Source organism: Pinus tabuliformis, chromosome X (assembly GCF_031772625.1).
Source record: "Pinus tabuliformis cultivar Carrire ecotype Pingquan chromosome X, CPIR1, whole genome shotgun sequence".
NCBI lineage: Eukaryota > Viridiplantae > Streptophyta > Pinopsida > Pinales > Pinaceae > Pinus > Pinus tabuliformis.
In genome coordinates, this window is record NC_142308.1 from 1,265,027,981 (window position 1) to 1,265,100,069 (window position 72,089).

The 72,089-nt window shown below is 38.4% G+C and overlaps 1 protein-coding gene and 1 pseudogene across 1 annotated transcript; one reads left to right on the forward strand and one right to left on the reverse strand.

The window, feature by feature from the left end:
• Nucleotides 1–33,559: 33,559 nt before the first annotated feature.
• LOC149144598 (DELLA protein GAI-like) lies at nt 33,560–41,374 on the reverse strand (annotated as a pseudogene).
• Nucleotides 41,375–41,431: 57 nt separating this feature from the next.
• On the forward strand, nt 41,432–42,863 carry LOC149144599 (F-box/FBD/LRR-repeat protein At1g13570-like). The gene is made up of 2 exons (XM_089452205.1): nt 41,432–42,478; nt 42,579–42,863. The coding sequence occupies exons 1-2, from the start codon at nt 41,432–41,434 to the stop codon at nt 42,861–42,863; spliced, it is 1,332 nt and encodes a 443-aa protein (XP_089308331.1).
• The last annotated feature ends 29,226 nt before the right edge of the window (nt 42,864–72,089 follow it).

Genomic DNA, 72,089 nt, shown 5'->3' on the forward strand with positions numbered 1-72,089 from the left:
GATGTGGAAATTCAATTTTTTTCAATTTAATCAGTGAAAAATCAAATTGAGAATTTCTTGCTGCATTTTCTAGCACATAGTTCACTAGAATGTATTACTTTCACTATGAACTTGGCATTGTTCACATGTTAAGTTCATAAGGTTTTGGGTTGATGTGGTTCTATGTCTTGTGTTTATAAAGAATAGGTGTCCATCTCATGCTATCAAAAACAAAACTCCCTATGAAATGTGGTATGGCCACATTCCTTCGGTGAGGCATCTTAGGGTTTTTGGTTCCTCCTGTTATGCCTTCATACCTAAGGAACATATAAAAAAAATCAGTGCAAGGAGTCACAAATGTATCTTCTTTTGGTACTCATACCTCCAAAGAATACCATCTCTATGATGAAGTGAATAAGAAGTTTATAATATCTAGAGATGTTATCTTTCTTGAGTCTTCCAAGATTGACAATGTTGTTGAGCGGCGGCTTAATCGTTTGGATAGATTCAAACATGCAAAGTATTTTCAAGAGTTTGATAGTGAGATTCCACATCTCCTTATATTAGCTCTATACTTTCTATGAGGAGCCTTGAAGAAATCAGATTGAAGGAAATTCCTTCCCCTGCTTTGTCAGGAAAGAGCTAAGATACTACTGGCAGCAGGTAGCCAAATCTAACAAGCAGTGAGGGTACATGGAAGATACAAAGCAAGGATTAATGCAAAGGAGTGTACTGACTATATACATATGATCAAACACATTTCATCCAACTTAGGATGCCTTGCATCATGCCTGGTTAGTCATAACATCATGTTGGTCACTTCCTTTGTAGCTTAAATAAATAAGTGGTAATACTCCTCATCTTCTAAGCCATGTAATAAAAAAGTGAAAGGGAGAAAGACACGTAGAGGAAACACATGGAATGAATTTTAGTTCTTCCAACCATGCATGTCATTGAAGACAGAATAATACAACAATGATAAGAAATATTTTAAGCTACACTAAGAGATGTATTTCAAAACATGTGCTTTGTTTTCCATACCTAGACTCCAAAGGGTTATGCATCAGATGGAGTCTTCATGCGATACTAATATTATATCATACCTTGGGTTCCTTGGTCTGCTTATTTTTCTCCTCATCTCCTTGAGAGTCATCTATCATTTCATCCTTCTTTGTGGCCCCTGAGAGACATAATTGTGTAGTTTCAATGGGCAGTGACTATTGTGGGATGAGGCCCTGGGAGGACACATTTACACATTTTTAGGATGCAAGGGACTGCTATAATTTGAGCCCCTAGGAGGAAACATCTACACAGTTTCAGGATGCAAGGCAGACTGGGTAGTTAAGGGACAAAACTGCACAGTTTCTAGAGATAGTGGGTTCCAGCGGAGGGAAGGAGATTGGAGGAAACCACTATGTAGTTTTGAATGTTAAGGGAAGTTGGGATTTTTGTGCATTGCACAGTTCCAACAGGAAAGAGAAAATCTTGAGGGTTACATATGTGAAGTGCCTAGTTAAGGAAAGTTGGATGAGGCTAGGTTGCTAAGGAAACTCTAAAATTTGGCTAAGTGCGGGACCAATGGAACTGATGTGAACAATGATAAAATGTTACTACGATCACACACTTGAAAACTTAGCGATACAACATAGACCATCCAGAACATATAACATATACTTCGCTTAATGCAACAACCTTTGTGTCTGCTTATGACAAGTGCAGCTCCAATGATAGACTTTAGGAGGATAAAAGTGACACTTGTGTAAGAGTGTGTGAAATGAGTGTGAAACATTTCTATGTGGCAAGGATAAACCATTCTCATAAAGATTTCCCCTTGAAGCAAAACAAACCTCCCTTTGCATGACAAGCGATAACCCCCATGCCCAAAGATGACACATTCTATGTAAATATAAAAGCATGAATGACTCTTAAGATCGAAAAGGGGAGCTTGAGATCATCAACTGACCAACAAGTGACTAAGGAAAGATCGATCACAATATCCATAGGCTTGGAGGGTGTTGCAGCCACTACAATAGAGGCTTCACTTTCTTGCTAGCTTCTTTTTCAACTAGTGTCTTGAATTCTATGAACTTGGAGAATGTCTCATCTTTCTTCCACATGAAGAAGATCCAACACTTCCATGAGAATTCATCAATAAAAATGACAAAATATTTGTGTCTGAAAGTGGAGGTTTTCGAGAAAGGTCCATAAACATGATAGTGGATCCTTTCTAGGACTACATGTGCTTTGTTGTCCCAATCATAGGTGGATTTTATGTTCTTCTGCAATGTACATCCTTTGCATACATCCTACTGCTTAAGTGCTCCTTTAGGGAGGCCAGTGGTTATTTGTTGTATAATATTCAAGGTACCATGATGGAAATGGCCAAGTATTTTGTGCCAAAGTTCATCGACATCGCGACCTACACTTTCTCCACCTTAGTGCTTAATGCAACACAGTCTTCCACATCTAGCTTATATAGGTTCTTCACATGAACCCCGATATGCTTCACCTATCCCGTGGCTATGTGTCTCAGGAATGCTTTTCCTTTGATGAATATCACTTCACAACCATGGTCCTCCAAAATTGCAACAAAGATGAGATTTTTCTTTAGGCCTAGAACAAACATGACATCCTTGAGCTTGAGAGGGGAGCCTGACTCCCTCTGAAAGGTGATTGTACCAATACGAGTCACATTGTACCTTTTTTCATCCCCTAGCTTAATGTGCATCTAGAGATCTTTCTCCTCCAAGTCACTAAAAAAATATTTACACCTTGTCATGTGGAATGATGTACTTGAGTCCAAGTACCACACACTCCCCATCATTGTGTTGGACATGCATACGATAAGGGTTAAGTCAAGCTTGAACTATGAAGCCAAGGTTTAACATGTTGCTCCTCATAAGGTCTTATTGCTTGAACTTTTGTGTGGATACTTCATGGCATAGTGACAATGGAACCATTTAATTTTTTATAGATCTTTCCTCTTCCCCCCTTGACTGGATTCTGGTTTGGTTTGAGATTTATTCCCTTTTCCCTTCTTTCCCTTTCAAACCAATCCAAAGTTTTCTTTATCCTCATCCTTGGATGAGGTCCCATCTCTAGTATTCCACCTTATTTCCTCCTGTACCAAATCAGACCATAAGTGTTCCCAATTTGATAGTTTCTCCCTTCCATTCATTGAATCTTGATAGTTATGCCAGCTCTTGGGAAGGCCTAGAAGGGCTAGGCTTACCAAGTCATCCTTTGAAACAATAACACCAACTATTCAAAGCTCATAATGAACTTGTGTGAACCTACTCAGATACTATGGGATAGTGTCATTTTTCTACAACTTGATATTTCAAAGTTTATCTTTGAGCTGCAGCTTCCTGTGGTCACTACTATTCTGGAATAGATTTGTCAGTGTTTGCCACATTGCATAAGTATTTTCTTTCCCATGGAGATTGGTGACAATGTGGTCTCTTACTCCCTCCAATATGTCTCACTCGTACTCCCTCCAATATTATTATCCTCGCCTTAGTTACATCTTTATTCCACTGAGCAAGGTTTTCGGCATCATATTTCGCTAGTTTTACAACATCTCCCTCGATATATTCTAGAAATCCATTGTCATCGAATATATCCTCCATGCGATGAAATTAGAGTTGCATTCCAAGGCATACTCTAGCCTCAACCCATTGAAGGTCATCTTCTCAGCTCTGAAGAGATCTTGCTACACTGAACTGCAAATTTGAACCTCCTGAGAAACAAATTTGAAATTCCTGCTCTAATGTGAATCTTTCTCTAATACCATGTAGAAATTATGGTGTATATTTTCAACTTCTCATGAAGTTTTAATCAAAATTATAAGACAAAAACCTAGTCTACTACACTATTGAAGTTAATTCCCAACTTAGAACAAAAATTTCAGACACGTAATAAGAAATAACACACATGCACACTGTATCTTTCTTTTGAAAAGGAATCTGGTAAAAACCCCAATGTACGCATGCATTAATATGATGAAAATAGATGTATTACAATTGCTTTGCTCAATTAACACAACCTACAAGTGAATAACCTCTCTCTCCACTCATTAAGAAGCTCTAACCCAGAGTTTGTCAATTTATGCCTTTTCTTGAGCCCCTATTTCCTTGCGCAATTCCTCGAGAAATTATTCCCCTATTATTTAGGAAATTTTCCAAAATGGATTGCGCAATTACTAAGGTTGATCATCTGATTGCATGCAACACTTGTACACTCAAGACTAGTCTACAACTGATGTTACACTGGCTTGGAATCTCCACCACAACTAGGGAACTCGAATTCTTTGCATGCACTAGTTATTTTGGGATGATTGATCAGTTAACTAGATGATCAGTGAGTTTGACTGAAGTCCCATTACACAACTAACCTTCCACGAGTTCCTCCAACAATTAGAACTAGTTTACTTGAATACAACTTGAGATAACTGAGTTTGATTGATACAAATTAGCAATCACAAATACTTAACTAAACTCTAACTCCTCTAACTTGAATTTACTCAGTAAAATGGGTGACACAAGGCATGCCACACAAGTTAATTGCATCCAAGTTGTATGCTGATGTGGAAATTCATTTTTTCTCAATTTAATGAAGGAAAAATCAAATTAAGAATTTATTACTGCATTTTTCAATAATCTTTCAGGTGAATCTAATCCAAGTTGTTGATGACAGTCAAGAGTTCCAGCACAAAAATGTGCTTATAATAGCAACCAACAGATAGAAGTAGCATTCAAAATAAATGAAATAGTCAAGAAACAAATATTAAAACAAAATTGATGGAGACCCTGAAAAGTACTCCAACTATGATACTTCTTAACCACGTTCAGCAAAAGTTCCTCCATCACTCCTCTCATGAAGCACACCTCTATTGTCAGCCCCCATCACCCTAAATCCCATTAGTTTTTGTCGACCTCCATCACTCCACTTCTTGAAGAACCCATCAACAATGTAAAGACGGACCCCTAATCCTTTACCTTTACCTTTTTTTACTAGTGCCTCGTATTGAAAATTTGAAGACAAAATATTTCTTTTCTCTTAAAAATTTGTCTTAAAATCCCCCTCCATGTAGCAGTGCCGAATGCAACAATAGACAAGTTGTCTCTAATTGCATCAGTAGATATGAAAGGGACAAAAGAGGAATTGATTTCCAGTAAATCTTGTCAGTAAAAGTTGTCACGTTCTTCTTAGTCGACTACCCCCACAAAACAAAGAGCCCAACAAATCGTTGTCTTTATATAAGATAATGTGAATGGTAAGTAAAATAACAACCTCGGTATAGGTGCAAGACAGTAGTTTCCTGCAAGATGGTGGACTTAAGGCGCACTGTCAGAGTCAATTTTGCAGTTGTTAGATAGTATTGTTTTAAATTGATATGTTTGTGTCTTAATTGTTAAGTGTCTTAAATAGGTTTCATCTAAAGTGACCATTGTCTTAAATATAAAGTTTTGTCTTAAAATATTTTTGTCTCAAATTGTTTTTGTCTTAAATATAAAGTTTTGTCTTAAAACAATTTTGTCTTAAATTGTTTTTGTCTTAAAATAATTTTGTCTTAAATTGTTTTTGTCTTAAATATAAAGTTTTGTCTTTAAATGTTTGTGTCAAACTACTTTTGTCTTAAATATAAAGTTTTGTCTCAAAATATTTTTGTCTTAAATTATTTTTGTCTTAAATATAAAGTTTTGTCTTAAAATATTTTTGTCTCAAAGTGCTTTTGTCTTAAATATAAAGTTTTGTCTTAAAATATTTTTGTCTCAAATTGTTTTTGTCTTAAGGTTTATATTGAAGACAATTCAATTGATATTAAATTTTAATGTAAAATAATTAAAATAAAAAGTAATTTTTTAAGACAAAAGATTTCTTTTGTCTTAAAAAAATGTCTTAAAAGTGGCCTTGGTGTAGTAGTGTCACTTGCCTCTTTGAAGGGGCAACCTCCAACATAGCATAGCTCAATTACAATAAGACTCCATGATCTTTCCTTCAGTAACTAAGATTATTTATAGGTTAATGACATCCAAAATCCTAACTACTAGTGGTCCCTTGCTTAACACGGATTAACCACTTTATTAACTCTGCCAAGTTTACAACTAATGGTGGTTCCTTTTCTATAATGCGGGTCAACAACTTACAATTATTAATGCAGACTTTATTGACTCTTTAACTAACTATGACTCTAACTGAGCCCCTTGGACTTATTACATAAATTAAGAGGATGGGGTTGGACCCTAACAAAAAAGCTAATAAACTAAGACATGTGAGCAAGTGTAACCCAATTCAGTCTCTAAAGAAGTTAAAATGTAGTGAATTTTATGACCCAGATTAGCCATTAAGGTTAAGCCATTTCCAAAAGTCCTAGGTCTAAAACTTGTATTATAGTAAAAGGGTAACCTAAGAGGATATAATAAAATCTACAACCTTCAATCAAGAAAAATACAGTACCTTAATAACACAGTACTTTAATAACACGTAACAAAGAAAGTATTTAAATTCCTCATGCACCGTATTGACAAGAGAAAATCACATCATCAACAACCATTTAACAAAAAAATTAGAAGGAAAGAATCTCGTTGAAACCCTAGGTAATTCTGTTGAGTAAGCAATACACAAGATTTTACGGCTCGACAAAACTAAGCATCACCAAGTTTATCTTATCCATTATAACTTAACTGAAATGAAAATTGCTCTCACAATTCCAGAAAACTATATGGATAATAATATTGGGTACAAAATACAAAAAAAATTACATAACCAATCCGAGTTCTATATAGCATCATTAAATTTCTTATAGACTTTGAAGTTACAAGAACGAATTCCTACAACTAACTGGAAGTATAATTGTTGTCCCTGAAGTATAATTCCTACAACGTTAACCCTGAGCCACCAAACAAAAAGAAAACCATAATGGAATTCCAACAATGTCCAACTCAACTGCAACCCAGTACCTGGCTAGTGATGCCTCAGCCTCGAGGTAGAGAAAATTGATGATTACAGTGACCAGGGTTCGAAACGTTGGTGTGTAGTGCTTCTGGAGGCACAGGAGACGATAATGGCATGAGGAGGGAGCAGGATTTGGGTGATTACACCGATAACTAACCCTAGCCCCTCTGGACCATCAGATCGAGGAACTGGCATATCTATGGATGGTATTGTGCGACTCCTAATCTCCAAACACTAGCCACGTATCCATTGAAGAGCCCATGACAATGACAAGGAGTTTAATAATGTTACAATGGTAGGTAGCGGTGGATTATAACTCCAGTTCCAAAGAAAAATAACACAAGTTGTGATACGAATAGGTCTAGAGTTTTGAAGCATATAATAACATGTTAACAATATACCTTCACACGATACTCTTTCCAACGACATAATTAAAATAATGAAATATGGCTGGTATGACGTATGTGGAGTCGGGGAAACATTCATGTGAACATAAGGAATAGGATCAAACCCCTCGATTAACAATGTTGAAGTTAATTACTTATGCCTATCACATGATACAACGAAGTACCAATAATTTAATATTTGGTCATGTTAAATGAATCTATGAATTAAAAAAATTTGAGGTAGCTATTGCAAGTAAATAATTTTATTTTTTTTTTTAAAGTTAATTACTTATTCTTGTTTGAAGTTAATTACTTATGCCTATCACATGATACAACGAAGTACCAATAGTTTAATAATGGGTCATGTTAAATGAATTATGAATAAAAAAATTTGAGTGAGCTAGTGTAAGTAAATATTTTTTATTTTTTTTTGTTGTGTAGCGAAGAGGTGGATTTGGAGTAGGCGTTCATGGTAGCTTAGGGTTTAGGTCTTATCTCCTATGACAAACTTGTAGAGTTTGTAGTAACTCTGCCAACTCTTACAGCTACACGACAAACCACAACGGACAAGAGAGGTGTGCGAATCATGAGACTACCTCAGGGGGAGGGCGCAGAGCCTCCCCCAAATGAAAACGAACATGTTCCAATGCAGGAGGAAGCCAGCAAACAAACTGTCTAGGAGGAAACGGAAGAAGGACAGAACTCACAAGGAGACAAATAAACAGTTAACGATATTCGCAAAGCGACTTCGACCACATGCAAACGAGTTGCAACCAAGAGACCAAAGATTGAGCTACCAAGCTGTAGGATCAACACACAAATCCAATATATGAAGGCTCATGCTCTGATCGGGAAGTTTATTGGCTTTAGGCCCACAAAAAAAGCGCTACAGGGAGGGATTACAGCCAAATGGAAGCCGAAAGGTCATATAACCTTACAGTTGGGCCCGAAGGCCTTCTTCACTGAGGTTTTCAACTGTCTAGAGGATAGAAATAGAATCATTGATGGAGGGTCGTATTTCTTCAACGATGCTGACCTGTATCTCAGAGATTGGGTTGAGAGAATTAACCCAGATAAAGAAGATCTTAGTTGGGCACTAGTATGTATCCGCCTCTACTCCCTCCCTCTGGAATACTGGGATGAGGCTTCATTACAAGATATTGGTAATGGCCTTGGTGAGTTCGTCAAAATTGCAAAGGAGACTAAGCTCAGAAGATACACCTCATATGCTCGTATATGTGTCTATACACACCTCAACAACGCCCTTCCAGATGTGGTAAGTCTCTTTCATGAAGATTTTGAATGGATCCAAGCTATAGACTATGAACATATTCTGTTCTGTTGTAGGAAATGTCACGCTCTTAGCCAATTATTTCGAGATTTCCCATCTAATCTCAAAACCTTAGCCCCTCCCCCCTTTGAAAAATCGGATGCAGATGGCTTCACCAAAATCTCCCATCGCAAAAAGCACCTCAAAAAATCTCGGTATAACCCCAAGACCTTTACTGCTAACCCCCCCAAACTGAGCACAAGGAGCAGCATTGATTCCCTGGCCCAACTAGATATGAGCACCCACGAAACCCCTACTCCCTCTAAGGAGCAGCCTAAGTTAAAATAAAATTCAGCTTCCACCAGCACAAAGATTCTCCAGAAGTCTAAACAAACCATCGACGCTGGCTGCCCCTCTCCCAGCAACATTCTCGCCTGCCTCACTCAAAGTATGGAGGTGGACAATGAGCAGACTGCTTTCAAAGATACAAAGGAAAATACTGAAGAAAGAAATGAAACCCAGAATATGGAAGAGGAACCAGAAAGCATAGATATAGGAGATCTAGATATAGTAGGCTTAGAGAAAGCTTGTAAAACAAAAAATTATGACAAGATTCCAGAAAGACAACTAGAAAACCTGGAAGTAATTTTGTCAAGGGCACAGAAACAGAGAACCCGTGGCATACAACTTAGAAGTCAATGGGATGGAAAGATCCTCAACAAAGATAATAAAAATAGAGGAAGGAAAATGGATCTTCAACAAACCATTCACATTGGGGAAATGCTAGTGGAATCGGGAAGATATTCCAAGCTCATGAAGTATTATACCACCCTTCCTAATACTTCATCATGAAGCTCATTTCATGGAACATTAGAGGGCTCAACAACCCTGGGAAATACAGATCGATAAAAAGCATGATTCAGCAAGAAAAACCCAACATCTTCTTCATACAGGAAACTAAGTGTAATTATGTAACTCTGGAAAAAACCATGGCTAAAGCTTGGCCAGGTTGTAACGCAATTGCCATGGATGCCTTAGGCGCATCAAGAGGCCTTGCAATCATTTGGAATGCTCAGACAATCACGCTCTCCAATATGCATGTGAACAAGCACTTCCTTCAAGCTTCATTCCATATAACAGGGACAAATATACATGGGCATTTAACAAATGTTTACTTACCTTAGGACGCCATGTACAAGATAGACATACTGAATACTCTATCAATAATCAATGCTGAAAGAACCCACTCGCTCTGGATCACGGGGGGGGGGAACTTCAATATGATAACCAAATTAGAGGAAAAAGGGGGAGGCAGAAGCAGACTAGATAAGGAAAGTTGTCATTTAAAAAACTTCATCTAGAACAACTGGCTCATTGATCTACCCTTCAATAATGGAGCTTTCACCTGGAACAATAAAAGGGCACGCACTCATCAAATAGCCTCACGACTGGATAGATTCCTTCTTTCTGATAATGTAATCCATTCAGGTGGAGACCTCTCAACTTCAATATTTCCCCTCACAGGTTTTGATCATTAGCCAATCGCACTTCAATGGAAAAGACTAGGCAACACTTCTCGTCAGCCCTTTCGCTTTGAAGCCTTATGGCTGTCACATCCAGACTTCAGTAACTTCATAATTACACTCTGGAAAAGATTAATACCTTTGGAGGGCTCAAAAATGTTCCAATTCTAGCAAAAACTCAAAAATCTTAAATTCCATATCAAACAATGGAACTAGTGTACTTTTGGTAATATTTTTCAGGCACAAACTACTCTAAATGAAGCAATGAAAGAGATACAACAGAAAATCATTATAGAAGGTAGAACAAAGTAGCTCTTAGAGTAAGAAACACACCTGCAATCTCAAATCTTGGAAAGAGAGAAGCAAGAAGAAGTTCTTTGGAAGCAAAAATCACGGGTCAGGCGGCTGAAAGAAGGTGAAAAAAATACAAAGTTTTTTCACCATTCTACGATTCAAAGGAGAATGAACAATAACATCACCCATATATAGAACAACCAAGGAGAAAGAGTAGAAGACCATGCAAAAATAGAGCAAGAACTTCTTGCCTACTTCAAGCAAGCTCATCACGAGACTCAAATAGATAGAACGGAGGCCATAGATAAAATAATGAAATCTATTCCAAAGATCGTCACTGAGGAACATAATCAGCTGCTTCTCCAACCGATTACCTTACAGGAGGTGGAAAAGGCGGTACACCAGTTAAAAGAAGGAAAGGCGCCAGGCCCAGATGGGTTTACTTCTAATTTCTTTCACAATTTCTGGGATTTGATCAAATTGGAAGTCTGGCAGGTTGTTGAAGAATCCAGATCCAATAGATGGATGCTACCATCCATGAATGCCACTTTCATCTCCCTCATTCCTAAAGAAGCTCAATCTAGAACCCCTGATAAATTCAAGCCTATCGCGCTGTGCAATGTCATCTACAAAATTGTCTCCAAAGTCATTGCTTCAAGGCTTAAACCATTGCTCCCATTACTTATCTCACCAGAGCAATCAGGGTATGGGGAGGGCTGGCAAATCACGAATGGCATTATTTTAACACATGAGATCATCCATTCCTTGAAGCAGCAGAAAAAAGCCAGTATTCTACTCAAAATAGATCTATGTAAAGCCGTTGATAGCTTATGTTGGAGTTATATTCAAAAGATGTTGACTGCCTTTGGTTTTTCCCCAACATGGGTTAGATGGGTCATGAGTCTCATTTCTTCCACCTTCTTGTCCATCCCAATCAATGGAATACCTTCCTCCCCATTTCATCCTTCTAGAGGCATATGACAAGGAAACCCCTTATCTCCTTTTTTGTTTGTCATCATGGCAGAAGGTCTTGGTAGATGTATCAAAGATGCACTTCACTCCTAGCAACTACGAGGCCTCTCCTTTCCCAACTCGCTTCCCTTCACCCACCAACAATTTGTGGATGATAACATGCTTTATGGCCATCCTTCAGTCCAAGAAGCTCACAAGTTAAAATCTCCGTTAAATAATTTCTCAGCTGCTTCTAGAGCCTCTATAAACTAGGCCAAATCCCAAATTTTCTTCTTTCATACTCCTGCAGTAACCCAAGCCTCCATTGCTCGAATCTTGGGTTTTCAGATCACTGCTCTTCATTCCAACTACCTAGGAGATCCCATGACTGATGCAGCCCTGAAACACTCATCTTGGCATTTTCTCCTTGAAAAATTAGAAGCACATGTCTCCTCTTGGACCCACAGGTCTGTCAATATGCCTAGTCGCTTAATCTTAATCAAATCAATTGTACAATCTATGCCACTGTATCTCTTCTCAATCCCAGCAGCACCCAAATGGGTTCTCAATAAAAAGGCTCCAAAGATCCTTTCTATGGGGTAACTCAGGACATAATCGCAAATGGGCTTTGGTTAAATGGGATAAAGTATTCCTACCCAAGAACTCTGGAGGGACTAGGCTTCATGATCCTTATCATAGCAACGCAGTTATGGGAGCACGTATTTGGTGGAACTGGCTCACAGCACCATACACTCCTTGGGCCACTTTATGGACAACAAAATATTCCAATAACAGACCTATTGAGGATCTCATCTGACTCACTGATATAGGTCCAGGTTCCCTAGTTTGGAATGCAGCAAAGCAACACAAAAATTTAATTCAGCAGCATAGATTTTGGGAGGTTAGGGATGACACTGTAGCAAGGTTCTGGGAAGATTATTGGCAGCAACAACATAGACTAAAAGATTTGATTAGTCCCCACCAAATTCCCAATTGGGAAACTCACAGCTTCGATAAGATCAATCAATATTGGAAACCTACATTAACCCATGGATTCATGCAATGGTTAAATTATGATCACATTATTCGGAATGGCCTAGAACACAATCAACAGATCTTGGGAAAGGAACTCTCCAATCGGAACATTAGATATTCAGAAACGAAGGATGTGCTCAGGTGGGGATATGAAGCCAGGGGAATGTTCACCATGTATGAAGCCTACAACATAATCATTAAAGAATCTTCATTCAAAGATCCACTCTGGACCACTATCTGGGCTCCTAACATCTGGCCAAAGGTGTCCACCTTCCCTTGGCTGCTTTGTCAAAACAAAATCCTCACTTGGGATAATTTGAGGAAGAGAAACTTTCATGGACCTTCCTTCTGCCGCAATTGTAAACATGAAGAGAAACCACCTTGCATCTCATGAATACTTGCCCCCTGGCTCGTAAGCTCTAGGAAAAAGTAAATTTTTGATGCCAAAGGGACAAGACAATCAAGGAAGACATTCCCACCACTGCATGCAATTGGGCAAGAAATCCTTATAAGTGTAAGGTTCTAAACTCCTTATGGAAGCTTATCCCCAGCATTCTAATGTGGACTATATGGAAGGAGAGGAATAAACGTATCTTCAAGGATTAGTCATCACCTCTGGAAACCATTTGGAATAATGTATGTCAAAACCTTAAAGAAGCTCTTCTACTCCAAACTTCGCATGACGATGACCTTCCCTCACTACCACAGGAAAAAAATATCTGGGACAACTGGAATCTACAATGGAATCAAGATTTAAAAATCTTTGCTAAAACTGTAGAAAAAGGTACAATCTCAGATAAATGGCTCCCTTCTCCTAAGCATGTGTTCCAACTGAACTTCGACGGGGCTTCAAAAGGCAATCCAGGCAAAGCTAGGTTTGGGGGAAGTTTCAGAGACCATAAAGGAGTCACCCTTCTTACATTCATAGGCTAAATTGGATGGGACTCTAAAAACTCAGCAGAGCTTGAAGGGTTATGGCAAGGGATCCTTTTAGCTCACTCACATGCTTTCTTTCCCCTCATTATTGAAGGCGACTCTCAAATCCTATAAATATGGTGAATAAAATTCTGTAGGGGACTCCCTCAAACATAATAGGCAAGAGTTGGTGACTAGCAGAAAGACTGGAACTTGTGGAAAATTGGCTCAAAACCCACAGAGCAGTCAATTTCAAACATATTCGTCGGGAAGGCAATAAGGTGGCAGACCTGCTTGCCAACATAGGGGTGGAGAGTAGCACGGCTTTGAACGCTATTGCGCTTTCTACTATAGCCACGGAAACACAGATGAAGGAATTCAATGAATTAGTAGAGAAAGAGAAGACACAGGAAGCAGGAGAGCACTCGGATGCGGATGACACACCAGGATTTTAATGAACACATTAAAGGATGGCAGCGAGGAGACGATACACTTGGCTGATGGTGCCCCTCCCCATACCACCCTAAAGTGCCTTCATGACACTCTGCAGGCAACATTTAGTGCAGGTCTAAAGCAGAAAAAAGTCATTTACTATCTGGATATGGAGGTACCTCAGTTCATTCTTTCTTCGTCTCCCCTGCTCCACTGCAACTGACTGCCTCATGCCTATGAACCTAGCTCTCGCACTGTAACTGAGCGTCACTATTGGTTAATCTACTGCGTGGATTTTGGAAATGGGTTTCACCATTCCCATTCTCGTCCCCGCATTCTAACCTCTGCTTAGAACGACCCTACTCCCCCTCACAATCCCTCTGTTAGAGCTTCCTCTGTCATCGTTCCTTCGGTCACTGCCCCCTCTGAGCACTCAGCCAGCGATATCAGCATGGTTAGACATCGTATGAGAAGTCACAGGGGAGGAACTCGGGGTGGCAATTCTCGCCCTCCAACTGAGCCGCTCCCTTAGCCCATGACCTCCTCTCCTTCCCCTGAACTGCATCATCCTCCTTGACATGGGGCGGGTAGATATCCAAGCACAAGAAGTGGGTGGGGTCATGCTCTGTCTTCAGGTGCCATTCATGGTGATTTTGATGTCTACTTAGCCAATTTTCCTTTTCCCCTTCATCCCGCTCCCCACTCAACCCAATACAGGTTCTATAGCTCCCTGAATAGGCCTGTTATCACCACTACTATTTCCATTCTCTTCACTGAAGACAATGGTCAGACTGCCTCTCAGGTAGACAATTCCAATTTGTAGTAAGAGGTCACCCCTAGATGCAGTAATGGCAGAGAAACTGGGAAGAATGTGATGGATGAAGGCTTCTTCACTCCTCATGGCAGGAACCTCGGTGGTAATCAGCATGGTGAAGAGGGTAGCTCTGCAGCCACGTGCCTCTTAGGTGGCACTGGTCACGATGGGTCTTCTTTGCATGAGGCAGCTGGCAGGCTTGGCAACGCCCATCTGATGGATGAGACTCATGGCGGAGGTGGGGAGCCACATGGCAGCGTGTTGAGGGATGAAGCGAATGATTAGGCATGCCCAATCATTGAGGAACCCATCCTGGATGACTTCAACTAGGTTGACGTGGTTTCCAAGTGTCTAGACATTGTAGCTAGGGATATGGATGTGGCTGTTAGGAGTTCAGACATGGCTGCCTGGTGTTAGGACGTGGCTATCAGGTGTCTTCTGTCTGGTCTTTTTGTTTTTGTTAGCTTTAGTTGGAATCTGGTCTCCTATCTGGACATTATATCATGACATTACCTCACTATTTCTTTTGTGGATTATGGTCTTAAGAACTGATATCTTTTCTGGTTTTTTTCTTTATGTGGACTGGTTTCCCCAATGTTGGGGTAGTCCAGATTTTGCTGAAACTCTATGTTAAACTTGGTTGAGGCTTTGTCCATTTTGTAATTTTGTGTACATATTAATAGATTATCTTTACTTAGAAAAAAAAAGTAAATATATTTTTTTATTTTTTTAAAGAGTTGATGGATGTGACACAGGGTTATACAGATGTAGGATTGTAATTTTTTTTTTTAAATAGGAGTTGTCTTTAGTGTGATTTTTTGGACTTTCACGTGTTTGACTCGGGCCGAAAATTTTGAGGTGAAACTTTGATTTGTATTATTTAAACTTGTTTTTTGGACTTTCACGTGTTTGAATCTGGCACAATATTTTAAGGTGAAATCTTGATTCGTATTATTTAAACTCGATTTTTTGACTCTATATATGGATTCAACACCCTGAAACAACGTAGCGTAATTGGATTGTGCACGGATTACCCATCTAGTTTGTGATTTCAATAAATTCATAGCTTATTTTTTGAGAAATTAGACCGGAAAAACCCACAGGAAAAGCTTCCAAAAAGTCTCACTAAAGATAACTCACTTTAAATAGGCTATATTCTATATTAATATCATAGGTTAATACTATGGGTCAATACCGTGGGTCCTTTTTATTTTTATTTTTATTTTATTTTATTTTGATGAAGGTAAAATATTTACATTATTTTACTTTAACTCAGTTAGATATTTACATTAACTAAGTTAACATGTTTACGTTACATTACATTTGGTTAGGTTACAACATCTCTACCATATTGGGCCTGAGAGCACCTCTCACCACAAGGTAGCATAGTTAATAAAAACTAACTAAATCAGCCTAGATCCATCTTAACTCGGGATCTACAAAGTGTGGAAATGGATAAAGTCTATTTTCACTCTAAAAGAGGTTTACTTATCAATATTATCTCTCTCATCCTTTGGTAGATCACGAGTTAAGATGCATTTAGACCAGTTTAATTTCCCCCTTGAGCTAAGTTATATTCAACATGAATACCATGGGCCATTGTTATTTTTATTATTATTTTATTTTTATAGAGTTATTTTATTTTATTTTGGCCCATTAAAACATTTACATTACATTATATTAATCTTTTTACTTAATTTTATTTTTATTTTTAAATAATTTGACTTTGTCAAAATGTTAAACATTACATTACATTTCTCCTATACTCCTTATACAAGTTAAACATATATGCATTTAAAAAAAACATGAAACAAGATTCTTAACTATAGAGATTTCTCTTCACTTTAACACGGAGATTCCTAATAGGGTTTTGCAACATCATGGTTAGATATTGTGGATTATCATTACTATGAAGCTATAAAGCCCAAACTTAGTGGATTATCATTACCCTGAGCCTACAAAACCCAAACTCCGTTCATATTACAGTTGTTCACATGACAATTTTTTTAATCAATCAATTTAATGAAAAGGACAAAAAAACAAGACTTCTTCTTTGGAGATAAATATCAGTTTTTGACTTTTATATAAATATTTAAATTTCAATCATCTACTTAACAATTATTAATAATTAATTTAAGTTTCTCAAAACTCAATTCCAAAATAAACACATCTAAAACTCTATTCCAAAATAAAAACCTCTATTAATATAATTATATAAATATGTTAAAAAAATAAATTGCAAATATTTTTAAAGCTGAAACAATATCCATTTTAAATACAAATTTATATTTATACATAATATTTCCGAAATACGGGTGGTTCCAACGCGTAGCAGCCCAATGGCTCGTCACATGGGCATGTGTCAGCCCGGACGAGCCACGCAGTACCGGGCTGGTGGTTATTTAAGATTGACGGCGGTTGTTCCTCTGCGGGAATTAATACCAGTCATTTCTGTCTTAACTGTTCTCCTGCGAAGTGGAAAAATGGCGCTACAAAGGCCCGGCACCTCTGTCACTTTCCAGCACTCTTGCATAGGGTATGAGCACTTGGCGGCAGCGTCGGAACATCCTCTGGTTCTGTGGAAGATTGCGCAGGGATATTCCTGCTCTCTGGCTAACTTGGTGATGCAGCGTGAGCGCTTGAGAATGAGCAGCCGACGCGGAAGCTCCAGGGGTCGTGCTTCGGCTCAGAGGCATGCAATTTCTCCCTCTTCCTCAATTGAAGTAACTTCAGACCATCGTCGCTCCCGGGGACGAGCAGCTGGCCGTGGTAGGGCAACGGAGCATGGAGAAATCATGGAATGCGGACACTCTGCGCATCCCATTGTCAGGTATCGAATTCCCTGCTCTCTGGCAAATTCCACATTCATCGTTTCGGTTTCTGTTGAGCACTGTGGCAATTCAAGAGGTCAAGAGGAAGCACCGCAGGCAAACCCTCCTCTGGTTCAAGGGATTGTTCCCACAATCGATATGCAGGTGCCTACTATTGATCTGTTACGCCCCATCAAGGAAAGCTCTTCCCCAGACTCTCAGGCTGCCCTTGCAGGCCCCAGCGAACCGGCGCAGAGGATCCAGCTCTCCGACCCGGACATCCCCAAGCACTTCAGGGGCAAGGAGGAGGACGAACCGCATACCACCGACGATGAATAACTCGACCTGTTGTTCGCTCTTAGTCGCTGGGAAGGGAAAGTTTTCTCTGTTTTCACTCATTGTCATCTTGTATGTGTTCGGACTCAGTCCAGATCTCAAAATCCATGTGTCGGCTATCCATATGTTTTAGGTGTCGGTCTTATGCAATGTCATGTGTCGTTATGCTAGTTTGTCATCGCTTCCAATTTTTGTACCTGTGTAATTTTGGACATGTTTAAACTTGGGCAAACTGTCAATCTCTCGACAGGAATTACAGGGCTAAGACCCTGTTGTAACACTGATGATGTAATTTTTGACTTTTTGTAATATAATAGAATAGTCTGATTCAGAAAAAAAAAAAAAAAAATTAAATAAAATTAATTGATTAAAACAATATATAACAACATTTTAGAAACTAAATTTATATATATATAATTAAAAAAATTAACAAATAATATATTAAAAAAAATTAACATATTTAATAAATTCAAACTAAAAATAACCTCGTATATGAATTTTGTGTTTAATGAATGACGTGAAAATTATGGGAGTTTCTATAAACTAATAAAGAATGTGAAAGACCTGAATCAAAGACTTAACAGGATGACTGTGTAGGAGATGGGTGGTTGATAGAGGGTAAACTGTTATAGTTGAATTCTCCCACATAATATGAATACGTTATGTACACAGTCAGGAACAGGTTGGTTCTTGGAAGAAAAAGAAAAAGGGGTCAAGAGAAGTAACAAGTCACCTCCATAAGAGTAAAGACACTCAAATGCTTCAGAGGTATACGCAGGTTCCAATGAGGTTGGATATCCGCTGCCTTCTGCCCATGGCAGACGGAATAGCCGCAAGGAAAATTGATTAAAAGTAGTGTGGGTACCCCCAACTGTTAGAATTGTCGGTATACTATTGGTTTAATGTACAAACATTTAAAAGGAGGAAAACTGATAAATTAAGGCAAACGAGCACCTGTAACCAAATTCCGTCTGTAAATAAGTTAAAATGTAGTGAATTTTATGACTAAGGTTAGCCTTCAAGGCCAAGCCATTTCGAGTAGCCTATGGGTACTACCAGGTCTAAAACTTGTATTATATTAAAAGGGTAACCTAAGCAGATATAATAAAATCGACAACCTTCAATCAAGAAAAATCTTTAATAACAAGTAACAAAGAAAGTATTTCAATGCCTCATGCACCTTATTGACAACAGAAAATAATATTATAAAAAGTGATATAACGAAAAAGTAAAAGGAAAGAATCTTGTTGAAACCCCAGGTAATTCTGTTGAGTAAGCACAACACAAGATTTTACCGGTCGACAGAACTAAACATCACCGAGTTTATCCACTATAACTTAACTATCCAAGTTTATATCTCCAGTTCCAAAGAAAAATAACACAAGTTGTAATATGAATAGGTGTCTCCGGTTCCAAAGAAAAATAACACAAGTTGTAATATGAATAGGTGTAGAGTTTTGAAGCATATAATAACATGTTAACAATATACCATCTTCACACCATACTCTTTCCAACGACATAATTCAAATAATGAAACATAGTTGGTATGATGTTATGTGGAGTGGGGGAAACATTTATGTGAACATAAGGAATAGGATCAAACACCTCCATTAACATCGCTGAAGTTAATTTCTTATCCCTATCACAAGATAGAGCGAAGTACCAATAATTTGTCATGAATGACTTAAAAAAAGTTTTTTTTAAGCTAGAGCGAAGTACCAATAATTTGTCATGAATGAATAAAAAAAAATAAAAAAAATTAACCATTTTATGAATGTGAGAAAAGGTTATACATATCTATTATGGTAATTTTCCCTTTTAAATAGGCTATATTCCACATAAATATCATAGGTCAATACTATGGGTTAATATTCTTTTTTATTATTTTTTTTATAGGATTTTTTTTTTTTTTTTTTTTATTTTTACGAAAGTAAAATATTTACATTATTTTAGGTTATTTACCTAACATTACACCAGTTTACAATATTTCTATCATAGTGGGCTTGAGAGCACCTCTCACCACAAGTAGCATAGTTAATAAAAACTAACTAAATCCATCTTAACTCGCTCTAAAAGAGGTTTGTATATCAACATATTTGATCCCTCTCGTCCCTTGGTAGATCACTACTTACAATGGATCTAGGCTCATTTAATTTCCCCTTTTAAATAGGTTATATTCAACATGAATACCATGGACCATTTTTTTTTTAAATTTTTAATTTTTATAGGGTTATTTTTATTTTTTTTTGACTCGTTAAAATGTTTACAATACATTATATTAATCTTTTGACCTAATTTGATTTATTTTTTATTTTGTGTAATTTGACTTTGTCAAAATGTTAAACATTACATTACATCTCTCTCATAATGGGTTGGAGAGACTCTCTACGCAATTATAGTTTAACTTTAAATTATTATCGTTTTTGTTACTTAAGAAAAACTAATATATAAGTTAAACATATATGCATTTAAAGAAATCATGAAACAAGATTTTTAACTATAGAGATTTATCTTCTTTTTAACATGGTGATCCCTGATCGATAAATAGGTTTTCTACAACACCATGGCTAGATATCATGACTTATTATTATCATGAGCCTATAAAAACCAAACTCTCTTCGTATGATAGTTGTTCACATGACATTTTTCTAATCAATCAATTTAATTATAAAAGACGAAAATGACAAGACAATTGCTTTGGAAATGAATATCAACTTTCAATTTTTATATAAATATTCAAATTCCAATCATCTATTTCACAATTATTAATAATTAATTTAAGATTCTAAAAACTCTATTCCAAAATAAACACGTCTATTAATATTTTTAAAACTAAAATGTTATTCATCTTAAATACAAATTTATATTAACACGTAATATTAAATAAAATTAATTGATTAAAAAAATACATAATCACATCTTCAAAAACCAAAATAATATATATAATTTAATTAAAAAATTTAACAAGTAATATAAAAAAAATTAACATATTTAATAAATTCAAACCCAAAATAACGTTATATAGATATATTTTACAGCACACTAATATTTAAACTTTATCAGATTTGCTTTATCCACCTATTATGTTATAATTTAAATTGATAGGGTCAAATTTCATCATTTATTATTAAATTGATATTATGCCACTTTCGTGATTTATGTGAGTCCACTTTGCTAATCCCTATAATAACATTGAAATTCAAAATAACTTTTTTTAAGATTTTGACTGTTTTAGCATTTAACGACTTATTTTAATCTATTTTCTTAAGTTCCGCCATAGGCAGCTTAAATTTCCGAGTGTTTGACCATCCTAATTAGAAATACATCTGACCCTCAATTTCCATCAGTTTCTCCCCACGTTGCTCCATATTCACAATCTCCCTCCCACTTTAAAATCGCGTTTTTCTTTCCAGCAGCTCCCCCTTCCACCTCTCAGTCCATTCATTCCACATCCCAAGTTTCGCAGTAATAATAAGTTTAACACTGTCAAACATCATCATGCCGGTACGGTCAGACAAGTTTTCCTCATTACCAAATGAGATTCTGTGATTCATCCTCTCTAAAGTCCCAATCAGAGAGGCAGTCAGATGCTGAGTTCTTTCGAGAAGATGGAGGTTTCTCTACACTCAAATACCCCAACTCATTTTCTCTCCCTGTCTCCTCTTGCAGGGGCCTGTCACACCGGATCCGTTATCGATCTCCACGGCAGAGAATGCAATATCCAGCATTCTGCAATCGCATTCCTTCGATCTAGAGGCCTTTCATCTTTTCAACGACACTACAGGCACTCGCACCTCCTTCATTGCCAAAAGGTTGGATAGAGTGTTCATCCACTTCAGTCTCATTGACAAATTAGGCCTGCCGAAGCTGTCTGTGGAGAATGTCATGATCTCTGATCACTTCCCCATTCTCTTATCTTGGCCTGACAAGATCTTCAGAAGAGGCTACTCTTTTAAGTTCGACAACAGCCTCCTTCTTGACCCTGTCTTCAATCTTTTTATTCAGAACGCATGGGAAGAAATCAAGGACAGGGAAAAAACAAAATTCATTTTTTCCTCTTTCAGGGAAAAACTATCCGAGCTCAGGGATATGGTGAAAAAATGGCAATACCAAAAACACCAGGAAGACAAGGCGGACCTAAAACGGGTTCAACAGGAACTGGAGTCCATTATGGAATCCACTGACTTCTCCTCCTGCTCTCTTGAAAGGAAAAGCCGCATCAGAACTCTGGAGAATAGAAGATACTGCTTATTAAAACAGGAAGAAGAAAAATGGAGGCTCAAAAGCCGCGCCATTTGGCTTGAACAGGGTGACAAAAACACAAAATTCTTCCATAAGTTTGCCAATGCAAGAAGAGAGAGGAACTTTATTTGGAAAATAAAGGATGACCAGGGGAATGAGGCTGTCTCGCAGGAGGATATCACGCGGCACGCGGTAAGTTTTTTCAAAAAGCAGTATAGCAGATCAAATGATATTGCTTTCAGTGATATAAGATGGGGGATAGACCCGATGCCAGTGATGTTTGATCATGATATGAATGAGGATATGTTCCGTCCTGTTGATGAGAATGAACTCCTCGAGGCCATGAAATCCTTCAAAAAGGATAAAGCCCCTGGGCCGGACGGTTGGACTATTGATTTCCTTACTCACTTCTTTGACCTTTTTAAAAGAGATCTGCTAAGCATGGTCCAGGCCTCCAGGCTATCTGGTCAAATCCACAGCCTATCCTCCTCCACTCTCATTGCTCTCATTCCCAAGAAGGATGAGCCTGAATCCTTCCTTGATTTCCGCCCTATCTCGCTCTGCAACATCTCTTTCAAGATCATCACAAAAATCATTGCTCTTAGAATAAAAGGAACTCTGGCCCATTATCTATCTCCAAACCAGCATGCATTCCTAAAGGGACGGAACATCCATGACGCAGTGGCCACCACTCAGGAATGTCTCCATTCCATTTCTGTCAACAACTCCAAAGCAGCCATCCTGAAGATTGACCTGCAGCGGGCTTTCGATGTTATTGACTGGGGGTATCTTCAATGCCTCCTTGCCAAAATTGGATTGTCTCCTGCAGTCATCCGCTGGATTATGGGCTGCATTGAAAATGTTAACTATGCTATATTGGTGAATGGTCGCCCTTCCCCTTTCTTCCAGGCTGAAAGGGGCCTTCGGCAAGGATGCCCTCTGTCTCCCCTTCTCTTTATCCTTGCTATTGATGCCATGAGTCTTCATATCAATCGTGCTGTGGCACTGAAAGAATACTTTCCGATAAGGATCTGCAAGAATATCAATATATCGCATAACCTCTTTGTCGACGATGTACTCTTATTTGCTATGCTTTCAAAGGCTACATGGCTGTGCATAAAATCCATCCTTGACCGTTTTCACAAAGCTTCTGGGCTTGCCATCAACAAAGCTAAATCAATTCTCTACCATAATGGCTCTGATGAGGACCTGATTCTCTGGATATCCCAGCTCTTCGAAATTCAGTCCAAACCTCTATCGGATGGCATCAAGTATCTTGGGTTTCGATTAAAAGCTCGTTCCTACAAGTTGGCGGACTGGCGTTGGCTTGTCGACCGTTTTCTCAATAAGATTGCTCTCTGGAGTTTCCGCTCCCTCTCTTTAGGTGGCAGGATTGTGCTCGTCAAATCGGTTTTATCCCAGCTCTCAGTTTTCTGGGGTCACCTCTTCCTCCTCCCGGCAAGTATTATCCAAGCTATCAACAGGATTATATCCAGCTTTATTTGGGGAGCCAAGGCCGATCGTAGGAAAATTCATCTTGCAAAGCTGGACCTTCTCACATTACCAAAAAATTTTGATGGTTGGGGTCTTCTGAACATTAAGACTTTTGGGACTGCTCTTGTCTGTAAATCCCTTTGGAGGGGTATTTTTGGTTCCAACCCATGGAGCGACATCATTCGACAGAAATATCAAAGAGGAAGAGGCATTGAATTCTGGTTCAGATTTGATTCTATTGGCATTCAACAGGGCTCCGCCATATGGCTCAGTTTCAGAAGGGTCCAACGATACTTTCTCAGGAATCTTAAATGGAAAATCTACACAGGCAGAAAGATTCTCATTGGCCTGGACTCCTTTGCTGGATTCAGGGGCATGCTACAGGTTCCTCCTCCTCTTCTTTTTTTCCTTCGCAGATCTGGCTACTTCACATGGGACCGCATCATAAAGGAATGGTGTGGACTTTCACCCATGCTTCGAGATGCTGATGACATAGGTCTTCCACGGGACCTGCTCCCACTTTGGACCAATCTTATTTCCTCTCTCCAGCTGGGAGGAGTCCTGCGCTCTACAAATGATGATCATCTAATCTGGTCCCTTCCCTACTCTTCCTCTCATGCAATTGTAAAAGATATATATTTCGACCTCATTTCGAATTCAATCAAATCGAACAGACAACGCTTTCCAGTCTTCTGGTGGAAGCTTGGATGTCCCCTCAAAGTGACCTTATTCTCCTGGCTGGTGCTTTTCAACAAAAAATTGTCTTGGGATTCCTTGAGGAGGCGATCATGGCACGGTCCCAGTAGATGTGTTCTCTGCAAAATGGAGGAGGAGACAAACTTCCACCTTTTCTTCAAATGCTCTGTCTCACAACAAATCTGGTATGAACTTGCACAGTTTTTTTCTTTTTAGCATCTTAACTTCATCTTTGTTCATGCAGCGTTTGCCTGGTGGGGACGACAAAACACTCTTCGGCCTATTCTTCCCATCACCTTATGGTCTCTATGGAAGTGGAGGAACCTAAAATTTTTTGAGGATTCTTCTATCTCTGCCAAATATGTTCTCTCTTCCATCTCTACTCTTTATCTTCCAATCAGCTGAATGATGCAATGGTTTTTGTCCTTTCTGATTTTGGGATTTGATCATATCAACATACATCATGATGGTAATCTATTTTACATGATGTGCTATGTTGCTTATCGGTAGTATTAATGAGTTTTCAATCTCATACAGAACTATCTGAATATCTTGTATATATATCCTCAATATAATATCATGATTTTCTTTCTGAAAAAGGCACTCACACCTACCCAGTTGATAACAACTGGGAATTCGGCCACGAAAGCGTATGGAAATGGGTGCAGTATGCAGCAGACAAGAATGTCCAACACCTCAATCTCGGCTATTCCAGGGTAAAAGAAACCCCACCTCCTGCCCTTTTCTTTTGCACTCATCTCACTACGCTCACACTCGCCACTTTCATTCTCACCCATATTCCAACACATTCCTCTCGATTCAACCATCTCATTACTTGCTCCTTCACAGACATGCAATTGACCGATGATTCATTATCCTGGTTTGCATCACATTGCCCACTTCTGCAAAAGCTCGAAATATCTTGCTGCACTGGCCTGAATAAGCCCACCATCTCCGCTCCCAACATTTTGCTTTTAGATGTAATGGTATGGGATGATATAGAGGTTTTAACGGTCAATTGTCCCACAATTAGAAGCATTGAGGTATGTTTGGTACATGATCTAAGGGTGAATGGGGTGTTCTTTCACGAGCTTTCAGTTGGGATTGTTGCACTAGAAATGCAGTGCGAAATAAATGTGATTGGATTGGAAATGGATTCGACTTTAAGCGGCGAATACGGCAGTATCTCGGCGCAGAGATTTGTTGAGATAGTGGGGAGTTTCAAAGCTTTGAAAAGGCTTGGAATTCACATTTGTGATCCGTTGCCTGAAAGGGAAAAAGAGATGACTTTTCCTCTTATCAGCCTGCTGCAAGGGCTTCCTCATCTTGAGCACCTGATAATAGATGGCGTGTTTCTTCTGGTGAGGAATAGTTCCTAGGGTTATGATTAGTATTTAATTTCTGCTTTTTTGCTATTTAAGTCGAAGTTAAAACGGATTTCTCTTTGTAATGCAATGCAGGAATTAGGTAGAGATCAGTTACCAGCGCGTACTCTAGGTAGAGAGGAATTAGGTAGTACTCTAGTGTCAAGGGTCATTTTCATGGTCTCGGTGTTTGTTAATTGAATATTTATAAGAATTTCGTTTGGTTTTTCCTCCCAAAAGTTGAGAGGTTTTGGCCTTGGCTAACAATCCTCTATACTATGTCTCTTGTCTCTCTATTTGTTCATGATATGATAATTGTCTTGATGAAAAGAACATAATAATAATTACAATAAAGATAATATCATAATGAAGAGTCAAAAGTACATCACAATCAATTATCATAAGTATAGAAATCACCTAACTTATAATGCCTTAGATTCCTCAACATGGTATCAGAACTAAGGTGCTAAAGTTAAGAAGGGCATCTAATCAAGAAGACACACAAAGACTAAGTTTCAAAGAAGAATCAAAGCGAGACAAAAATAATACCAAGAAAGAGATCAAGATCTTCATCTTACCGAAACCCTAGATCGAAGAAATTTACCTTAGCAAAAAGTCTTGGAAACATCATCAAGGAGGAAGCAGAAAGAAAGACTAAAACCCTAGTAGAATCTTCGAGATCATCATTCATCGATCATCTAAGGAGGCATTAGATCAAAAGGTGTTGTCGTAAAAAGCGAAATATTCTCTTCACTTGGAAGATGGTCATCCAAAAAGGACTTTCTTATCCTTAAAAGAATCATCCAAGAAGCATCAAGTTCATCACCACCAAAGAAATCTATTTGAAGATTCTATCTTCACAAGTAAGTATCTTCTCTCCTATAACCTAGTAAAATGATTTCATGTTTCGAGGAAAGTCAGAAGTTGGTTGGGATATCAAACTTCCTTGCATGAAAAGAAAGGATAGATATAGTCCTCGAAGTAAATGAAGTCATCGATCAAGTTCATGGAAATATTTCCAAGCCATACGAAGATCGATATCTATCTGAATACATGGAGAAATTTCTACAGGCTTAAAATATTCTTGAGGAATCTATCAAATATCCCCTCATTCCTCATATAGCTGAGCTGGAGACATCAAAAGAGTTATATGATAAGTTGATAGAGCTATTCTATGAAAGTACAATAAGAAATATCATATCATTTAGATATGGTCTATATAAATTGAAGGTGTCAAAGGATGAAGGGATCTATCTTCATCCCTTTCAAAAGCATCTCAAATAAAAACTCAATTGTAAGACCTAGGAGAGATGATATCTCATAAGGAAGTGATTTCCATCATTCTAAATGATAACTCATGAACAAGTTGGTAACCTCATGCCCAATGAGGAATAGGAATCTATCAAATTCAAAAAATTATTGACTCTATTCAAGATAGAATAAAACATGTTGAAGGGACAATATGATGAAGAACCTAGAAAAATGAGTTGAACAATTACTAAAGGAAAAAGGAAATTCAGTAAATTTGGTCCTCAAAAGAAAAAGAAAAACAAATTGTTAAGGTTCAGTGTTTTAGATGTCAATAATTTAGGCACTATAAAACAAATTGCCTTAAAATGGACACTAAAAAAATAAATCAAGAGGAATCTCATATTATCGAACAAGTGGAAGAACCTGAAATGAAGCAAAAGAACGAGGAAGTGAGATGATATCCTTTAAAGAGATAATGTCAGTCATCCTCCAAGAGATCATGTCGGTCTAACTACCATGGAGAAACACCTATATATACTAATACCCATTTTCATTGGAGGAAATCAAGTTCGATCAAGCAAGTCTACAAAGAAGTGTGAAAAACATACTAGAGAAAGAATCTATCTGATCGAAGTAAAATGGAAGGAGGATGAAGTTAGTTTGTGGAGTGTTTTAGGTATTATATCCTCCCTCGTGTGAAGGTAGAAGACAGGAAGGTGCCAGAAGAAGGTGAATTCTTGCAGCTACATTGAGGTGATATTATTTTGGTATAATACCTCATTATAAGGTGTCGAGTATAAGTCAAATAGGTCTCTATCTTAAGACCAAGATTCTCAAGGAGACTTAGATTCTCAGGGAAGCCAAGAAGAGGAGGAAGAAGAAGTTGTGTCAGAAAAGAGGCTAGTGGATTGGTCTCAGGAAGACTCTAGTGTCAAGGGTCATTTTCATGGTCTTGGTGTTCATCAATTGAAGATATATAAGAATAATTTCGTTTGGTTTTTCCTCTGTAAGAGTGAGAGGTTTTGGTCCTAGCTAACAATCCTATATATTGTGTCTCTTGTATCTCTATTTTTTCATGATATGATAATTGTCTTGATGAGAAGAACATAAAAAACATGACAAGAAAGAGAATATCATAATCAACAAGCAAATGTCTATTACAAGAAATTATCATAAGTAGACAAATCACCTAAATTATAATGCCCTAGATTCTCAACATTACGATCCATTTGGAGCAGTTAATAAGAGGATAATAGATGATCAAGAAATGAAAGAGGTGGAGGATGAATTATTTTTTCTTTGAGCCTTTGAGGATGGAGGGTTCATAAACAATGACACAAAAGATAAACTTTTCCATCTTGAAGCTAGGAAAAGGAAGTTTCTAAAGGAAAATGAGACCTTATGGAAACTAAGGAGTAGTAAATTTGGCTCGGTTGCAGATATGAAACACAATTTTCTTAAAATTTTGTAAAAGGAAGATGTCTTATGCTATCCGGAGCCTCGAAGATATGAAGGATGAAATGTGACATCTTTTAAGGATCTTTCATGGTTGGGAAATGATCATTCTCGTACCGTCTTCAAAGTTCATATTGAAAACATTCTTAAAAGAACATAAATTTGTTGTTACTTTGTTTTCGAGGAGGGTAATCTCAATCTCATTATAGAACTATCAGACTTAAAATGATAAGAGGTCTTATACAACTTCCAAAAATAAAAGAGACCTCGCTTGAATTGGTGGACTGTTGGGTTTTTTTTTTTGGAATTTTATGATTTCTTTGTGAATGACCTTCTTCGTGTAGTGGAGGAGTCTACAAGGATAAGGAATATTTTAACATATTTCAATATAAAATTTATATCCCTAATTCCAAAAGTAGCCAATCCTACGTCCTTTAATGGTTTTTAACTGATTTCACTCTTCAAATGCATCTAAAAGATTCTAGTCAAGTAATTTCCAGCCGAATTAATATTATCCCATCCAAATCTATTTCCAAAGACTATCTTAGCTTTTTGGAAGGGTGACAAATCCATGAGACATTGGTTTTGTGTAGGAATGACTCCACAACCTAAAATCACATAAAATTAAAGGAGCAGTTCTAAATATATACCCCTCCAAAGCTTGTGATAGCATTAGGTGGCTTTATATCCACCTACTTCTAACCCATATAGGTTTTGAAGTGCATTTTACAACTCATATTATCATCTACGTCACATTGGTATATCTTATGGTCTTGATTAACATAGTGATGTCCTCATTTTTCCATGTTGAGAAGGGTCTAAGACAAGGGTACCCACTTTTTCCACTCATATTATTATTAGTGGTTGAAGGCCTAGCTAGCTCATTGACTAATGCAAAATGAAGGGGCTTACTCATTGGTGTAGGGCTGGTAGAAAATTTGATTATTACCTTCTTGGTATTTACATTAGGGTAATTTTAATGTAAAAAATGGGTCTCAAGAATGTACTAACAAATTTAACTTTAAAAGAACCAATATAACTCAAGATAATGATGCCATCCCCAAGGGTGGATATTTTGGAGGGAAAAATAAGAAAACTACATTTTTAATTGCATATTTGCCTTATCCCCTTGTTGTTGAAGTTAGTGATAGCATTGGAAGGTACTCTACATAGGGTTGGTGTCTTAGCATGTAGAAGACATTATTTTCCTGTTCTACATTCTTACTTGGTGGACTAAGTGATTTATATCTTGTTTCCTAATTCTAACATAGGAAAAGTACAACAATTAAGTTAATTAATTATTATGGGTTACTAAGTTATTTTTGAAGGATTAATAATTTAACTATTAAGTGACCTAGAAATAATCTCGATCATTTATCTCTAAGTTGGTTCTAGAAGGGATATTAGGGTTATGGATTTGGACTTAATTAAGATTATAAAGGGAGCTTATTGTTTAAAATGTAGCAACAAAATCTCACTTTGACTTATGCATTGGACAAACTAGAGAAAAATCGAATTTTTATTTTAGCAGAAATCTTGGAGGTAGTTAACTAAGCTAAAATTGAACTTTTCACTCAGTTAACTTAGTTAATTAGAGTTGGTGAAGCTTAATTTTATTTTAGTATGTTTTATTTCTAATTTGTAGCAATCTATATTAGTTTAATTTGAGTTATTGTCAGTTTAACTAGTTCTAACTATCAGAAGGACTAGTGGAGGTGAAGTTGTGGAAGTGGAACTTCAACCACATTTAGTGATCAACGATTTAACTAATAAATCAACCCAAAATAATTGTTCCATGCAAAGAATTCAAGTATCGTAATTGATATGGATATTCCAAGGCAGTGTACTATCAGTTTTAGCATATTCCAATGTGTAACACCCCTCCATTGTATGTAACAATCTGTTAACCTAAGCTAAGAAAGGCTAGGTTGAAGGTGTGATAATGAAAGTAAATACTCTATTATTAAATAAATAAATATAAATTAATCACTTGGAAAATGAGACACCAAGAGATGAGATTCTTGTAAAGTAAAATTCCATTGTTGAAAGGGAATGGATAATTCTTTCATGATAAGACTTCTAGATTAAATTCTAGATAAGATTGATGGATTGGGAGATAAATATATATTAGGTTTCTTAGCTAGAAAAGGATGCTAAGTTTAACATAAAAGCCTTGCAGGAGATAAAGGTAAGCTTTTATCGGAAAATCCTCGCGGAAGAGAAAGTCGAGCAAGATAAATGTAAAAGCTTTGTAGGAGAGAAAGGAAAGATTTTATGGGAAAATTCTCGCAGGAGGAAAGGCGAGATTTTCCATGAAAATACTAGGCAAATGGATAAAAATATCCACCTAAAAGCAGGATGCAACTAAAGGAAACCATATCATGAAAGAGAGTATTAAATACCTATTGAAGGGATCACAAGAGGCAGTTGATCCATGACAAAATGTTCGGCTCAAGAGTCAACTAAAGGAAGTTAGTTCTAGGTTGGGTGTAGGTGCTCGATTTTCCAAGTGACATTATTTCAATTTCTCTTGTGAGATTCCATTGCATGGAATGTACTGTATGTTGCTCCTTACCTTGTATATATTGTTGAATTCTCTCAGCATATGTGTATAGTTGCATGTGTGATATTTATGTAGGAGGATGATTGAATAATCATGCATGAGACATGTAATGAACCTCCTTGCCTACCCAAAAATTTCACCCTTAGGCTCCATTAAATTAAGGATTTCTTCATTTATAGTTAAAGTTTTACCCCTCCTTGCACATCTTGTCTTCTAAAATTACCTCAGCCATATTATTATTAGGCCATAGTACAAATTTCCCCTTAATTGTTTTATTGGTTTTATTATATGGAGCCTTAGATTCATTAACAAGTCTATGGTATATGATCAACCGTTAAAAACTAATCATGGCATGCGTCCTATGAAACCCTTGGGTTAATCCCTACAAGTATTAATGGACATTAATTCAAGTTTACTGTAATTAATATGGTTTTGTATCATGATCATAGTCCTCTACACATAGTCAATATGTTATTGACCAACCCTTCATTCACATGCATAACTATCTGGACTAGTCTGAAGGTAGTCTTAGACATGCAAACACAGATAATTTGAACCATTGGCCATACACTGAGGAGAATCAAGCATTAATTCCACAATTGTTCCACATGCATAAGTATTTAATTTATGACATATAATAGGTATACTATATTTCTTATTTAAAGGTAAGATGTAGATTTCATAGCTATCTCACCTATTCATATATGATCTCCTCTTAAACCCCATTAGTGTATTACAACCACATATTATGCTTTCAATATTAACTTTGTTCTTAGAGATATAAGGAGTCACAATTATAATACATTATCATAAAAATAATTAACACGGTAATCTACTTAAGTATAATTGGCACATGCAATTTGTAATAGATAGCTCATGGGTACAAGTATTGTCACCCACTTTATACACTTCTATTTCTAACTTGACACTCGAATGCAACATGCATAATGAAAACCATTATCTCCATAATAAAGGTAACCCTGAGATAAAGGATTAAACAATTTCAAAGTAAGGATTAAGATAAACATATTTCATACAAGTGACTCAGATTGTAATGAAGGAAAACACCAGAAATTTAGTCATAAACATCTCATTCAATTCATTCATTCATGGCAAGAAAAACTTAAATCTTCTCATAGACAAACTGGAACTATAATAGAGAGAGAGTAAGAATCATCCTACAAACATCCCATGCATCTAATGCCAACTAAAACCTCACTTGGAGGGAGAAGCACCACCACCAAGCCATGAATAACCTCTGATTTCCCCCCGAGCCGAACATCTTGCCAAGGATCAACTGTCCTCAATTGATGGATGCAATGGGTATTTAATACCCCCTTTCATGATTTATTTACCATTAGCGGCATCCCGCTTTATGGATTTTTTCGTTTGCCTAGGTCTTATCCAGAAAATCTTGTCTTTATCTCCCACGACGTATTTTCACAGAAAAAGCTTGCCTTTATCTCCCGCAAAGCTTTTATGAGATAAGATTACAGACGCTCAATAATATATTCTATTCACATGAATAAGGGAATTACACACATATTTATACAATCAATAGTCTCAAGATAGGAATGCTATCTTAGACGTACTGTAGTGTGGTTGAGAGATTCTCTCAACCACACACTAAACTAGGAGAAACTAAATCCCTATTATGTAGGAACAAACTCCTCAAATGGAGAATTACAACCATAGACAAGTAGGAATTAATTATTTCCAACTCCCCCCCTTAATGACTACTTGTCATGATAGTCAAATCCACCACCATCAGGCGAATTGCATGTACAAAACCTCCAAAAACACAATCTGCCGCCCTCGAACAGATCCTCAACTTCTCTGATCCCGCGGATCCCCTTGAAGGTGAATTGGCGCGATCCTGAACGAAAAAAAACCCGCGCCCATTGGCGCGATTAATGGCCTAACAGACGCACTAGTTGGCCTTCCTGGCGCTGCTGTCAGCGCGAAAAACATGCCAATCCCCTTCTACTCAGAAAAAATCATCTGAGTCTGAGCCAGGTGTTCTGCAGTCCACCTGCTCAATTGAGCACAAAGCTCTCGTGTACACACAGCCACAAAGGCAAGCTGACCACAAAGGCACTTCAGTCACAAAGACTATATAGATGGTTTCTGGCTCACCACCAACCCTCACTTTCAAGTGATAAAAGATGGTTTCAGGCTGACCATAAACCATTACAAAGTGGTTTTAAGATCACCACGAACTTTCAGATGCCTTTAAAAATCTTACATCTGATTCCACATTTTGGAGTTTCTGGGTACATACAATGACTATTACAATAACATGCTAGGGAGTCTATTCCACAAGCCACACTAACTCAAACAAAAATCTACTTTGTTGTCCACCATAACCGTTGTTGCTGCTGCTTTATCTCATCTATTCATTGTTCACATCTTGGGCATCTTTGTCAAATAAATTCTTGGAACTTCCATGAACCTGTCATTTGTTAGAATAGCCAATTCTAACAAAATAACTTCATATTGAAGTGGCTAATCTCAATATGTATATCAATTTAAATTCTAAAAAAATACTTCACCCAAAAAAAACATTTACCCAAGTATGCACAAACAACAATGCTTTTTCCTTCAAATCTACCACAAAGTTGTTCTCTTCTTTGAATGAAGAATGCAGCTGCTGCTAGGTTTCTTTCCTCAGCAACAGAAACCCTATCACGGCGCGATTTCCCATCAACTGATTTGCGCTGGCTACCTCAGAATTGATTGCTCAAACTCCTTACAACATGCTATCAGTTCGTGCAGGCAACCTCCTGAAGAAATTAAGCGGAACAGAAGGAAGTTTGTATCGGGTGGCGCAGCATATAAAATCCTGATATAACGGACATTACTCGGAACGGAGTGACATATAGAATTATGGCTGCAAACAAACAAAAGGTGACAAATATGGTTGTGGCACGGGGATCTCTCCAGCTCAAGAGAGACTGAAATCTTTCACACTGTGTTGCCAAGTTTCTGACCACAGTCTGTATTCTGCCCGCAACACTCCTCAACCATCTCAGAACTTCTTGAAGTTGGGAAAGTGTCGAATTCCTCGTCGAGTTCATCAGGGCAGAAGCAACAATTAGAGGTCTGTTGTGCCAACCAAGTGTTAGACACCCATTATTCTCCTCAACCCTATATCCTTTTCCACCTGAGAAGAGACTGAGCAACATGCTGGCCTGCTTGAAAGCACTGGATCCCAAAGGAATAGGCCAGAAGCCAGCGTTTCTCAAGCGAACGCTCCAATTCAAGAGAGGTTCGTGCCTTTCCACCCGTTCCGATCGCTTACAATGTTGCAAATTTCTCGACCCAGATAGACTTCCGACATCACCAGCTCTTCGCTCTGGGCCTGCAACCCGCGCGCCTCCAGGGAATCAAAAACTGTGGAATAATAGTGCAGTGCCTCTGTGAATCGATCCAAGAAAACAGGGCGGTTGTGGTCGGCCTCCTGTTCAACCACTGTCAAGATCTTGGGCTTCAGGCTCCAGATGGAAGCGAGTACTCGATCGATGGCACTGGGTCGTCCGGGGATGGGGTCCTCCAGGAGACGATGGAACTCAAGGATAGAATTCACTGCAACAGCCTCGAGCTCAGGCCGGGCGTCGAGCATCCATGGTTTGATGTCGGGGAGGCTTGTGGCAACATAGCCACGGAAGGAGAATTTTACATTGACGGACTCTGCAAATTGGTGGAGCCTCGTGCCGACCTCCTGCAAGGCATCGGTTCCGTCGGGTTGGGGTGGGCCGATTCCGGTTAGCCTGAAAGCCGGTGGCCCGCCGGGGCGAAGAGCCAGTGCCTGTATCAAGGCCGGCCATTGGATCCCCTGTTTCAGATTGAAGTCTATGACATGAACCTGTTGGTGCCCAGAGAAGGCATCCAGAATGGCCTGGTTGGCTATGAAGTGCGCGAATTTGAGATAAGGGCAGGTTTGGTAGAAATGAAATTGCAGAAAACCAAATTCTCACTTCTTTCACCATTTCCCGTGCGATGGCCAAATTACCGCGTTGCACCGCTTCTGCGCAGGCCATCAGCGTGTGCACGAGACGGACTCCGAGTATGGGCGAAGTAAAAAATGGCTCTTTATGACCTGCTTCCAAGGTCGGCACCGAAGGCACTAAAGGCAGAAATGACAGGAGTTAGATGCGCAGAATAGGAAACCATACCATCAACTAGATGTAGCTTGAAGCCAAACTAATTACAGGGATGAGCATGGAGATATTGCAGTAATTTTTCATATGTTTTTTGATCTTGTGATGTGCCTTCCTTTATGAGGCAATTACTATTTTTTGTGATGCTTTTTAGACAAAGAGCTTTCCTTGGCCAAGACAACAAGCTGATCTGATAGCTGAGACTCAACCCAGGGATATTTTGTATAGTATCATGATTGATAACGCACACCTTCTTATAAATAGGGGGTAGAAACACTGAATAAAGGTTTCTAAATTTGCAAAGAAAGGTTGATATTTTTCTGAGACTGTATCACTTAGTTACATAGTTCTTTGACGCGGTCCCTTTGTGTCACTCCTTCTTTGTTGCTTTCTTCTTAGGAGCAGCTTTGTCTCTCGGAACAGCTGCAAATACTTCTGATTATGTTGGTGCCTTCAGTCCTCCTGTGATCTACAACGCTCAGATACCATGTTGAAATTTGTAAGTCTAACACGTCAGAAATTCCTCGTGCATTATCTGGTTTATTTCACCTAATTGTTTATTCCTTAAAAAGTTGTTTAACCATATAAATATTGAAAAGAAAAACACAAATACAGTCTCAACTCATATACAGATCATCAACTGAAATAATAGACAAACACACAATCGATACCGTTATTTTTGGACAATCATCGCCGGAAAAATCGAACTTGGGAAAATTGGCTCAATAGTTCTGAGGGTTTTGTTATTAAGCATCTTTCTTGAATACAACTAAGGTGCCAAACTAACTGACCCAACAAAGATTTCTATCTCGCAGTAATACCTCTCTTCGGAAGCAGATATTCAACAAGTCTGCCCCATGAAAGTCTCTCCAATGCTTCTGTGGGGCTCTGCGTCAGCCCTCCTGGCCTTTGTGTCACTCTAAAACCCTTTGCATCAACCTTCTTCTATTTTGCGCTGGCTCTCTAGCCTTTTGCGTCACCCACGCAGGCCCTTCTAGCCTCTGCGCAGTCGCTCTTGCCCTCTGCGTGGCTCTTGCTGGCACTGCCTAACCACCTCAATCTCTTTGTTGGTCCTTCAGCACTATCTCTACCTCTCTGCTATGCACTCACTGCCCCTCATTGCAACTTAGATGACTTGTTTGAATTTTTTGAGCAAACCCTGCTCTAGAAAATCAAATCAACTAATCAATCTTGGCGAGTCTCGAACTCACTCTCAAGACTCCTCTTATGCTTCTTTTGTTGAGTCTTCAACGACCGAGATTAAATTTCTAATCAATGGCTAAGATTAGATTTGGCTTGATCCATGTCTTTTAGAACATTCTCACCAAGTTTTATATTAAAACCCATTAATATTTTTATTTTACTAAGTTTAGACTTACGAATCCATTAGAAATATTAATTATTTTAATATCTCTCTAACTGGGTGGAATTTTCCCCAAACCATTTCTTGGTCTTGGAGATATCATGTGTTTTAGCCTCTCTACCAACTTTCATTGCTAGATCACATCCGATGCTACCCCAAATCAACAACTCCTAGATATGATCTCGATGATGATAGGAGAACCCCAACAACTAGATCTAATCTAGAAGGCAAGGTAGAGGGTGATCTTCAAGTAAAGTAGGGAACTATGGTCACAAAGGTGTGTCAAGTGATATAGATCATGATATACACATGGGTCCAACGATAGTACTGGATCCAATCTTTCAAGGAACTAACTAAGGAGGATTAACTGTACCCTTAACCATACTACCCGACTACCCTATTGTACGTGTGAGTAATCTCCCCGAGTGTTGTTATCAATGTACTGTAGAAGCAAGACGACCAATGGATTCTCTAAGGTCACGTCTTAGGTTATCCTAAGGGGCTTCCGATATACCCACAGGTAGTGGAAGTGCAATTCGTGCGCAATTCTATCTAATGCGCTACTACTTGAAGGCTACCCACAAGGGTTACAAGGGAGTCCAACAAGTGTGACTACCTCTTATAGTTCTTATATGCCTACATCCCAAAATCTGCAGGTTTATGTGCTCAACGACAGATCTTGTGGTTTGAGGATGTTGAAACACGTCTCTAGCCTATAAAAAAACTGCGAAAATTGGAGCTACAAGTGGCCCTCGAAAGTGCCCTATTAGCACTTGTTACACTCTTTACGTGTGAGAACTCTAGAATACCATAAATACGAAGAAATATATCCCAAAATATAGAATTATCACATGAAATGAAACAAACTGCTAGATATTTTATTATTCAGAAACAAATTACAATGTTCACTTGCCTCTTTGAAGGGGCAACCTCCAACAAAGCATAGCTCAATTACAATAAGACTCCATGATATTTCCCTCCGTAACTAAGATTATTTATAGCTTAGTGACATCCAAAATCCTAACTAATAGTGATCCCTTGCTTAACACGGGTTAACCACTTTATTAACTATGCCATGTTTACAATTAATGGTGGTCCCTTTTCTATAATGCGGGTCAACAACTTGCAATTATTAATGTGGGCTTTATTGACTCTTTAACTAACTATGACTCTAACTGAGCCCCTTGGGCTTATTACATAAATAAAGAGGTTAAGGTTGGACCCTAACAAGAAAACTAATAAACTAAGACATACGAGCATGTGTAACCCAATTCGGTCTTTAAAGAAGTTAAAATGTAGTCCTAGATCTAGAACTTGTATTATAGTAAAAGGGTAACCTAAGAGGATATAATAAAATCTACAACCTTCAATCAAGAAAAGTACAACACCTTAATAACACAGTTCTTTAATAACACGTGACAAAGAAAGTATTTAAATTCCTCGTGCAACATATTGACAAGAGAAAATCACATCATCAACAACCATTTAACAAAAAAATTAAAAGGAAAGAATCTCGTTGAAACCCTTGGTAATTCTGTTGAGTAAGCAATACCAAGATTTTACGGCTCGACAAAACTAAGCATCACCAAGTTTATCTTCTCCATTATAACTTAACTGAAATGAAAATTGCTCCCACAATTCCAGAAAACTATATAGATAATAAGATTGGGTACAAAATACAAAAAAACTACGTAACCAATCCGAGTTCTACATAACATCATTAAATTTCTTATAGACTTTGAAGTTACAAGAACGAATTCTTACAACTAACTGTAAGTATAATTGCTGTCCCTGAAGTATAATTCCTACAACGTTAACCCTGAGCCACCAAACAAAAAGAAAACCTTAATGGAATTCCAACAATGTCCAACTCAACTGCAACCCCCCTGAGCCACCAAACAAAAAGAAAACCTTAATGGAATTCCAACAATGTCCAACTCAACTGCAACCCAGTGCCTGGCTAGTGATGCCTCAGCCTCGAGGTAGAGAAAATTGATGATTACAGTGACCAGGGTTCGAAACGTTGGTGTGTAGTGCTTCTGGAGGCACAGGAGACGATAATGGCATGAGGAGGGAGCAGGATTTGGGTGATTACACCGATAACTAACCCTAGCCCCTTTGGATGGTACTGTGCTACTCCTAATCTCCAAACACTAGCCACGTATCCATTGAAGAGCCCATGACAATGACAAGGAGTTTAATTATGTTACAATGGTAGGTAGCGGTGGATGTTAATTTTTATTTTTATGTAGTTTGACTTTGTCAAAATGTTAAACATTACATTACATCTCTTTCATACTAGATATATAAGTTAAACATATATGTATTTTAAAAAAGCATGAAATAAGATTCTTAACTATAGAGATTTATCTTAACTTTAAGAGGGAGATTCTTAATAAGGTTTTGCAACATCATGGCTAGTGGCTAGATACGGTGACTTATCATTACCATTAGCCTATAAAACCCAAACTCAGTTCATATTATAGTTGTTTACATGACATTTTTTTTAATCAATTAATTTAAGGAAAAAGATAAAAAAAACAAGACTTCTTCTTCAGAGATAAATATCAACTTTTAATTTATATAAATACTTAAATTCCAATCCTCTAAACAATTATTAATAATTAATTTAGGTTTCTTAAAACTCTATTCCAAAAATATTCCAAAATAAACACGTCTAAAACTCTATTCCAAAATAAACACGTCTATTAATATAATTATATAAATACATTAAAAAAATACACAACAAATATTTAAAAAGTGAAACAATATCCATCTTAAACACAAATTTATGTTTACACGTCATATTAAATAAAATTAATTCATTAAAAAAAATACATAACAGCATTTTCAAAAACCAAAATAATATATTAAAAAAATTAACATATTTAATAAATTCGAACAAAAATAACTTTATATAGATATATTTTACAGCACAATAATATTTAAACTTAATGTGATTTTCTTTATCCCACCTATTATGTTATAATTTAAATTGATATGGTCAAATTTCATCATTTATTAGTAGAGTTTAGGCTTCTGTGATCCATATCAAGTTTACAAAAGATTTTTCAGCGAAGATCACATGAAACACCATTTGTCGATGCGTTTTGAACCAACCAGTGTAGTTCATCGTCAGGACAAGTTGAAGAAACAGATCGAGCTTAGCAAGTTAAATAGACAGAGAAGAGCCTCCAACGTCTAAAAATACCAACAACTACTTTTGACTGTGGTACCGGGATCAAAACCTTTTTAATAATTTAAGGGAAAAAAGTTACCCTAGGGGGACCAATCCCTTTTATGATAATAGCTAGTTAAAAATTATTAATAAATAATTAAAATTTTATGTTAAATTAGTATTTAAAAATAATTTATGATAATAGTTAGTTAAAAATAAATAATTAAAAATTATAAGTAGAATTAATTTTTGAAAGAATTTAGTTAAAAACAGGACCATTCTTATATGAATAAATGAATATAAAATAAAGAGAAGGTTAAAAATATGAATAAATAAATGAGAAAAATAATATAAGTCAACTTAAAAATAACAAGAAACGAGAAAAATAAAATAAGTCAGGAAAAATAAATAAATAATAAAAGAATAAAAAATAAAAATAAATAAATAAATAAAATTAAAAATAAAAAATTAATAATAATAATAATAATAATAATAATAATAATAAAATAAATAAATAAATTAGCTAAACAAAAAAAAAATGAAGACTAGGTCGAGAGTGCTGGGACCCAACACAGACTGATTTTCCAGCCATCATCTCTATTGAGATTACTCGGCCGAGTAATCTCAATAGAGATGATGGCTCGAAAATCAATCTGCGTTGGGTCATAGCACTCTCAACCTAGTCTTCTTCTTTTTTTTTTTTTTACCATCTTATTTCTTAACTAATTTATTTATTTATTATTATTTTTATTCTTAATTTTTTATTTTTATTTTTATTTATTTATCTATTTAAGAGTAATCTCAATAGAGATGATAGCTGGAAAATCAGTCGGTGTTGGGTCCCAGCACTCTCGACCTAGTCTTCAATTTTTTTTTTTACCATCTTCTTTCTTAACTAATTTATTTATTTATTATTATTTTTATTGTTAATTTTTATTTATTTATTTATTTATTTAATTAATTTTATTTATTTAATTTTATTATTTATTTATTTTTCTGACTTTTTTTTTCTCATTTCTTGTTATTTTTAAGTTGACTTATATTATTTTTCTCATTTATTTATTCATATTTTTAACCTTCTCTTTCTTTTATATTCATTTATTCATATAAGAATGGTCCTGTTTTTAACTAAATTCCTTCAAATATTAATTTTACTTATAATTTTTAATTATTTATTTTTAACTAACTATTATCATGAATTATTTTTAAATACTAATTTAACATAAAATTTTAATTATTTATTAATAATTTTTAACTAACTATTATCATAAAATTATTTTTATTTATTTTAAGGGATTGGTCCCCCTAGGGTAACTTTTTTCCCTTAAATTATTAAAAAGGTTTTGATCCCGGTACCACAGTCAAAAGTAGTTGTTGGTCTTTTTAGCCGTTGGAGGCTCTGCTCTGTCTATTTAACTTGCTAAGCTGTATCTGTTTCTTCAACTTGTCCTGACGATGAACCACACTAGTTGGTTCCAAACGCGTCGACAAATGGTGTTTCATGTGATCTTCGCCGAAAAATCTTTTGTAAACTTCATCATTTATTATTAAATTGATATTATGCCACTTTCGTGATTTATATGAGTCCACTTTGCTGATCCCTATAATCACATTGAAATTTCAAAATAATTTTTTTTAAGATTTTGACTGTTTTAGCATTTAATCACTTATTTTAATCTATTTTCTTAAGTTCCGGCATGTTTGACCATCCTAAATAGAAATACATCTGACCCTCAATTTCCATCGGTTTCTCCCCACGTTGCTGCATATTCACAATCTCCCTCCCCCTATAAAATCGCGTTTTTCTTTCCAGCAGCTCTCCCTTCCACCTCTCCGTCCATTCATTCCACATCTCAGGAATCGCGTTTTTCTTTCCAGCAGCTCTCCCTTCCACCTCTCCGTCCATTCATTCCACATCTCAGGTTTCGCAGTAATAATAAGTTTAACACTGTCAAACATCATCATGCCGGTACCTTCAGACAAGTTTTCCTCATTACCAAATGAGATTCTGGGATTCATCCTCTCTAAAGTCCCAATCAGAGAGGCAGTCAGATGCTCAGTTCTTTCGAGAAGATGGAGGTTTCTCTACACTCAAATACCCCAACTCAAAATATGTCCTTATCTCCTCTTGCAGGGGCCTGTCACACCGGATCCGTTATCGATCTCCACGGCAGAGAATGCAATCTCCAGCATTCTGCAATCGCATTGCTTCGATCTAGAGGCCTTTCATCTTTTCAACGACAGTACAGGCACTCGCACCTACCCAATTGATAACAACTGGGAATTTGGCCGCGAAAGCGTATGGAAATGGGTGCAGTATGCAGCAGACAAGAATGTCCAACACCTCAATCTCGGCTATTCCACGGTAAAAGAAATCCCACCTCCTGCCCTTTTCTTTTGCACTCATCTCACTACGCTCACACTCAACTCTTTCATTCTCACCCATATTCCAACACATTCCTCTGGATTCAACCATCTCATTACTTGCTCCTTCACAGACATGCAATTGACCGATGATTCATTATCCTGGTTTGCATCACATTGCCCACTTCTGCAAAAGCTCGAAATATCTAGCTGCACTGGCCTGAATAAGCCCACCATCTCCGCTCCCAACATTTTGCTTTTAGATATAATGGGATGGGATGATATAGAGGTTTTAACGGTCAATTGTCCCACAATTAGAACCATTGAGGTATGTTTCGTACATGATCTAAGGGTGAATGGGGTGTTCTTTCACGAGCTTTCAGTTGGGATTGTTGCACTAGAAATGCAGTGCGAAACAAATGTGATTGGATTGGAAATGGATTCGACTTTAAGCGGCGGATACGACAGTCTCTCGGCGCAGAGATTTGTCGAGATAGTGGGGAGTTTCAAAGCTTTGAAAAACCTTGGAATTCACATTTGTGATCCGTTGGCTGAAAGGGAAAAAGAGATGACTTTTCCTCTTATCAGCCTGCTGCAAGGGCTTCCTCATCTTGAGCACCTGGTAATAAATGGCGTGTTTCTTCTGGTAAGGAATAGTTCCTAGGGTTATGATTAGTATTTAATTTCTGTTTTTTTTGCTATTTAAGTCGAAGTTAGAACGGATTTTTCTTTGTAATGCGATGCAGGAATTAGGTAAAGATAAGTTACCAGAGCGTTTAAGCCCCCCACTTGCCAATCTGCGGTATGTGATGGTAGTATTGAAGGAATTTGACGAGAGAGAAATGGACGTGCTGGCGTGTTTGCTTAAGAGCGCTCCTGCTCTCGAAGATCTGCATTTCGATTTGCCTTTCAAATACGAGGAGACGCAATACACCCGGTTTTTACAAGAATTGGTAGAACCGTGGCGAACAACATCGTCGTCATGCCGGTGGCTTCATAGAATTTTACCCCGTTCCCAAACGAGGTTCTGAGCCTCATCTTTCATGTTTCATGAGACAGACATTCAGATGAGGATTTAAATTTTAGACGCATCAATCATTATTATATTACGAACCTTTACCATTTATTTTTTTTTCACTTGGTTCAATGATACTAGTGGTTACTAGGTGGCTGCTACATTTACAGAAATATCTGAGCTTGATTAAGGGGCCTAACCCCAAGGGCTTCCGGAAGAATTGACCCTGTGTCCTCAGGAAGAAGGGGGAGGGCACTTATTTGACCAGTTGAGCTAATCCTTAGGGCTTCCCATGACCATTTGTATTATCAAGGTTTAAATTAAAATATTTTCTCAAATTGGGTGATGCCAGTTATTTGGTAATGGTGACTGTTTACTGGTAGACATATTTTTTTCTTAATAATTTTTTTCTTAAATTTCAATGGAAGTTGTTTCTTCAAAAAATCTGTAATATCTTTTATGTTTGTCACGATTATCATCTTCTTATAATCTAATGGGAGTTGGTTCTGGAAGGGCAACACACTTATTTAACCAGTTGAACTAATCCTTAAGGCTTCCCATTACCATTTACATTATGAAAGTCTAAATTAAAATATCTTCTCAAATTGGGTAATGCCAGTTATTTGATAAGGGTGACTATTTACTGGTCGACATATTTTTTCCTTAATAATTATTTTCTTAAATTTCAATGAGAGTTGTTTCTTCAAAAATCTGTAATATCCTTTATTTTATGTTTGTCAGGATTATCATCTTCTTATAGTTTAATGGGAGGTGGTTCTTTTACATAGAAATTAGAAATTGTAAAAAAAATTCTTCATTTTAATTTTAATTTTTAAATGTATTTGTTAATATTTTTTACATTTAAATAATTATAATTTGAATAAAAATAAAGAAATTATACATAATATTACCAAATTAGAAAAAGGTATGTAATTTTCTTCAATTTTAATTTTTAATCTCAAATGTATTTATTAATATTTTTATAATTTAAATAATTGTAATTTGAATAAAAATAAGAAATTATAAATAATATTACCAAACTAGCAAAAAGTATGTAATGCTTATTTGGTAATGGTGACTATTTCGGCCCCATCTTTTTTCCTTGAAAATTAATTTCCTAAATTTCAAGGAGAGTTGGTTCCTTCTAAGATCTCTAATATCTTTTAGGTTTGTTTTACCTAGATTATTATCTTCTTAAAATTTAATGGGAATTGGTTTTCTTTCTTATTTTAATTTTAATTTTTAAATGTATTTATTAATATTTTTATATTTAAACAATTATAATAAAAATAAAAATGTAGTGTTAATTTTATAGTTTAGGTTTGTGGAGGATCTATTGGTTAGTAGTTGCAATAGATGATACCAAAGTCAATTACTCAAATCCAATTACTCAAATTTTATAGACTTGTAACATCCCTACGGTAATAACTCAACGTAAATTGACAGTTATGAGTAGTTGATAGTTAGTTACGAAACCGATCCTCGGTATTCGGAAACTGAATGAGAAGCATGGACGCCACATGGACTGACTGGTCAGAAACGTGGACGCAATTCCATTATATGTTAAGGTCAGAAAGTTTATTTCAGTTCTACATTCTAGGGAACATGGGTTCCGTGGACAGGGATTCATGGACGAGTTTAGCCTACTGCACCGTTTTATGCCTCGGAGCTTCGGTTCTCTATCTCTTTCATTGATTCTTTCTCTGTAGAAGTTAGATACCGAGAGTAAAAGAGGAGGCACTTTAGAGCGTCTTGTAATGTTGGTATTTGAAAAGGTCTGGTTTGTTGCTTATCGTGGACTGTTGTCGTCCATTAAACCCGCAGATGAACCCTGTTATAGGGATGACATGATATTTTCTTTAATATAAAGTATACAAGAAACTGGACCATTCATGCTCGGCATGTTCATGAATGTACCTAACTCGTCCCATGTGGAGAATATATTTCTTCTTAGCGTCACATACAAACATGATATGCCTCAGCACGCTGGTGATAAACGCAAAATAGTTTTATTTGTTTGTCACCGGAGGAATGTGCAACTGTTTAAACGGAAAACCAGCCGCTCTCTATGCTCAGCTTGACGGTTATCATAGCGTAACTGGAACTCTACTCGACGTTGATATTCTGAGCTTATAAAGGGCAAGAAATCTGACATCTCAGCTTCGATATTGAATAGAGATGTTCCTTATGAATGGCGTTCTTTTCCTTGGGGAAACTGTAACCAAACCCATTGGGAAATGTTGCAGTTGATAATTACCATGGCGAGGTCTGTGAGAATTTAGCTGGACAGAAACACCCCAACAGCAACCATGAAGGCCTTCAAGATCTGGCTTCGGCACTTCTTCACAGAAGTAGATGAACCTGGACATGGACTGAGTTTTTCCAAATGACATATGGGAGAACGTGAAATAAACGTGTGGACATAAAAGTTAAGTATATGTAGTTTTTCCTTCTATAAAATTACAGAATCTTGTGTTAAATGCTTTATGATTCTAGCTAACTTTTGATGTTTTGAAAATGCATTGCATTTTGAAAATGCATTGCATTTTGAAAATGCATTACATGCATGAGGGAGTTAGGTAATGACGTGCTTATGGGCACATAGTTATTCATTTCTGTAGTTTCTTTTTGGTAAAAGAATGCATACTTCAAGCATGAAGATGAAGGATTCCAGGGGAGTTTTCTTGGAAACAAAATAGAGGTTCTTTCTTTAAAAAAAATATATGAATAGTGTTCCTAATATATTGAAAACCCTTACTTGTATCATTAAAAGATTATGTGCACTACATATACTAAAGAAGGGCTATTAGGATAAGCTAATGGATTCTCAAAGAACAGTAGTTGTGTTATGGAGATGTGTTCTTTGTATGTTAGCAAAACTATGTTAATTTCTGGAAAATAACTATGTGAAAGGAACGCATGTGCAAGGGCGCAGAACAATAGTTATTACCTGGTATGTAAACATAATCATTGTGTTATAAGTTTTAAAAAGAAAATATGGACTTGTAAAACTAATGGTTAGATCTATTAGAGAGAGATATGTACCAGTGTGAATAAGCATTGTGAAAAGTAGAACAAGAATTTACTTGAATAGATGTACTAGTTAGCTAGTATGTTATGCCTGCTCATGCAGATGAGTAGATGTTAAAAGATCACTTTTAGAGATTGTTTAATGAATTATTAATAATGTATCCAATATTGTTGCCAAAGCTTGTTGACAACTACATTGACAGGAAATAATGGCGGTTGGTGCCAAAGGGGAAGTGATGTTTAACATTATGGCAGGAAAAGGATTATTGGTCCATGCAGACGAGTTCAAGTTGCAGGGTTGTCCATTACTAGAACAATCATGCCACAAGGAATGTTGCATGTGGCGGTATGTAAGCGAAAGATTACATGGAAATTGTATTAGCTTTTAGCTAGTTATGTGATAACTTAATGATAACTCATTGTAATGATTTTATAACAATGGTTAAGGGATGGAATCCCTTATAAGCCATTGAGTGAGGGGTGAAATCCCTCACGAGCGTTTAATAATAAGATTAAATGTTTGCTGGTTTTCACCCTACGAGGTTTCCAGGGTAAATTGGTGTTCAAATGGTGTGATTGCCTTTTGTGTCAGTTTGATAATGATGAGTCCTTGATGTTGATGGTTCTTTATTTGATGTGACAACCATAATGTCCTAGTACATGATTATTTAATATGGTTAAGGATATCAAGAAATGGATGCAAGGATTCATGAGACAATTTATGTCATTACACTACCACAATGGTGGTTAAAGGTTATGCAATGGTTATGCAACTTACTGTCTTGATGGAAATTTACTTGATGTACTAATGAATATTATATTTAATGGTTAATGATGAATTGTGGAGTTGTGAATTGGTTAATTACTTGTGGTAATTTGTATAAAAAAATTCTAACTCCCTACTTTTACATGCGAGGTTACCGGGGTATGTGACAAGTGGTATCAGAGCTAAAGGTTGCAGTACTGGCACCTTTGGGAATTGGTAAGCGGAAAAGAAATTGAGGTACGCCGTCAGTGGTCATTAACTCATGTATGAGTCAACCATTCGCATATTGATTTATGTAGTACACTACTTTCGGCATGATATGTGTGATTCATGTTGATAACTGTTTTGAGTAGTAAGTAATAAAGTTGTTGCATAACTATGTTCATGAAACTAGATTCCTGATGAGGATAAAAGACAATGAAACTTTTGTCACACCTAAGAACAATATTGAGTACTCATTACACTTATGAACAATATTGAACACTCATTGAGGGAAGTGACAATCAACTACCACGTTTTGATTTGCAAATATGGCAATAACAATGATGCATTTAATGAACATGATTGAAGTTACAATGAACTAATTTTAATAAGTCCATGCATGAATGTAGAATGTGGGGAATATCCTTGGATATGATGATATAGTGTTTTTAAAAAAAAAACATTGTAAGCACCCCTTAGACTTCAAAGTAAACAATGAGTCAAGTAGTGAGACTTGATTGTAATAACTAACTTTTGATTCAGTCTTGTCATGGATGCATGAAGACGATTGGTAGTTGAGATTGGTTAGTGTTGTATGACTAACCCATAGAACTTATATGCATTAATTGAATTGGACTTAAGATTATTACAATTCGTAAACAAGTGAAGGTTGATTGATGTCACATGCATGGAATGTGTGTATGGAGATTTTTACTCTCTTTGTGCTATAGTTCCGGTTGTTTATGAGAAGAGTTCTTAATTTTATTCACCATGAGAATGCATGATGAATAGTATATGCTTATGTCTTAATAGATTTAATGATGTTACCCTCTAATTAATTGAAAATTCATTAGCATGGTATGTGTTTATCTTAATTACTACTTGTTGTGAGATTAAAACCATTGGAGCCTCGATTTAATGATGGTTGAATTTATCTCTACTATGGGAATGATGGGTTTCTTATGCATGTGCATTCCAGTGTGAAGTTAATTGTAGAGGCATGTTCAGTGGGTAACATTTCTAGGACCCATTCATGGTATAATTACATGTGATAATTATTCATAAATAGACTACCTGTGTTAATACAGTTGTCAGTAAATTCTAAGTACCTTCCCCAACTATAGATGCTTCCAAAGGAAAAGGAAGCAAGGAGAAGGAAGAATACAATGATGTAGGGACAGACGGAGATGGGAAAAAGAAATTGCTAAGTCTGGTGATGACCAGATAGAGCAAGCTTTGAGTGTCAGAATCTTGCAGAAGACGCTAAGTCTGGGGATGACTAGATAGCGCTCGATGTGCATGTGAGTATTCCCTTGACCATGCTTAAGGAGTTGGAAAATGATAACTATAGTGTGTTGATGTTAATGATTTTCGTAATGTTTCCTTGAAGTCATTATTCTGAAATGGTCACATAGTAGTGTTATGATAGTTGTTGCATCTAGCATCAAGTGGTAACTCTGGTGCATGTGTGACACTTAGGAGATCATGCTTCTAATTGCATAAGTAGATCAATTTCTTCCGGTAAGGGTCGTTTAATTTGTTAGTTATGCATGTTGAACCAAGGAAAAGATAAGTAACTTTGTTCTTTATAGAGAACAATCAGTTGCATTTTACTAAATAGTTGGAAATATCATGGGGTTGATTTCTACAGTAAAGATTGATTGTTTATATGTTTTCTTAGTAAAGAAAATAGGTAGTTCCTCCTAGAAAGACTACATGTGAGTCTTGTGTGAGAAATGTTTGTCTCTTGTCATTTTTCTTGGAACAAAATCCTTACTTGTTTCATGGGAAGAACTATGTGCATTGAAGTAAAGTAATTGTGTTAGGAAAAGACATGTTGCATAATGGTAGCTATTGTGACTTTGGAATTATGACTCTGTGTGTACATAGAGAAAGTGATCATGTTAACTTTCTTGAAGACAATAATCTTTTGAAGAGATTGTCTTGCTAGATGAGTTGTGTTGATTTCTTGATTTTGGATGGATAAGTAAATCTTGTTATGTATCTTGATTTTTATGCATAAAGATGGATATCTTTAATAATTCCCTGAAAGGGAAGATAGAAGAATGAGGTTAAAATGACTTCCTTTAAGAAAGAGGTATGTAGTTTGTTGTATGAAATGATGGGAGTATTCTAGTGAAGGGCTTATATGATAAGCAATGGTATGCACAAAGATTAGTCATTGTGATATAGAGTTATGTTCTTTGTATGTTAGAGAGATTATGCTTAATTATATTAATGATGCATGGCCAATGTTGGCCATAGTAAACGTAAGATAATACTCCATTAATGACGATTTGGATTAAGACAACAGACTATGGCAAAATTGGAAATGTTTAGATTATTAACTCAACTGTTGTTGACATTTATACATTGATGAATATTTGCATATGCTTTTATACATGACAATATTGTATGCATGAAAATTCTTGGAAATTGAATACGTGATAACTGATGCATATTTATAACTAACGTTGCTGATGGGATTAAGTAGTGGTAGCTTAATGGCAACAAGAAAACTCATCACGTAAATTGCTGCAACATGAATTGCAATCATAAATGAGAAAGAATGATGATGTTATATGATATGCATGAATTATGTTATTTGGGAAATTTGCATGCATACAACATGTATGATAGATATGTTTCCCATCAATCTAGATGTTGTGGACCCATGATGAGGGATAAGTGTAAATGCATGGTGTACATGCATGTTTATTTTGTTAATGATAATGTTCATATGGTTCATTGTGTAAAATACTTTGAGAAAGAGTAATAAAAGAGAAATTTAACATGCCAGACAGTTGCAGATATGCCTTGGGTTGATGGCAGATACCTGCCCGGAAGGGTTGATGGTACTTGTCTGCCCAGATTGTGAAAGGCTGGAATGCCTTGGGTTGATGATAGTTACCTGCCCGGAGGGGTTGATGGTACTTGTCTGCCCGGATTTGGGTTGATGGCGGTTACGTGCCCGGAGGGGTTGATGGTACTTGTCTACCTAGATTTGGGTTAATGGCGGTTACCTGCCCGGAGGGGTTGATGGTACTTGTCTGCCTGGATTTCCTCTCCTTAGAATTCTTGAGCTGGTTGGCCAGTGGAATTCTATTTTAGACCTGGTAAGGTCTCTATAAAAAAAACTATCTGGATGTGAAAATGACTCGATTTGGTTGTGGAAACCAGATCCCATGGGTTGGAAATTATTTAGCCTATTATGGTACTCATAGCTAAAGAAATTAACGAATCAGCTATATGATATGTTGAAGATGAATTCAATGTATAGTTGTGTAAAATATGTTATGCACGTTTAACAGGAAATGAATTTAGTACTCAATAAGGAGTTATTGGAAATTTTAATTTCCTTTATTGTATCATTAATCTTGTAGGAAATTTTAATTCCTTTGTTGTATTACTAATCTTGTGAAAGTCTTAGTAGGGGCTAAGACCATTTTCAAATGATGCAGTGATTGACTGTTTTGATGATTAGAGAGCTAGGTGCTCTTTTGGTACTTCTAGAAGTACTTTGTGGATGTCTTTAGTGAAAATTCGTTCAGTGTGCACGTAGAGTAGTGATTTATCATTTGATGATTAGTGTTAGTGCTCTTTAAGTACTTGTAAAAGTACTGCGATTTAAAAATCATCTAACAATGCACAATTGATTGATAGTCAAAAGTATTTCGTTTGACTCAAAATATAGTAGCTAATGCGATTGAATTTGTTAGTCATATATTACAGGGATTACTTACCATGGAGGGTTGAAGAGTTGTTCAACCACTATTAAATGTTTACGTGAAAGTGCTCATGATTTTCAGGAGTAGATGGTACATAATGGTAAGTTGATATAGAGTTGTTTTTTGAATTTGAATAAAGTGGTGGCAATTAGAACCCGCATATTTTTGCAATTATGAATGCTTATGACTGTTGACGCTTATAACTAATGATCTTTTTTATGATTATATAAATACTATTTTGTTTGTCGTCTTTTCTTGGAATGAAATCGTTGATTTTAAAGAGGAAGGATCACATTTTGTGTGGTTTAGATGGTAATACCATGAGTAAAATCTAAAGTTCCAATGAAAGATGAACACCGAGGACGGTGTTCCTGTTAAGGGGGGGAGTATGTAACATCCCTACGGTAATAACTCAACGTAAATTGACAGTTATGAGTAGTTGATAGTTAGTTACGAAACCGATTCTCGGTATTCGGAAACTGAATGAGAAGCATGGATGCCACATGGACTGACTGGTCAGAAACGTGGACGCAATTCCATTATATGTTAAGGTCAAAAAGTTTATTTCAGTTCTACATTCTAGGGAACATGGGTTCCATGGACAGGAATTCATGGACGAGTTTAGCCTACTGCACCGTTTTATGCCTCGGAGCTTCAATTCTCTATCTCTTTCATTGATTCTTTCTCTGTAGAAGTTAGATACCGAGAGTAAAAGAGGAGGCACTTTAGAGCGTCTTGTAAAGTTGGTATTTGAAAAGGTCTGGTTTGTTGCTTATCGTGGACTGTTGTCGTCCATTAAACCCGCAGATGAACCCTGTTATAGGGATGACATGATATTTTCTTTAATATAAAGTATACAAGAAAATGGACCATTCATGCTCGGCATGTTCATGAATGTACCTGACTCGTCCCATGTGGAGAATATATTTCTTCTTAGCGTCACATACAAACATGATATGCCTCAGCACGCTGGTGATAAACGCAAAATAGTTTTATTTGTTTGTCACCGGAGGAATGTGCAACTGTTTAAACGGAAAACCAACCGCTCTCTATGCTCAGCTTGATGGTTATCATAGCGTAACTGGAACTCTACTCGACGTTGATATTCTGAGCTTATAAAGGGCAAGAAATCTGACATCTCAGCTTCGATATTGAATAGAGATGTTCCTTACGAATGGCGTTCTTTTCCTTGGGGAAACTGCAACCAAACCCATTGGGAAATGTTGCAGTTGATAATTACCATGGCGAGGTCTGTGAGAATTTAGCTGGACAGAAACACCCCAACAGCGACCATGAAGGTCTTCAAGATCTGGCTTCGGCACTTCTTCGCAGAAGTAGATGAACCTGGACATGGACCGAGTTTTTCCAAATGACATCTGGGAGAACGTGAAATAAACGTGTGGACATAAAAGCTAAGTATATGTAGTTTTTCCTTCTATAAAATTACAGAATCTTGTGTTAAATGCTTTATGATTCTAGCTAACTTTTGATGTTTTGAAAATGCATTACATTTTGAAAATGCATTACATGCATGAGGGAGTTAGGTAATGACGTGCTTATGGGCACATAGTTATTCATTTCTGTAGTTTCTTTTTGGTAAAAGAATGCATACTTCAAGCATGAAGATGAAGGATTCCAGGGGAGTTTTCTTGGAAACAAAATAGAGGTTCTTTCTTTTAAAAAAATATATGAATAGTGTTCCTAATATATTGAAAACCCTTACTTGTATCATTAAAAGATTATGTGCACTGCATATACTAAAGAAGGGCTATTAGGATAAGCTAATGGATGCTCAAAGAACAGTAGTTGTGTTATGGAGATGTGTTCTTTGTATGTTAGCAAAACTATGTTAATTTCTTGAAAATAACTATGTGAAAGGAACGCATGTGCAAGGGCGCAGAACAATAGTTATTACCTGGTATGTAAACATAATCATTGTGTTATAAGTTTTAAAAAGAAAATATGGACTTGTAAAACTAATGGTTAGATCTCTTAGAGAGAGATATGTACCAGTGTGAATAAGCATTGTGAAAAGTAGAACAAGAATTTACTTGAATAGATGTACTAGTTAGCTAGTATGTTATGCCTGCTCATGCAGATGAGTAGATGTTAAAAGATCACTTTTAGAGATTGTTTAATGAATTATTAATAATGTATCTAATATTGTTGCCAAAGCTTGTTGACAACTACATTGACAGGAAACAATGGCGGTTGGTGCCAAAGGGGAAGTGATGTTTAACATTATGGCAGGAAAAGGATTATTGGTCCATGCAGACGAGTTCAAGTTGCAGGGTTGTCCATTACTAGAACAATCATGCCACAAGGAATGTTGCATGTGGCGGTATGTAAGCGAAAGATTACATGGAAATTGTATTAGCTTTTAGCTAGTTATGTGATAACTTAATGATAACTCATTGTAATGATTTTATAACAATGGTTAAGGGATGGAATCCCTTATAAGCCATTGAGTGAGGGGTGAAATCCCTCACGAGCGTTTAATAATAAGATTAAACGTTTGCTGGTTTTCACCCTACGGGGTTTCCAGGGTAAATTGGTGTTCAAATGGTGTGATTGCCTTTTGTGTCAGTTTGATAATGATGAGTCCTTGATGTTGATGGCTCTTTATTTGATGTGACAACCATAATGTCCTAGTACATGATTATTTAATATGGTTAAGGATATCAAGAAATGGATGCAAGGATTCATGAGACAATTTATGTCATTACACTACCACAATGGTGGTTAAAGGTTATGCAACTTACTGTCTTGATGGAAATTTACTTGATGTACTAATGAATATTATATTTAATGGTTAATGATGAATTGTGGAGTTGTGAATTGGTTAATTACTTGTGGTAATTTGTATAAAAAAATTCTAACTCCCTACTTTTACATGTGAGGTTACTGGGGTATGTGACAAGACTATTGTTAAATTTGACTCAAATTTGGACAAACCTACTTTTTCCTGGAAGATAAAGGTGTCATTTTCGCCGGTGACATTGGGAACAAGTCAATGGTTAGATGTTAGATGTCTCAATTGTTTCTTCATCCTCCCTATCCCTATGAAGGATGTTGGATGTCTTAGTTGTTTATTTGTCCTCTGCCCTAGTGCCGTGAGGGAGGGGTTGGTGGTCCAGGGCTTGATCATAAAGTCATCCTTGGGAATGATGTTTCGCTCCACGAGGTTTTGAATAAGGTGGACCTCATGATTATTGGTCAACGTTAAGGTTGATGTTCCAACATAAAAACCCTTAGCGATTGGGAGGCATGGGAATGCGGGACATGTTGAAGAATCTGGGGCACATGTAGTTAATGAGATTCTTCTTGACTTGATAACTATTTGTGAGGCATTTTCAATTTTCGTATTATCAAAATCTTCTCTTTGACATTATTAGAGTGTGTGTTTCTTATTTCATCAAATAGATAACAAAAACAAAGAGACAAGAATACAAGATGTTGGCATTCTGCAAGGGCCAAAAACTCTCTCTCTCGATCAGGAAAACCCACACATAATTATTCTTATAGAGATTCCTATTGATGAACACCAAGGCCATGACCCTTGACTTATTATGCCACTCCAAGACCAAGACACCAATCCTCTTCTTTGTCACCGTTGAGATAATCATCGTTGATGTAGCACTAAGGTCATCATCATGATCTTCAATGTTGCTACAACATCTTTGCACTTTCATCGAGGTCTTAACTGTACCAACGAGATATTATTAAGGTATGCCCTTAGGCCCATCAAGGTCATGACTGCTGCTCCTTCGTTGTGATCATAACCTTGTGATAGAGTCTCCATTGAGATCATATATATGCTTATGATCATGACTGCAGAGAGTGTTACTATAGGAACTTCTTTTCCGAATTATGTTGAGACTATGTAGACTAATGTGGGATCTCTGAGATTCTTGTCATCACTGCTATGCCAAGATTATACTGTTTAGAATGATGAGACAGAGTGTTCCCCTCTTTCACTGAAACCCTTATCATCATGCTTATGCCGAGAATGTTACTATTTATGTAGCACACATCTAAAGCTATAGTGATTTCATCTGAAGTGTGAACCTTATGCGAAGATAGACAGTCATGTAGCCATTTGAAATTCGAGTTCCTGTACCTATGAAGTAGTAGAGATGCTTCTACGAAATTCTAGGTTTCTGTGGTGACTCTAGTCACCTATTTATAGGTGTTATGCCTCCATAATAAGCCAACATGTCAATGTGAACTTATGTCTATATTTTATTGAGTCGACATGTCATTTGTATATACTTTGAGGCTGAATTAGCTGATCTCTCCATCATTTTGCTAACAATATTCTTCTTTGGAGGATGGTGCTTGTCTTTGAGGGTTATTTGACACTAGCTTGACCCATATTCATGCTCAAGAATATCTCTTTAACATGACTTTGATTCTTTGACTTTCCTAGACCTTTGGAATGAGCAAGAAACTCTTTCGAATAATCTACAAAAATAATATTTCTTTTTTTTTATAAGTACAAAGATCAAAATTACAGTTACAAATACCGAACCAAGTTACACTTCTCTTCAACACTCCCTCTTAACTAGGGAGGTATTTACAATGGCACTTGGTCATTCTCAATCTAAATAATTTCTCATAAGAAGGATTGGTAACCCATATGTTATAACATCATAGTAACCAACGTTTTTTATAGCAAGGCCTTCACTAACAACTCTACCTCTCATAAGATCAAAGCAAAATGTTGGTGAGATCAATGATTTATAGACACCTTTATCATTATCTCTGAAGGTACATACCCACCTAGGTGTTCACTGAGTATTACCTTCTATGACTATTTTATCTTGGGTTCCCAGCCCTCAAAGAATATTAGTCCTCTTTCCTACTCTTATCTTGGATTCCCTACACATCCTCAAAGAGCATCAAATTCCAAATGATTACCCGATCCATCATTATTTCTTCTGACGTGAAGACAAGAATGTTGTGTCTATCATGTGTCTACATTTCCATTCATGACCTTCACCTAGACTTATAGTTATTAGTGCTGGTCTATTGTGTTGTCCCTCACACCTCACTCATTTCTTTGTAAATGGTCAGTTGTCTAGGATGCATAAGAGCAATGAATTTGAAGCAATTTCCTAAGCCACAGAAGCTATTAGATCTTGATTAGACCCTCTCCATTGCATAGTGCTTGAAATGAGCTTTCCAACAATACATAGAAGTCCCAAAATGTACCTCTAGATCAGAAGATATGGCATATGGAAGATCATGAGTCTTGTTGCATTGAACTAAGGAAAATAACTTATTAGAGGACCCCAGCCATAACAAGTTGAGCATATTGAACATCTCATAGTCCCGCATCCCACATGACCCCCGTAGTTCCTTATGTGCCATCCTTTAAGGAATTGCGGGGCAGGAAGAATGCCAATAATGTTAAAGCATTAGGGAAGTGTAGAGGCTGATTTACACTAAAAATAATTGAAAAACCAAGGGTAGGCGGACCCCCTTTCTTTCTCCTCCAGGGGAGCCACATCGCACACTACCCGCAGTCCCATACCCCACAACCCCACAGTCCCACAACTTCACACTACCTGCAGTCCCGCATCTGACATATCAGTGAGGTCTTGGGGCACATACTTAAGGTTATCGGTAGTTCAAAGTGTTGAATTCTGATATCGTATCCTACAAGACCCATCGTCCCACAGGTCCCCGCATCCCACAAGTCCCACAGGTTTGCAGGTCCCGCCCATCCTCGCATCCACATCTCGGCGACCTCGGAGTCCCACAGTCACATCAAACTCCAAAACCTTGCCGGGCATCAATCTTGTGATATAGTGTGAAATAACCAAGGATGGCTGAAAAAGTCTAAGAGAAAAAAGCATGGAAAAACCAAGGCCAAGTCGCTCACTTCTCTCTCTTCCATGTGGCGGTATGGCGATATGGTAAATCCTGCATCTCGCAATCCAGCAATATCGATGAATCAATGAAATTTTCATTTCAAGACTGTGTAGGGGCCGATTTTGCGATACAAAGTAAAAATTATGGGAGGGCCCAAAATCATGAACAAAGGAAATGCACGTGAAAACAAGGCCAAGTAGGCTTTTTTCTCTCTCCTCTAGGGGGCCACAAGGCGGCGTACGATTGGTCCTTAGAGCTAAAATTGTAGCTAATGCTATCAATAATGTGGTAGTATGGAGGACACATGGCAGTACAGACATTGATGTGGCAAGGGACACGTGTCACTCAGTTTTAGCATTTTCATGGGTCCTATTGGGCCATTTCTGGGTGACACATGTCACCACTCACACGTGACACATGGCAATGATGATGTCATCCCTCATATCTGTGATCGCATGAAATGAAAATTATTTCCTCCGTTGATGCTCCTCCCCAACTGCGATTGCGATAAGGAAGAAGCCCCCAGATGCGATATTTCATATTCTCTATTTGATAAAGATTTTGCGTCCGGACTTTAGTCGATGCAGTGTAAGAAAAATCAAAGGGTATTTTGCATTATAAAATAAAAAGGCCCCCTGACACAAGTTTAAAGGCCTTAGCACCTGAAAGGTTAAAGCCCCTGGTCTTAGCCCGTGGTTATATGAAGAAAATAGAGTTAAGTGCGCTACATCAAAGGGGGGTTAAGGGGGAAATCAAAAAGTTCTTGTTTCACCTGTTTTAGAGGTAAAAATGTCATGGTTGATAGACTTTGTTGTTACACTACATCAAGGCATTGATAGTGCAGGATTGTGCAGAGCTTTCAAAGACGTTTAGCTTGGTAGTAGGGGTGTTTAATGGAGGGATGGTGCATTCAAACTAGGTGTGGGCACATTCATGAGAAAACTATTATGCAATACGCATCCAAAGTCGACGCCAAACGCAGCTGTAACATTACATGTAGAAGATCGAGCATTCAAAACCAAGTATGGGCGGAGTCAAAAATGGCTCTTTATGACCTGCTTCCAAGGTCGACACCGAAGGCACTAAAGGTAGAAATGACAGGAGTTAGATGAGCAAAATAGGAAACCATACCATGAAGTAGATGTAGCTTGAAGCCAAACTAATTACAGGGATGAGCGTGGAGATATTTCATTAATGTTTCATATGTTTTTTGATCTTGTGATGTGCTTTCCTTTATGAGGCAATTACTATTTTTTGTGATGCTTTTTAGACAAAGAGCTTTCCTTGGCCAAGACAACAAGCTGATCTGATAGCTGAGACTCAACCCAGGGATATTTTGTATAGTCTCATGATCGATAATGCACACCTTCTTCTTATAAATAGGGGGTAGAAACACTGAATAAAGGTTTCTAAATCTGCAAAGAAAGGTTGATATTTTTCTGAGACTGTATCACTTAGTTACATAGATCTTGCAAAATATCATAGGAGTAGTGGTGGTTCCCCCTTTGAATTATTACAGTGCGTTGTTTCCTGTTTTCATCCATTTTGTCTATTTTATTCTCTGAATTCATGTAACAATAGATGCTTGAATATTTCATACTTGCCTACAGATTCATTTGCATTGAGCTGTTAATGCACATGCCTGTTTGATGGGTTGAATTTATATCTTTAAACTGCACTACATGAATCACAACATCTAGTTTCTTTTCAGTCTATTATATCTACTTGTAACTCAGATAATTGTAGCAAATCTCATGGTTTCAATCTCTATGCTTTTAATATAGATTTCTTGTTTCTTTTAGCTCTACATTTTTAGTTATCCGTTCTCTTTGTCTTCTCTCATTTATTCCATAAAGATAATTAAACTGTAAGCCTTTAAAGTGCTCAACCTCCACTATTTTCTAATATATTTATGGAAACTCTACATGTGCAGAAATATTGAAATACCTGACATGTATCTTTGGATGAAATAAGCAACTCATGCCTCTTATAAATGTGTATAGAAAATGGGTTATGTCTCCTCCTTTTGTAGAATCATTTGAGACACATTGATTTAGATGTACGGAGGCACTGGTCTTGTAAGCAATCTAAGGCTGTCTTTGGGAGTGACATCATCTTCTGGCACCATTGTCGGGGAACGTATTGAAGGATTTTTTCCCTAGGATATGGAAAATTGAGCACCCTTCGTGTAGGTGAGCGAAGTCTATTTTGATTGAATTCACATCACCTTGGAAACTCCACACCCCCCCTCATTATCATTCATCACACTAGCTTTTAAAAGGCCTCATACTCACTTCGACACCTCTCAGTAGAAAGCCCCATTTGTATCTGACCCTGAAAAAATATTTTTTTGGAAAGTCTAGAAAGAGAAAACTCCCCCTACCTGTGCTACCATCTCACTAGCCTTCACAACATCCTCCTAGAATTCTCAACCCATTGTTGCTCATTATTCAGGATTGGCTCCGAAGATTCTGACATACCCTGCTTCCCCTCCAACCACTGTGGTCTTGACCCCAGTTCCTCGAGAAAATTTTAATCCCCCTCCACTAATTTAGATGGCTCTTCAATGAATTTTTCTAAATATGTATGCACGTCTCGATTTACGTCAACCCCTAGGTGTTATTCCTCAGGACTACTTAAATCTTCTCCCTAAGTTTAATGGGGAAGATGAAAATTCTGCTAAGAAACACATTCAAGCCTTTTGTGCTTTTGCTGAGAACCTGAATGTAGAATAGTTGCATGTGGTTCTGGGATTTTTTGTACAGTGCCTTGATGGAGAAGTGAGAAAATGGTTTAAAGCCCTACCAAATGCCTCCATCACCGCTTGGGAGGAACTTGAAACCTCCTTCAAACAAAAGTGGGGTGAGAAGAGAAATCATGAGTACCTCCACATAGAGTTCAATGCCATCTGGAAGAATCCAAAGTAGGATATCTCATAATTTAATACGAGGTTCAATAAGCAATATAACAACTTTCCTTCTAAGATAAAGCCTCCTCCAGTTGCTGCTTGTGTAGCTTACTTGGGAGCCTTTGAATCTGACTTTTGTTTTACCTTAACAGGAAGTAGGTCTCCTACTTTAGATCAACTCCAAGTCGATGCTCTTGAAGTAGAAGAAAATTTTACCTCAACAGGGAAGTCAATTGGAAAGTAGGAAACCACTGGGAATAGAAGAGGTAAAGAAGAAGCTTCCTCCTCTGGTCATACAAGAGAATCACCAAACCTAAAGTTGGAGGAACTGGATAAACTCATCATGAGTTTGTCCCATAAGGTTGGAAAGCTCGAAATTGAGAACACGAGTCTCTCCAAACAAAATACTCAAGGCAACAACCGAGGTTATAACCCACAATATAGAAGGCCCTTTTTATAGATACTTCCAGGAGAAAGAAAAGAATATCCAGACCAGATCCGTCATCCTTTATATTTAGAAGATTATCCCGATGAACAATGGTCAGATACATAGGAGATGAAGGGAAAATTATATTTTGCTTTATCTGGAGAAGAACATGGAGATATGGCTCACTAGGAGGTCATTCATGAGAGAGAAACAACAACAAAGGAGGAAGATATAGATTATTATTATAAACAATTGGCAGATTTCATGCAAGCATAGCTACACCAAAGGTATGATCGAAGATCTTGAAGAAAGAGGTCAAGGGAGCCAAAACAACAAGAACCGACTGCCCCCAAACTATTTCCTTAGTACCATATAAAGGGAAAGGTAAGTTGAATCCTAACACTGCTAGGGGAAAATTCCCCTTGAATAAGGAAAGACATATCTTAGAGGGTCACACAGCAAAGGAGGCACCTGTACTGTAGAAAAAAACTGGTGGTAGTGAAGGAAAAGCAGCGTTAGGAGGTATAGAAAATACCCAATCTACATTCAACCTTCAAAAGGAGCTTGAATAGGTAAAGAGTTTTGTTCCAATGACTGAGCTTCTAAAGCAACCTACTTATAAAGCTTAGGTATCTCAATTCATGCATCCATCAGTCTCACCACCCACCCATGATTCACTAAATCTTCAGGAAGAGAGGCTAATAGAGGTCTTTGAGCCACATGTGAAAGAACTTGATCCTTCTACTGCACCTTTCTATGTGACTCTGGGAATCCATGACCTTCTTTTTCATAATTTCATTTTGGACTCTAGATCCTCCCACAACCCCATGCCATAGGAAGTAATGGAACATATTGGCTTGAAAATCACTACGCCCTACAACAACCTATACTCCTTTGACTCCAAGAGAGTCAAATTTTTGGGAATGATAAAGGATTTGGTGGTGAAACTGGCTTAGATCCCTATGAAGAGCATGGTAATGGACATAATACTGTAAGATATACACCCTCATTTTGGCATGCTACTGTCTAGATCTCGGGGTTCCAAGGTGGGGGGCTTTATCAAGTTTGATCTAACTTATGCCACCATTCCCATCTTTGGAGGAGAACAAAGGAGGATATGTAGAGAATATAGGTTTCTAAAAACTGTGACCTCAGCTAAAGGCTCACAAAACTCCCCAATGTATGGAAAAGAAAGTAACCTCTCTTGTCTACTCCTAGAAGAAGATGAGTTTATCTTAGAGGAAACATCAGTCCACCTAACATGGCAGGTAGAACATCAACATGCAAGTGAAAGCAAAGTATGGAAATTATATTTTGGTGGAGCGAATTCAAAAGATGGAAATGGGGAAGGAGTATTTTTGGTATCTCCTAAGGGCCGCGTGATACCCCTCTCATTCAAGATAGAGTTTGAAGTAACTAACAATGTGGGGGGGTATGAAGCACTTCTCCTTGGGTTACAAACTACAAAAAATATGAATATTTAATGCCTAATAGTTTATGGAGACTCTGAGCTAGTCATAAGATAAATCAAAAATCAATGCCAAGCCAAACACCCTAGACCGAGGACCTACCACAATGAAGTGTGGGATTTAATTGAAAACTTCTTCCTGGCTTTTAATATCCAATTTCTGCCAAGAGAAGGAAATATAATGGCTGACTCCCTTGTTGTAGCTGCAAGCACTTTCAGGCCCCCTCAAAATTCTCACCTTAGATATGAGGTGCAAGTCAAGTATAGACCCTCCATACCTGATAGCATCAAGAACTGGTAGGTGTTTGAAGATGACAAGCAAGTGAAATGATTCATAGAAGTCGTTGGGTAGTTTTCTAACTCCACTACTGATCAAGAAGAAGAAGAAGAAGTAGATTAAGAAGCCACTTCATCAAAAGACACAGTGGATTGGCACAAATTTTTGCAACTGAAAGGGAATACTATCCCTCACAGACTAGTCCCACTAGAAAGGCTTTTTAATAAAGATGACATAGTTGTCAAACAAATGGCTCCTGAGATGGATGATCAAGTACAAGATTGCAACATTGGATCGGAGGAGGTGCCCCAGATGATCAAGATGTCAAAAGGAATCCCCTTGCATTACAAACAAAGGTATTGAGATCTTTTCAAAACCTACAAAGATTCTTTTTCTTGGTCTTATGATGATTTAAAAACATTGATACTAACATCATACAACATAAGATTCCCTTGAAAAGATAAAGGAAACCCTACAACCAGAAACTCAGATAGATAAATCCACTCCTACTCCCCTCCATTGAAAGATAGGTAAGTAAGCTGCTCCATGCAAAGATCATAGTACCTTGAATATACTTTGAGTGGGTAGTGAATTTGGTCTCGGTCCAAAAAAAGAATAGAGAGATAAGGCTATGTGTAGACTTCCAGAATCTAAATAGGGCGTCTTTGAAAGATAACTACCCATTGCCCAAGATGGATAATATATTGCATAAGGTGGTTGGTGATGAGCCCCAATTTTTGGTATAATTTGGGCTCATTTGGCCTACTTGCTGTGCTCAAACCATTCATCTTTTATTGCTTATGCATGCATTTCTTAGCTTATTCGTGTTGTTTGTAGGAAGAAGGGTAGACATTTTATCTACGTGACTAATGCATGATGCTTTCAGGTTTTTGGCATTAAAAGGGAGAAAAGACCACGTGAAAGGAGATAAGGAGACAGTGAGGTGGCACTGCTGGTTTTTAGGAGAGGATGTCCACAGTCTTGGGGACCTTCCTCGTGATTCACACCATAGCTCCGCGCTCCAATCCATCTCCCCACCGAGCTTAGAGGCAGCCAACTGTTCTACAGGAACAGCAGTTATAACTGTTCTACAGGAACAGCAGTTATGACTGCCCTACAGGATCAGCAGTTTAAACTTCAGTTGGATAGCCGAGCTCCTCAAATCAAGGACACCTGTTGGATGATCATTTTGCATAAATACTGAGGCCGTAGCCTTGGATAGGAGCTTTTTGAACTTTTGAATTGCTCTTGTAATTTGGAAGTACGAGCTACAGCTCGGTGTTAGTTCTTTTTGTAAGCCAGTTTTGGCATGACATCAGATTATGAATAAAGAAGGCAGATTTTGATCTCATTCTGAGTTTTCTAAGGGAGCTATAGCTCTCAGGTTAGGGCCCAACCTGAGAGCAATAGATCTCCTCGGTGTTGTAATGTTGTTGCATTTCGTTCCAGCACTTTGAGTTTTTTACTTTACCATGCAATTCGAATTTACAGTTTGTTAATTTAGTCTTTTTCATGAGCTTAGATAGGATTAGTTTATGGTGAATTTGTTTCCAGTTGCTCAGGTTAGAAGAGGATAGATATAATCTATTGGAGCTCCAGAAAAAGGTTGTAAAGGCTCACTGCCATCTCTGTTAGGGATTGGGGTGCAGTCCATAACCAACCACCAAAAAGAAACACAGTTCTTCTCACTTCCATGCAAGCTGCAACATAGACATTTTCGTTGAAGATCCATCCATGCACTTTTGACATTGAACCATACTTCTAAATTTCACTTCCATGCACGAGTTTCATTTCTTGGTTTTCCATTGCTGTTCATAGGTTTCATGGCACAGTTATCATAGGTTAGTGAATTCTCGTTTTTGGTGCATAAGTCATTTGTTTCATTTATGCTGCTCCATATCATTCCACTTTCTTCTTCTTCTTCTTCTTGATCTCTCCACAAGTCACCCGTTCAGCCTCTGTCCAGCTCATTTACCCTCCAACTCATCCATTGATCACTTAGCTCCATTTACTTACACTTTCGTTGATCCCATCCTTCCAACCATCAAACCACTGCATGCACTCTTCCTCCATCTGATTTTTCTGCTCCTGAGCCATCACCAGCTCCATCTCCATCTCACCTATCCTCCCACACCACTCCAACACTTCACCATCTCCCTAAACTTCCATGGCCAAACATCCTGTAGAATTGCACAGACTTCCTGTAGAACCCCTGAGTTTCCTGTAGGATCCCCTGCAGACTTCCTGTAGAAGCCTACAAACTCGGTTGCTGAGCATCCGAACGTGGTAGACTTCTGTGGACTGATGCTAGAGACCCTCTGGGACCTCCCCTAGCCATCCTGACCTTGCCCATGCTTTCCTTCCATTCCAACCGCTCCTGCACAACCAAACCCTAATCAAAAGCACCATCACAACAAATCCAACCACTTAATGAAAAAATACAAAAACATGTCTTTTCAGATGAAAATAGCTTAGATGCATGTATTTCCATTCACTGCAAGTAATGGCATTATTGGTAGTTGTTTCATTCACAGTTTTGCATAATTAGGGTCTAGCTAGTCAAATTAGGGTTTACTAGGGTTTTCATGCTTCGTTGGCTTTCAGTTTCTTTTTGCAAATAGACTAGTCTCCTTTGAGATAGCTTTCATCCATCATTCATAAAGCTTCTTCTGTGAGCCTATAGAAGTTGGCTTGAGCCCTAGCGGACTTGTGCCAGCTAACCAAGTGACAGCTACGACAAGAGCTAGTACTTGTGCATACAGCACCGTCGCTTCCAAGTTTGTACGAACTACCGGGTTGATAAAATTAGAGATAGGGAGCTCCAGGAGTTGTAGCATTATTGCTACAATACTGGAGCCCACCATCTTTTTGGCGCCGTTGCCGGGGAAGCGTCAGAGTATTAGTAATTGTTGCTTTTCTTCTACTATCTTACTCTAACCTTCTGCTAAGTAGTTTATTTCATTTCCATTCTGCAAAAGTAGCATAGACATTTCCTGCTTTCATAGATTAGCATTTCCTTCTTTCATAGATTAACATTTCCTTTCTGCAAGCGTAGACTAGCATTTCCATTTTTGCAATTTCATTTGAGCAAAGTAGATTAGTTCTTTCCTGCTTTCAGTTTAATTCTGCATCTTTCATAGTTAGTTGTAGATCAATCTGTCTCAGTTTTGCAGGTACCAAAAGAAAAGCAAAGCAAAAGTAATCAAAAGAAAAAGAAAGTCTTTTCCATTTCATGCCTCGTAGGAACCGAGATAGATCAGGAAAATTCCTACCAAACACCCCCACCACATCACTAAGTCACCCTTCTCTCTTCTTTGGTGACAGTGACCCAGAAGAACCTATAGGTGAACATCCTGAGATATCCAAAGACCCTATAGTAGAAGAAGAGTTAGAGACCACTCCATCTGAAGCTATGGCTAACAATATAAGAGAAGATGAGAGAATAGAAGGTGCCTTCCCCATCCGAGAGACCAATGGAGAGATGAAAATGAAGAACATTAGCCCCTCCGCCTTACCTCACTTCCATGGGCTGACCACTGAAGATCCGGATACCTTCCTGTTTGAGTTTGTTGTCCTTTGTAGAACCTATGGCTATACTGAAGATGAGCAAAAGCTGAAACTTTTCCCTTCCACTCTTAAGGATGCAGCACTACGCTGGTTCATGGGCTTACCTGGGAATAGTATCACCACTTGGGCTCAAATGCAGCAAGCTTTCAATGCCAAGTACCGAGATTACTGTAGGTCCAAGGAAACAAAGGGGGAAATCTTTCGGATGTCCATGGGAAATGATGAGTCCTTAGAGGATTATGAGGAGAGGTTCCAACTAAGCTATAAGCGGGCCAGGTGCACACTTGACCCTGAATCCCTCAAGTTGGTCCTGCTTTGTGGAGTCCCTGAAGACCTCTTAGATAGCCTTCACATGTTAGCTGGGGGGGACATTTATCAACTGCCTTATGAGGACATCAAGACTGTGTTTAGAAACCACTCCAGGGCAGCTCGGAAATGAGGTAGAGGAAACCACCTCTCAACTAGTGTCCCTTTCTCCAAACATGAGCTTGCAAATCAATTAGAAGATCTTAAGAGTGAGGTGAGACAAACCATTGCCATGCAGCTTGACACATTCAGGATTCAGCAAAAGAAAGAAGAGGCTGAGAGGGCCTTGGCTGTCTTCTGCCCTAGGTGCACAAGGAGGCACCCTAAGAACGAATGTCCATTGCATTCGGTTGAAGTGTGTTTCATTTGTGAGGAGGACCATCCCACAAATCAGTGTTCGACCTTACCTGGGTTTAAAGCCATGTTCCAAGGGGCAGAAGCTCCCACAGAGCCTCTCTATTACCTCAACCAAAGGAGGCCGCAGGGATCTAGACCTTATCAGCAAGGGATGCAAGGGGCATCTCAAGCTTATTACAGTCCCAACCAATCGACTCCTATGCCTTCCTGGGGTCCCCCTACTCATCCTTCATGGTCCATGCCTCCTCCATGGTCTTATCCACCTCAGTACCCCACTCAACCTACTTCTCATTCATATCACTCACATGCCCAGCCACAGCCTCAATGGAATGCACATCAGCCGGGGTGGAGGCCCCAATACAACACTCCTCCTGCCATCTTGCCTCCACCACCATTTCAACCTCAGCCATTACCTCCTGCTCCTCCAAGGCAGCCTCAAATGCCTGCTCAACCGAACCTGAACCCCAACAATAGACAGGCCCAGCAGGTATACACTGGGGAAACCTCATGCCCTACCTATGCTGTGGAGATCCAGGAGATCAATCTTCGATCTGGAAAGACTCTACCAGATCGCCAACCTCCTCCCCCAGAGGATGAGGAAGATAAACAAGAAAGTGAACCAAAGGCTATTCCACCCTTTCCTGAGAGACTAACAACCACCACACAACCCAACGCAGAGGAGGATGAGCTTCTGGGTGAGCTCAAGCAGTTGTGTGTAAAAATACCACTTCTCCAAGCCATCAAGGATGTGCCAATATACAACAAGCTGGTTAAGGAGAAGTGTTTCAAACACCGAGGCAAACGGAAGAAAGATGCCTCAACTATCAATGTCATAGGACAACTGTCTGACCTTATGCTAGGACAAGTCATCTGCCCAAAGTACCTAGATCCTGGAAGTCCTGTAGTAGATGTCCACATCAATGGCACCATTATACCTCACACCTTGATTGATCTGGGGGCTGCCATTAATGTGATGACCAGGGATACTATGCTTAAACTCAATCTTCAGGGTTCCTTGAGGAAAACCTCGACAGTACTGCAATTAGCAGATCGCTCCACCGTGACTCCCGAAGGGATTGTGGAGGATGTCTTGGTCTCTATTGACTCTTGGGAATACCCTGCAAACTTCCTGGTTCTGCAACCAAAGGCCAAGCTTACTGGATATCCTCTCATTTTGGGAAGGCCTTGGTTAGCTACTGCAGATGCTTACAAAAGTTTTCGTGCAGGAAACATGACCATCAAAAATGGTCCCATGTCCAAGCAGCTAGTCCTATACCCTCCTGCCCAACCCTTCTTGGAGCATGACTTACCACTCTGGTTGGAAGAAGGAGAGGAAGACGAGGTGTACTCAGCACCTCTGTGCACCTTAGATACCACTAGAAGAGACCCCCCAACCGAGGATGACTTGATCGAGACCTTGATCCAGAATCCACCTTCCAGTGCACTACCCTTAGAGAAATGGTGGAGGATGCCCAAGCTAGCACCCTAGTGGATCTTTGTACAACCAACCCTGTTACTCCCAGAGTCAAGAATGTGGAGTTCGGCCTTGAGAAAGCATTGAAGATCAGCTCCTCCCTATCTCCTTCCCAGGAAAAGGAGCTGTGTAGTCTGTTGGCCAATCACCTAGATGCTTTTGCTTGGAGCTATAAGGAAATGAAAGGAGTCCATCCTTCGGTCTGTACCCATCATATATACATCAAAGAGGATTGTAAACCAGTTAGGCAACCTCAGAGGATAATGAATCCAGCCCTTAAGGACATTGTCAAGGAAGAATTGCAAAAACTGTTGGATGCCGGATTCATTTACCCCATCTCAGATAGTGAATGGGTGTCCCCTCTAGTGTTGGTTCCCAAGAAAAATGGGAAATGGAGAATCTGTGTGGACTACCGAGAACTAAACAAAGCTACCAAGAAGGACCATTTCCCTCTACCTTTCATAGAACAAGTGTTGGATGGACTGGCAGGAAAGAAGTTCTTGTCTTTCCTGGATGGGTTTAGCGGGTACAACCAAATCCAAATCAGCCCGGAAGACCAAGATAAGACCACCTTCACTTGTCCTTGGGGTACCTTTACCTATCGAGTCCTTCCCTTTGGGCTGTGCAATGCTCCTGCTACCTTTCAGAGAGCTGTCTTGAGCATCTTCTCGGAGCTGGTCCATGATGCAGTAGAAATCTATATGGATGACTTTACTCCTTATGGGGCCAACTTCCAGGAAGCATTGTCCAACCTGGGAAAAGTCCTAACCAAATGCACCGAGATGAACTTGTCCCTTAGTCCTGAAAAATGTGAATTCCTAATGACTGAAGGGACCGTGCTAGGCCATACCATTTCTTGCCAAGGATTGCAGGTGGATCCTAACAAAATTGCTCTCATCAAGAGGGTTCCACCTCCTCAAAAGGTCAGGGATGTCCGGAGTTTCTTGGGATTAGCAGGATACTACCGGAGATTCATTAAAGATTTCAGCAAACTAGCCTCGCCATTGTTTGGCCTGTTGGCAAAAGATGTGGAGTTTAATTGGACTGGCGATTGCCAGAGGGCTTTAAATGAATTAAAGGACAAGTTGGTGTCAGCCCCAATCCTGAGAGGTCCAAACTGGGCCCTACCTTTCCACATCCACACTGATGCCTCGAACAAAGCCATAGGTACAGCTTTAGGACAAGTTGAGCAGAAACTTCCATATGCCATTTACTTTGTTAGCAAAAACTTGTCCAAAGCTGAGCTGAATTACACTGTAACCGAGAAAGAATTCTTGTCTGTGGTCCATGCACTGAACAAGTTCCGACATTATATTACTGGTTACCAGACCTTTGTACATACTGACCATGTTGCTATTAGATATTTAATGAATAAACCAGATGTGAATGTTCGTATTATTAGATGGTTACTTTTATTGCAGCAGTTTGATTTGACCATTGTTGACAAACCAGGTAGAGAAAATGTTGTTGCTGACTTTTTATCTAGATTGGATTTGTCTGCAGATGAGGATGGAACAGTGGATGACCAGATGCCTGATGAACATCTGTTTGCGATTTCGGTACTCTCCATGGTTTGCTGATATAGCAAACTATCTTGTTTCAGCACAGTTCCCTCCACACCTATCTTCCAGAGAGAAGAGCAGAATCATCAGAAAAAGTGCCTCATTCACTTGGATCGGGGGCAATCTATTCAAGCTTGGCCCCGATCAGATCTTAAGGCGTTGTGTAAGGGAGGAGGAAGTCTTTGATATCCTCCTCACTTGTCATGATGGGCCTTGTGGAGGACATTTTGCAGCAAAGAGAACTGCCTTCAAAATCCTGCAGGCAGGCTACTATTGGCCCACACTTCATCATGATGTCAGAAGATATGTCACTCAGTGTGACCAATGCCAAAGAATGGGGAAACCGACCCAAAGGGATGAGATGCCTCTCCAACCTCAAGTGACTCTTGAGCCATTTGAGAAGTGGGGCATGGACTTTGTGGGCCCAATCAACCCCTCTTCGAGGCAAAGGACTTACATCATTGTGTGTACTGACTATTTGACAAAGTGGGCCGAGATCAAAGCAATCAAAGCAGCAACAGAAGAGAAGGTGGTCGAGTTCCTAAGAGAGAACATCTTCTATAAGTTTGGCTATCCAAGAGAGCTGGTCACCGATCAAGGGAGCCAGTTCACCTCCAACCTGGTTGAAGATATCCTAGCTCATCACAAGATCAAGCATAGGACTTCCACCCCTTATCACCCTCAAGAAAATGGGCAGGTGGAAGTCACTAATAGAGCATTAAAAGGGATCTTGACTAAAGTGGTGAGCAGCAGCCGAAAGGACTGGGCAGATCGCCTGGTTGAAGCCACATGGGCTTACAACACCACTTGGAAGACCACCACCGGCTTCACACCGTACGAGCTGGTCTATGGGAAGAAATCTTTACTGTCCATTGAGTTTGAATACAACACTTTGAGGATGGCAGCTCAGCTGGACCTAGATCTCAGCCATGCACAACAAGAAAGGCTACTACAGCTGAATGGCCTGGATGAGCACCGAATGCAAGCCCTCCTTCACTCAGAAGTGGTTCAACTTCAGAGAAAGGTGTGGCATGACCAACATCTCCATGACAAGCAATTTCAGCCAGGAGATTGGGCTTTGTTGTATGACTCCAGATACAAAGATTTCAGGGGGAAGCTGAGAACCAGATGGCTAGGACCATATGCAGTGCAGAAATGCCATGACAATGGATCTGTCCTCATTCTAACCATTGATGAGGAAGCCATTCCCATGCTTGTCAATGGGCATTGTTTGAAGATCTACAGGAGACCTCTCTCAAGACAAGAGTTCATCAAAACTATAGAGAAATCTGTATTGGTCATAGAGAAGGGTTCTGCCTCTACCTCTGGCATACCCTGAAGGAAAAAAAAAAAAAAAAAAAAAAAAAAGAGAGAGAGAAAAAAGAAAAAGAAAAAGAAATAAAGATCCTTGGGTGAAAACCTCTCTGAGGCGCCCAAGGCAGGTAGTAGGGGTGAAAACCTCATTGAGGCGCCCCTATTGTCTTTCAAAAAAAAAAGAGAAAAGGTGAAGAAGATCCTTGAGTGAAAACCTCTCTGAGGCGCTCAGGGCAGATGGCATGGGTGAAAACCTCTTTGAGGCGCCCCTGTCATCTTTCAAAAAAAAATAAGAAGAGAAAAAAGAGAAAGAAAAAGAAAAAAACAATAAGCAAAATATGGTAAAATTGCATGCAGGTTGCAGATGTTCTATGGAGGAGAGGAAGCCCTTCAACTCAGAGCCAAGGGTCCTTATCATGCTGTCAAGGAACCTCACCAGCACCTCCTCCAAGGGTACCCATGTTTTTTAAGGGTATGTGCAATTTTATCATGGTTTGAATCTTCTACAGGAAGATGTTGTCTTTCTACAGGAAGATGCAGTCTTTCTGCAGGAAGGCGCGGATTTTCTACAGGAAAGTACAGACTTTCTACAGGAAGGCTGAACTTTCTACAGGAAGCTCTGTGTTCTACAGGAAACTTCCTGTAGGAGTTTTGGACGGCCAGAATTCATCTTAAAAGGAGATTTAGCGACTATGGATTGGTTTGGATGCATGCAAGCCTCTGTTGGCACCCTTGCACATTGTTGTCACCTTGCTCCACCATCCTTGTCGACATGCGACCAAGTTCCCCATACCAACAAAGAAGATCGATGAGTTCTCGCGGGAAAAGCCATTTTCAAAGTTAAACAAATGCTGGGATCTCATACCGCAGGCATCAAGAGCTCCGGGAACGTGATTGAAAGGCCAGAACCTCCGTCGTGCAGCATGCACCCAAGGAGAAAGGACTGTTACGAGACACCTCGCGGGAATCCTGTAACAGTTCAACCTGCTCGAGTGGATACCATTCACAGCACCACCATCTGAAATGAAACGCGGGCGCATGCAAGCAAAACATCCACTCCATCGTTGGCAGCCTGTAACCACGAGCCTCCGGGTCTGTGTAAGTCGCATGCAGTAGGTAGATCCACTCACCATCGTCCAAGAACTGGAAAAATCGTGTGCAGCCACGCAGGTAAGTGTCTCAACCCTTCCTTCCATCAAATCGCATGAATTTTACTTTGAAATCGTTTGCATAGCGTAAAATTGAATGGTTGAGCGGCCGTATGGCCAGTCGACTGGCCACGTCGGCTAGTTAAAGTGTAATTGGATGTGTGGGTGGCAGCCACGACAAAGAGAATGAATGGCACGCACGTGAGAACACTCTCATCAGAAGCATGAGTTTAACAGGGAAAGGCGGCGGCAAATCTGTGGGAATGGATGTGGCAGCAAGTGAATACGCAGGCGAATGATGGATGACATCGCCCAACGGTCTGGCGGGGACAGCTCATCCCCCGCACCACGGATTGCGCCGATTCAAAATCTAATCGGCTAGATCATGTGCATGCATTTATCATCCAACACTTCAAACTCGGGTGGCTATTCTGATTTCCTCTGCACTTTGATACGCCGAGCTGTTGGCTACCATAACGCCGGTAAAGCACACCTCGAGCGCGGGCCAACTACAGTCCTCCCCGAGAATTGCGCACTGCTTCTACAGGAACGCAGTTCCACAGGAGCGCAATTCTACAGGAACGCAGTCTACAGGAACGTAGTCTACAGGAACACAGTCATCTACAGGGAAGTGGGTGCCTCACGAAAAAGGTGACCAATTAAAGAGGTAACCCTGAACTCTTCATGCAACTGGTTAGTAGAAGTGGCAAGACCATCGTCCACAGTCGGGTCATAAAGATATTGGTGGAATTGTTGTTTGCTGTGCCTATGCTATCATTCTACAGGATGTCGATATAACTAGACTGTGTTGAATTTTGTGGATTATGTGCAT

What these genes read in the sequence shown, in the direction of transcription:
- LOC149144599 (XM_089452205.1), top strand. Translation starts at nt 41,432, where the DNA reads ATGCCGGTACCTTCAGACAAGTTTTCCTCATTACCAAATGAGATTCTG. An exon ending in TAAATGGCGTGTTTCTTCTG is followed by an intron (nt 42,479 to 42,578) that starts GTAAGGAATAGT and finishes AATGCGATGCAG; the next exon opens with GAATTAGGTAAAGATAAGTT.